The sequence below is a fragment of the Akebia trifoliata genome, chromosome 11 (genome assembly GCF_017979445.1).
Source record: "Akebia trifoliata isolate Shusen 1 chromosome 11, ASM1797944v1, whole genome shotgun sequence".
In the NCBI taxonomy this organism is placed as follows: Eukaryota; Viridiplantae; Streptophyta; class Magnoliopsida; order Ranunculales; family Lardizabalaceae; genus Akebia; species Akebia trifoliata.
In genome coordinates, this window is record NC_141385.1 from 40,199,819 (window position 1) to 40,271,186 (window position 71,368).

General features: G+C 34.2%; 6 protein-coding genes across 6 annotated transcripts; 4 read left to right on the forward strand and 2 right to left on the reverse strand.

Annotated features, from left to right (window-relative positions):
- Nucleotides 1-1,703: 1,703 nt before the first annotated feature.
- LOC147391632 (4-coumarate--CoA ligase 2-like) lies at nucleotides 1,704-9,620 on the forward strand. Its single transcript, XM_086457807.1, has 6 exons — nucleotides 1,704-3,042; nucleotides 5,742-5,937; nucleotides 6,885-7,030; nucleotides 8,394-8,461; nucleotides 8,553-8,658; nucleotides 9,400-9,620. The coding sequence occupies exons 1-6, from the start codon at nucleotides 2,017-2,019 to the stop codon at nucleotides 9,511-9,513; spliced, it is 1,656 nt and encodes a 551-aa protein (XP_086313933.1). The 5' UTR covers nucleotides 1,704-2,016; the 3' UTR covers nucleotides 9,514-9,620.
- Nucleotides 9,621-10,869: 1,249 nt separating this feature from the next.
- LOC147391633 (DNA-directed RNA polymerases II, IV and V subunit 8B-like) lies at nucleotides 10,870-15,023 on the reverse strand. Its single transcript, XM_086457808.1, has 5 exons — nucleotides 14,991-15,023; nucleotides 12,892-13,002; nucleotides 12,136-12,293; nucleotides 11,284-11,378; nucleotides 10,870-11,161 (listed from the first exon to the last, which is right to left on the reverse strand). The coding sequence occupies exons 2-5, from the start codon at nucleotides 12,962-12,964 to the stop codon at nucleotides 11,050-11,052; spliced, it is 438 nt and encodes a 145-aa protein (XP_086313934.1). The 5' UTR covers nucleotides 12,965-13,002; nucleotides 14,991-15,023; the 3' UTR covers nucleotides 10,870-11,049.
- Nucleotides 15,024-21,039: 6,016 nt separating this feature from the next.
- Nucleotides 21,040-31,054, forward strand: LOC147391634 (phosphomevalonate kinase, peroxisomal-like). The gene is made up of 10 exons (XM_086458818.1): nucleotides 21,040-21,230; nucleotides 22,079-22,229; nucleotides 25,324-25,421; nucleotides 25,640-25,752; nucleotides 25,849-25,901; nucleotides 26,746-27,126; nucleotides 28,096-28,200; nucleotides 28,942-29,169; nucleotides 30,043-30,165; nucleotides 30,614-31,054. Exons 1-10 carry the CDS (start codon nucleotides 21,223-21,225, stop codon nucleotides 30,878-30,880), a joined length of 1,527 nt encoding a protein of 508 aa, XP_086314944.1. The 5' UTR covers nucleotides 21,040-21,222; the 3' UTR covers nucleotides 30,881-31,054.
- A 1,486-nt stretch (nucleotides 31,055-32,540) lies between these two features.
- BPG2 (P-loop containing nucleoside triphosphate hydrolases superfamily protein) lies at nucleotides 32,541-45,750 on the forward strand. Its single transcript, XM_086458139.1, has 3 exons — nucleotides 32,541-34,087; nucleotides 43,845-44,008; nucleotides 45,248-45,750. Exons 1-3 carry the CDS (start codon nucleotides 32,620-32,622, stop codon nucleotides 45,599-45,601), a joined length of 1,986 nt encoding a protein of 661 aa, XP_086314265.1. The 5' UTR covers nucleotides 32,541-32,619; the 3' UTR covers nucleotides 45,602-45,750.
- A 3,761-nt stretch (nucleotides 45,751-49,511) lies between these two features.
- LOC147391636 (O-fucosyltransferase family protein) lies at nucleotides 49,512-52,212 on the forward strand. Its single transcript, XM_086460117.1, has 2 exons — nucleotides 49,512-50,055; nucleotides 50,370-52,212. Exons 1-2 carry the CDS (start codon nucleotides 49,628-49,630, stop codon nucleotides 51,427-51,429), a joined length of 1,488 nt encoding a protein of 495 aa, XP_086316243.1. The 5' UTR covers nucleotides 49,512-49,627; the 3' UTR covers nucleotides 51,430-52,212.
- A 4,384-nt stretch (nucleotides 52,213-56,596) lies between these two features.
- LOC147391637 (cystic fibrosis transmembrane conductance regulator) lies at nucleotides 56,597-60,002 on the reverse strand. Its single transcript, XM_086460157.1, has 3 exons — nucleotides 59,805-60,002; nucleotides 57,900-58,076; nucleotides 56,597-56,947 (listed from the first exon to the last, which is right to left on the reverse strand). Exons 1-3 carry the CDS (start codon nucleotides 59,874-59,876, stop codon nucleotides 56,741-56,743), a joined length of 456 nt encoding a protein of 151 aa, XP_086316283.1. The 5' UTR covers nucleotides 59,877-60,002; the 3' UTR covers nucleotides 56,597-56,740.
- Between the last annotated feature and the right edge of the window lie 11,366 nt (nucleotides 60,003-71,368).

Genomic DNA, 71,368 nt, shown 5'->3' on the forward strand with positions numbered 1-71,368 from the left:
TCCTCATTTCTCTCAATTCAAATGCAAGTAAGTGTATGCACAGTGTAATGGATGTTTTTTAGCCATTGACTTTGGCCATTTTTATACAAAGCATTTTTATTGAAAATGATGAATCAGATGGCTAGAAATTACCAATCAATCTGATTTTCTTTGTTTTGGTTGACAAAGATGGGGCTAAGTTTTAATAAATCAATAAAGATAAGGAAACAAACTACCGGGTGTACAGGATTTAAATGATACGCAGGCGAGAGTTGACAACAATTGTCCAGTCTCGTTGGATCTATTCACATATTTTTAGGGTGATTTATGCATACCCCTTCACTTTTAGGTAAATATTTGATAAACCCTGTTTTTCAAACTGATGATATGCTCCCTTATCTTTGTCCTTGTTCTTCTCTTACACACTAATTCTAAATAACCAACATACCCCCATCTTTCGTCTCTAATCAAAAGGCCTTAATTTTTCTCCCAAAATCTACTATTAACCTTTACGGTAAATTTCTTTCAATCTGTTCAATTTCATTATTTTATCCTTTATTTTCAACCTTACCTTGACCCTTTGTAAAAAGTCCTTCGATTTTTACCTCAAAATTCTTTTATGTTTTACTCTCCCAAAAATCTTATTTTTCCTTGAAATTTGGTTTGAAGCATATTATATTTTCAACCTTAGGATTGGGTTTGAGAAATAAAAAATTATGACAAGGGATTTTCAAATAATAATAATATGGGTTTTTTACTGGAGATTAAATTGAGGACATTTAGGGTATGTTTGATTGCATGGAAAGTGATTTTCCATGAAATTTGAAATTCATGAAAAAATAGTGGTGGAAAATAGGTAGGGTTGGAAAATCAAATCCATTGATTGATTTTACTTGGATAAAATTATGGAAAAAATATGAGAAAAAAGAAAAAGAGAAGATGAGGAGGAAGAGGGAGGGGGGAGGATGTGGCGGCGGTGGCGGCGACAGCGACGGAGACGGTGGTGTGGCGGTGGCGACGGCAATGATAACGGTGGAGGTAAGTGAGGAAGAAGAAGGGAGAACGTAATGGTGATGGTGGTGGCGACGGAGGTAAGTGAGGAAGAAGATGATGATGAAAATGTGAGGAAAACGTGGTGGTGGTAGTGGCGGAGGAGGAGGTGAGGGATGGAGAAGAAGGAGAAGAAGAGAGAGAAGCTGGCGGGAGATGGTGATGATAGAGACGGAGACGGTGACGACGACGATGACGACGAGGTTAGTGTAATGGTGGTGGTGGTGATAGGAAAGAAGAAGATATGAGTGAAAAAAAATTGGGGATGAAAAATATGGGTGAATTTCACTTTCCCACCCATATGGGTGAGAAAGTGAAATCCATATTTTGGTGGACTTTTTAATTGGGGTGGAAAATGAATTTCCATTTTCATGTGCAATTAAACACTTGAAAATTTTCATTTTCCATGGAAATTGATTTTCCACCCTATTTTCCATGTGCAATCAAACATACCCTTAAGTCATTTTCTAATAGTCTATCAGCAAAGAATGAGAATAATGGGGGCTTGTCATCAGTTTGAAAAACAAATAGGGGTATCTCCAATATTCTCCAAACATGGAGGGTATGTCTAATATATCACCCAAACATGTTTCAATGTCAACTTCATTTTCAATCCTCTGTTTTCAATCTCAATTTTCAATTCTAACACTTGGGTTCATCTCAATTTCAATTTTTTTAAGCTCTTTGACATCTCTTCCAGCACATTTCAATTTTTTTAACAATAGAAACTTTTGGGTCTTTAATAGAATTAAGTTTCAGTTTCAATTTCAACTTAATTTTCAATCCTCTGTTTTCAGTCTCAATTTTCAATTCTAACACTTGGGTTCATCTCAATTTCAATTTTTTTAAGCTCTTTAACATCTCTTCCATCACATTTCAATTCCTATAACAATAGAAACTTTTGGGTCTTTAATAGAATTAAGTTTCAGTTTCAATTTCAACTTAATTTTCAATCCTCTGTTTTTCTCAATCTCACTAACAACCGCCATGACTTCTACTACTTCTGAGATAGAAAATCAATCTTCCAAAACCTTCATCTTTCGATCAAAACTTCCAAACATCCCCATCTCTAATAACCTCTCTCTCCACTCATATTGCTTCGAAAAAGTCTCCGAATTCTCCGAAAGAACTTGTTTGATCACAGCTTCTAATGGCAAAACCTACACTTTCGCCGAAACTCATCTCATTAGCAAGAAAACAGCCATTGGTCTATCAAATCTAGGCATCAAGAAAGGTGATGTGATCATGATTCTCCTCCAAAACTGTCCCGAATTTGTCTTCTCTTTCATGGGTGCTTCGATGCTCGGCGCCATAACCACCACATCAAATCCTTTCTACCCTCCATCAGATATCTTTAAACAATTCTCTGCTTCTGGTGCAAGAATCATAATCACCCAATCGCAATTCGTCGAAAAACTCCAAGATCCGACCGAGAATTTCCCGAAAATTGGAGAAGATTTAACAGTAATAACCATCGATGATCCACCAGAAAATTGTCTACATTTCTCTGTAATTTCCAACTCCAAAGAAAGTGAAATTGAATCTGTTTCAATCGATCCCGACGACCCAGTTGTTCTCCCCTTCTCTTCAGGAACAACTGGATTCTCCAAAGGTGTGATCTTGACCCATAAAAGCATGATCACCACTGTTGCTCAAGTTGTTGATGGAGAGAACCCTACTTTATATTTGAGATCAGATGACATTGTTCTATGTGTTCTTCCTTTGTTTCATAAATTCTGTTTGAAATGTGTTCTTCTATGTTCATTGAGAGCTGGAGTTGGAATCTTGTTAATGGAAAAGTTTAAGATTGGGACAATGTTGGAATGGATCCAGAAGTATCGGGTTTCAGTGGCCCCGATTGTTCCACCGTTGGTTTTGGCATTGGTGAATAATCCAATGGTTGAGAGCTTCGATTTGAGCTCGATTCGGATAGTCATGTCAGGGGCGGCCCCAGTTGGGAAGGAGCTCGATGAGGCACTCAGGAATCGACTCCCTCAAGCGATTTTTGGACAGGTAAATGTTTTTAAACTTAGTTTAAAACTTGGCTAGAGATTTAATTTGATGGGATTGTTTGATCTTAAACGAGATTTTTTTTTTATAATTTCGCACATGTGGGGTTATTTCTCGGTTTGGACCGATCATTAATAATTTGATTACGTTTAGATAGTAAAAAATAGAGACAAAATTGACTAGGAATTCTATCGAAAGCAAGAAATATTGATTTGTTTGTCATCCACACGAGAATAGATAGAGTTTTCAGAAGGGACCTGACAACAGAGGAAGTGTTAAAGGGGGTCACCCCTTCCCTCATCGGACCATTATTCCTTGCCAAAGGAATAGAGTAAAGGTCCGACCTACTCTATTAGCAGAATGCGTTGTAAGCCCATATTTGATATATCCAGAATGCGAGTTCAAAGCCCCATACGTGGGTGGGTATTAAGTGAGTGTAAACTTGCGATTTAATGCTCTAAAAGGCCTCTCTAAGGAGGCTCAGCTATTAGGTATCTACTCCCCCAAGGGGGTTAGGGGGGGAAACGTCCTCATTATTAGTAGCTTTAGTAGAGTAGAGTAGCTAGAGTGAGAAGCGCGCCTCTTGATGGTTCCAAAGGAAGCTTCAAGTGTAAGTGTAGAGAGTATTAGGTAGGAAGTACTGTAATAAGATGTATTAGTTCTGGTGCGTAGATCAAATGATACAATGGAAACAAAAATTCCTACAGTAAATTTTCGATTTGGCTTATGGACAAATATGTAAATGTTTGTTTGAGTAATAGTAATAAGATTTGCCCATCGGGGATTACTTGAGATGATAAGAAGCGATTAAGTGTGCTCTCTAAGTCGTGACTTTGAATCTCTATATGCCTGGCTACTTAATTGGCTTCAAATGACAGGGTGGGATAGTGCATGTTGTTCGAGGATTAGTCATGTCGAATAAGGTTGGTAATTTGGGTCGAGCAAAGCCCAATGGACCAAATTGGGCCCGCCCACTAACACAGGGATCACCTCGTTACACAAATACATATATATAGTTATGGGGACGTTAGCATTGTCCAACAATTTTTTTTTTCAATAATACTCCTCCTCGTTTTGTCTTTTAGTGAAACAAGGGTGTATTGATTTTTTATACTATAAATGTTTGTTTACATGATAAATATGATGAGCATTTAAGCATTTTGAATTATATATATTATATATATATATATATATATTGTAGAAAAGGCTTTGACAATCAATGCTAATATAATCAATGCATTTATTAATATCATAATAAATGTATTTATTGTATAAAAGATTAATATATTTTTGTCTTTTTCATCAAAAGACAAAATTAAGGGTATGTTTGATTGTATGGAAAGTAACTTTCCATGGAATTTGAAATCCATGGAAAAATTGTGATGGAAAATAGGTAAGGTTGGAAAATCAAATTTTATTGTTTGATTTTACTTGGATAAAATCATGGGAAAATTAAATGAGAAAAAAGAAAAAGAAGGAGAGGAGGAGGAGAAAGAAAGATGAGAGAAGGGGGAGAGGAAGAAGATAAGTGGCGGTGGTGGCAATAGCGGCGGTGGCGATGGTGGTGGTGGTGGTGGTGGCGATAGCGGTGGTGGCGATGGCGACGGAGGTAAGTGAGTAAGAAGATGAGGGGAGAACATGGTGGTGGTGGTGGTGGTGGTGGTGGCGGAGGTGAGGGATGGAGAAGGAGAAGAAGCGAGAGAGAGAGACAGAGACAGAGAGAAAAGGTGGTCGGAGATGGTGATGACAGCGACGGTGAAGGCAACGACGACGGTGATGGTGATGGTGACGATGACGAGGTTAGTGTAATGGTGGTGGTGAAGAAGAAGATATGAGTTTGAAAAAATTGGAGATGGAAAATATGGATGGATTTCACTTTCCCACCCATATGGGTGGGAAAGTGAAATCCATGTTTTGGTGGACTTTTTGATTGAGGTGGAAAATAAATTTCCATTTCCATGTGCAATCAAACACTTGAAAAATATTATTTTCCATAGAAATTGATTTTCCACCCTATTTTCCATGTGCAATCAAACATACCCTAGGAGTATTATTGGAAAAAAAAAAAGTCGTGCTGGGGTGACACAGTATTTATTGTGATTCTCACAATTCTTACGTGGACATGCATACATAACCGTAAATGATTTTTACTCGTATCGCGAGGAAACACATCTATGGTTATGTGCACATCCCACGTCATACTTGTGAGAATCGCAATAAATACTTTTTGTCATTTCAACATTTTTCGAAAAAGAAAGTTTTAGACAATGCTAACATCTCCATGAGATCTTGGATGTTAGTATTTCCCTATAATTATATAATTATAAAAATAACTAGAAAAATGTCATTCATTTGATGAGAAATAAATAAACACTAACAAAATTTTGAATGACTAAAACTTGAGGAGCTAGTTTTGAAGTAACTCAAAGAAAAACAACAATTGAAGTACAAGAGGTATCAAGTTGAAAAATAAAGGGAGTTACATCAAAATGCATCAAGGCAAGTAAGAAACTCAACGATTGGACTTGACATAGTTCATTCCATCGAGTTGTCGGGATGAATCACCTCAAAATCCAATCGAGTTGACTTGACGAATTTTGAAACTATGATTTTACTTTTCTAATAATATAATTTTATTTTTCATTGAAGAAAAAAATGGAGTTAGTTATAATGGTTCAAAAGTTTTTTTTTTTTCCTTTCAGGTTTATGGGATGACAGAAGCAGGGGTGATGTCAATGTGCCTGGGATTTGCAAAGCAACCCTTTCCAAGTAAGTCTGGCTCATGCGGGGGAGTGACCAGGAATTTGGAACTCAAGATTGTTGATCCAAAAACTGGTTTCTCTCTTTGGCACAACCAACCTGGGGAGATTTGCATCCGTGGACCTCAAATTATGAAAGGTCAAGCCCTCTTATCTTTTTTCTTCTTCTTTTTTTTTATGAGAGGGGTGTCCGAACTTACATCCGACTAGTGAAATGTAGTCTTACCCTAGAGCGCCATTCTCAAAATTTAAGAACTCTAAAAAAGAATTAATCGAAATCAAATCGATTTTTCATGATAAGTATCATGGGTATATTAAAAACTGATTTAACCCCAAAGGGTTGGTCTAGTGGCAAGCTGAGCCTTGATAAGCTCCTAAGGAATTGTAAGTCAAGTGTTCGAAACCCCATGAAGTTATGATTCCTTGGGGCCACCCTCCAGGGTACAATTAACCCTTGACTCAACCAGTTGCACATAGGACTTTTCAAGGGGGCGGTGGGTGTGGGTGTGTGTGTGACCATGGGATTAGTCTCACCCAAAGGGTGTGGATACCCCCATAAGTTAAAAAAGAAAAAATCATATCAAATCAAAAACTGATTTTGTTATTTATATATTTATATTGTAAATAGTTGAAAATATACACTCGACACTCCCCCTCACCTATAAGGGTGGAAAGATTCGATTCCGTGAACTATACGAATCAACGCCCTGATATCATGTTGACAAACCATTTACCCCAAAAGACTGACCTGTTGGAGAAGGAAAGAATTATGAATATAAGAGGGTCACGGGACTTGATTAGGGTATGACACACCTAAGAGTGAAGGAAAATATACACCTAACAAGATATTATTACATAAAGTTCTTCAAGTTTTTATACAAAATATATATTTGAACTTAAAGTAGGCCATGTATTCTGGAACTTTATTGGTTGGAAAGAAGATGGATTATAGTTTTTTGAAGAAAAAACAAAAAAAAATTAAATCATATTGTAACTAAGACAAATTGTAATTATGTGATACTTTAGTAGAAAATGTGTTGTACAGAGCTGATATATTTATGATACTTTTTTGTCACCTAATTATAGGATATCTAAACAACACAGATGCAACATCAACTACAATTGATGTGGAGGGTTGGCTCCACACTGGAGATATCGGCTACGTCGATGATGATGATGAGGTTTTCATTGTAGACAGACTGAAAGAACTCATCAAAGTCAAAGGTTTTCAGGTATTCTTCCTTTTATGATTTACATTTTATTTTAAAAATCAGATTATTGAACCAGTATTCCAATAAAGATTTGTTATTTATCAGTAGGGGTTGCCAATGGAAATCTGAAATTGTTGGTTTTTGGTTCTCAATCGATTCGGTTCAAAGAGACCCGATTCTAATTGATTCCAATAAAAATGTGTGCACAACTGCCCATCGGTTCCGGTTCAGGTTAAATGGGTACCTATTGAGACCCCTACTTATAACCCATTTTTGGATTTAAGTACAAATATTCAGTTTAGCTTTAAACCATGTTGGGGTGGGGACGGTACCTCATTATTTTATTTTGGAAAAAATACTTAAACGATCCGCACGAAGGGACTTCTTTCTAAAATAGTCCCTAAATTTTAGGTGGTAGCTTGACACGACATTCAGTAAAATTTTCTTTTCTAAATGGTCCCTTGTTATTGTCAAACTCACCACTTTTTTATTTACTGTCGAGTTTACAATTTTTACTATTGAATTCGACGTTGGTAAAATTCACTCATTTTCAATTTTCAAGTTTTTTCAACTAAAATATATGAACAGATTAACTAAAAACTTGATATAACAACTTATTTAGATGATTTCAATCCAAAAGAATCATTCTTGGTCAATTTTCATCTAAAAATTATTAAAAGAAGTGAAAAATCCTAATTTTTTATATACATCTTCAAAATATTTTTAAAAAATCCCTTGAAAATGGCTTCTTCTTCCTTCTTAAATTCTTTTTGACAGGTTGAAGTCTCAGAAATTTGATTTAGATGCCAAAAATTCAATTTTTTAGATGAGAACAATGAATTTAAACGGTTAACGCATTTAATCGTGAGAAATGAGGTCAAGGGACTGTTAAGAAAATAAAAGTTTACTAAATGAACTATTACTGCCTAAACTTAGGATTATTTAGAAACAAATTCCTCCACGAGGGTCCTTTAAGTAATTTTCCCTTTTATTTTTCTAATTGTAAAAATTATCCGTTTTGAATTGGACCTTGTGAGATTGGGTTTTATAGGATCTCAATGCTAGTGACCAAATTCAATCTAGTAACATCAGATCAATCTGGATCAGATCAAATCCCATTTATATACATATTGTAAATCAACTTCATTTATCTATAATTACATACTTTCTCACATTTTATTGAACCAATCGACTACGGTACCAAGTTGGATCCTTGTTGAAACCCAAATTCGATCCAGATATGAAGTTTTGGATCTCAACAGATTAGATCTGGGTTTGATCCGATCCATTACCAGCCTTACAAGACCCTATAACCAGATGCTAATGTACATTAATGACTATATCACCCCTTCGCTATAAACATAATTTCATTTTGTGTGCATAGGTACCACCAGCCGAGCTTGAGGCCCTACTTCTAAGCCATCCATCAATTTCAGATGCAGCCGTCGTGCCGTAATTAAAAGCCCTCAAATTAACTTAATAATTAAGCACCACTTGAAATTGAAAGCTACACGTAATTAATTTTTTCTTTTGTCGATTACAGTCAAAAAGATGTTGTTGCTGGTGAAGTTCCTGTCGCATTTGTCGTCCCATCGCGGGATGATTTTGAGCTTACTGAGGAGGCCATTAAAGAATTCATAGCCAAACAGGTTAGTTCTTTGGGATAAGACTTTGTTGTTTTTTTCACCATTTATTTTTACTAATGATAATTATTTTTCAAAAAAAAATTACAATATCATTTGTTGTGTCTCTTTAACATGAGAATTTAAAACATATTAAAAAAAAAAAAAAACTGTTTTTCAAGTATCCTTTGTAATGTTTATCATTTTAGCATTTTTTTCCCCTAAAGTATCCTAATACCACAACTCAAAAAATACAATTCTTTGGGGGTGGTTTTGTAATTTACACACATTTCATGACCACCTCTTGAATTATCCAAATTTATGAAGGTCCAAGATATACATGACTTATCCTCAAAATCTGTGTTTTATCTCGATTGTTGGATTTTGTATTTTAATGGTCTGGATATCTTCTTTTTCTTCATGAGTCATCGAATGCCAACCAACCATTTTATAACATAACTAAATTATTTTATTGCAACTAATCATATCTACCAATGTGAAAACTTCTGGTAGAAGTGTCGTCTAGTTGATCAATCCTCCATGGAAACCTAGGAACCGAGTCACATAGGTGGCCCATCAACGCCTCAATTGAGACGGGTTTGGCGTGGTGGGACATCTCTCCAATGGGGGTGTACCAGAATGTTTGGATGCTAGGACATGCCTGTCATTTCCAAGATTAACACCACACAAGGCACAGCTTTGAGTTCTGGGATAAGCTGGAACACCTTCATGTTAACTAATTCGGTGCGAGTGGTTTTGTGTGAACAGGTGGTGTTTTACAAAAGACTTCACAAGGTCTACTTCATACTTGCTATTCCAAAGTCTCCTTCAGGAAAGATTCTAAGAAGAGTTCTTAGAGCCAAATTGGCTTCAGGTTCCTAAATGTTGCTTGCTTGTACTATCATTCTCTGTCCCAAATTGTTTAGTATTATTCTGGTCTGACCATAACTAAGATAACAAAGATACCGAGAATCTGAAATTGTATTGTACAGATAGTTGTTGATCATAAGCCATTAACTCGCTCTACTCACCTTACAAATCAATAGTTTTGGGTTGGTTTGGTTCAATTTGGAATAAGTTGTGGTTCAGAATCAATTTTGTTCGGTTCTTGGTTCAAGGCTTGTATAGAACTGAATCAAATCAAACCGAGACCCTAACCTTTAATGACTTACTACTTTTTAGGAGTTAGGATAGGTTAATGACTTTTTTTATGAATAGATTAAGAGTAATGCTGAAGTGACCTCAAGATTGTACTCATATCTCACTTTCCCGACATGAAAGTGTTTAGAAACCCTATATGCAATGATACAATGTATCATGGTTCCAACACACTTCCATGTCGGGAAAGTGAGATATGAGGTACAGTCTTGAGGTCACTCCAGCATGACTCATAGGTTAATAACTCATTATATGAAATTTCATGTTTAAGGTTTATGGGATATTGGCAACCCAATAAAGTTATAAAACCAAGCTGAACCAAACCGACCTTATTTTGGTTTGATTCGATTCTATGGGCCAATTTGGTTCAGCTCTGGTTCCTATTTGATGGAACTGGCCTATGTCGGTTCAGTTCTAACTTGACCCCAGACAGAACCAAGTTGCGCCCCCTAGCTAAAATGACAGCCTTAGTTAGAAGAAATATTCAAGTTGATGGTCCCAAAGCATGAAGAAGACAAAAAAGAACTTGAATGGAGACGACATTGAAAACAGATATGAAATCTCTCATAATAACAAAAGACTTGGCTTTTGATAAAGTGGAATGTAAGAACAAGATTAGTTTAGCCAATCCCAAAGATTTGGGCACAAAACTTTGTTGATGTTCTTGTAGTCATCATTGAACTAACTCTGGATACATTCATGGTTTCCCCAGAACATGGAATATCAATTCAACAGATGACTTCTTAACCACAAACAAGCCTACACACTGAAATATCTCAAACATCAATATCGGATCCAATGATTTAGATTAAATCCTACCCATCAATTAAGTAGTGACCCAACCCAGTGTTTCATATTAAAGGTCACGTGTAAGAATCCAACCTATAAACAGAAGAGCATGGTGAGTCCATCATTCAAATCTTATCACCCAAGCACCAAATCTACCCTATTGTACGACTGACCCATCTGATCCACTAATTTTTTTTTTTCAACTGGACAAAAGTCTGGTAGAATATCAAGAAAAGAGTCAATAGATCCAATGTTTCAATTTCCGTCCACATGTGAGATAAAGAGGTAGTGTTGTACTCTAAAACAGAAATACGTAGATGATTTTCTTAGATAAAACAGAATCACTGTCACAAAGTCAGACTAGCAAACATTCCCCATGGAGGCATACAATGGAACTCATTTCATTCAAGTTGTCAACAGAGAAAAGAGGATGAAGGGAGACATACAATTGAAGGAACGGATATATATGCCTCAAACTTTCCTCATCAGGAGGAACAACCTCTGATCTAACTCAAAGTGGGCAGCATTGGAGGGGTCTCCCTTCAGCAACATTAGAAGTCCACCAAATGAAGCGTACATCTCCCTGAGCCGAAAAAGAAAAACAGGGACAATGAAAATACAGAATTTTGAAGCGAAATATCTAAAACCAAATTGAGGTCAAAGGAAAAAATTATTTACAACAAGTATATGTTCAAAGAAACGTACACTTTAACATTGATTCCTGAACCTTCCTCTGATATCCTGTACAGCTTCCCATGCATAACATACTCGAATTTGTCTGCAAGTGACTTTCTCGCTCCCTGTATGATGTTCAACAACTAAGTTGTTACGACATCACTAATATTAGCAAAGCGCCACTAGGGCATGAAATGGGTCGGATTTTGGGAGTGATCCAAAGCCAAATTTAGCGGGTTTGGACCCTTGAAGTAGAAGACCCACATAAAAAATGGGTCGAATATGGGTTGATGTCCCTTGATCTGAGTCAAATACGGAATCATCCCTATATCTGCCTAGATCCGAATGATGTATTGCTTTGAAAATTATATTTTTAAGTTTTTCAAAATATCTTTTTCCAACTACTTTAATATAACATGAATTCTTATAAAATAAAAGAATTATAATAGTAAAATAGAATAGTATAGCAATTAGAAAAGAAATATAGCAAAAATATGTCAAACGGTCCGAAATTATCCAACCGACTAACCCAAATCAAGTAATTCGGTCGGGTCAGATCCGGATTTAGTGAAAGCAAAATGGTTTGAATATGGTTTTAGCCAATAGAATCCGAATAAAAAATCGGATCTGGCCCAAATCCGACCCATTTTAAGCCCTAAGCATCACTATATTCAAACTACTCACATCATTAGTATGATCAAGGGTAATATCTAGGTGCCATTGCCCCAATACTATGTGCAACCCAAGATAGAGCATTAGAGAAGCCTCATTAAATGATAAGAGAAATAATAACTTCAACGAGAAAAAGATATCAGGTTAAATCTTTCACAACCACATTTCTACAAGAGAATGAATCATAGACTACGGTGGCGAGCAGATTACCGGCATAAAGTAGCCAGTGTCAGGAGTTCCGTCCAAACTTAGCGTAGGAGCTAATACCATAGTGAATTTCTCTCCAATGTTGAGAGGATATATCTCTGTATTAACATCTAGCTGCATGTACATATCGAACTGCTCACTTCGTGCCTCAATACGAGAAACTAAACAAACACGTAAGCAAACATCGTTAGCTCAAAATTTGGGAGAAAATATACAAAGGGAACGCCTTTATGTATTATGAAATTTTATTGATAAAAAAGCAAGTTTTAGCATCAATATAGAGTTGGGCTATAAATAATTATTTTCTTATAATAAGGTTATAGATAAACGTCATTAAATAAATAAATCTACCAAAGCTTAGATATTCAAGTACAAGCGTTACCAGGATATAACTGAAGCATGCATACCGGTCTTTATAGAGTTCTACCTTTGAAAAATCGACTCTAACTTGACTTGAATTTGAAACAGAGAAACAAAACTTCGAAAGATCTTACCAATCCTCTAACAAACAGATTCTTGAAACACAAAATAAGACATGACAAGTAAAAGTGTAAAACGTATAGTAACTTCTGAAATACTAATCCAAGCTTGACATGATAATCCAATTGCTTTACCTTTTACCTGCTCAAGTTTAATAGGATTAAAAAAAATAAACAAAAATGGTTGCGGCTCGATAAACATTTCAATTGTTTTTTTTTTTTCTACCTTTTTTGGTTATATCTCACAATAATTTAACGAGTCAAAAAGCATTCAAAATACCTTTATCGAACTTTTTACCATCTGGGTCCAACCGAGTCAAAGTGAAAATATCCTCAAAAAGAAGCTCAACCATTCTTTCTGCAAAGTTAACCCTTAACAATCACAATTCACCTGCAGAAATAAGCAATTACGATTATAAATGACCCGCCATTTCCAACAATAAGCTTCAAATGACATAAAAATGTTGAAAAACATACTATGCAGTCACAATGTCCTCGTGGTAGTTAAGAATGCTTGTTGTTAGTGACATAATATAGCTAGGTTCAACAATAATGTTATCAGGCAGTGTAACCGTGTAAAAACCATATTGAAACTAATGGTTACAAGAAGGCATTACTTAACAATGAGCCCCCCCACAAAGAATCTGATGCTGCTATTATTAGCTTCAGCAAATGATTTCATCCCCAAGGTACGAATGGAAAAAAAATTGCATTTTCAGATGTCTAGGAAGTTCATAGGAGGTATAAATAATTCTGAAGTGACCAAGAGAGAATGACAACACAAACTGTAATGCGGGATGCAAATCAAGCCAACAGTAACGGATTCCAACAGAAATTGCAAAATTTTGCATTTATTCTTTCAACATATAGCCAATGGTGATTTTAAAATTTTTATTTTTGCTACAATAATATTTAAAAAAATAAATAAATAATCCTTTCAATAATTTTTCTTGACCTTCATAACCACCTAATTAACCCTTTCCACCACCCTTCTCAAAGTCGAACCACCTTAGAATCAAACAAATTTAGGTTGTCCTACATTGGACCACGACACCAGATAACGTACATGAGACAATGACATGGTGATAGTTCACAGAAAAAAGCACATAAGAACTTAGCAATGTTGGTTAGAGACCACATTCATGAACATACCACTGGCAAGAAAGATGCCAAAGGCCCCTTACGAAGAAGTGAAGATTTTGTTGTGGAATGGGATAGGGTTTGTTCGTTATCGTGATAATTGTGTTGCTTTTCCTTTGTTGTTTTGCATTTTTGCTTTGTTTCCTTCCTTTGTTTTGGGTTGGTCTTCTCGACCCCCCTTGTTGTTCTTTCCCTTAATAAAATTATCTTTATCGATCAAAAGAAAAAAAAAAAAAAAAAGGAACAAGGGCCAGACACCCTCATGAGCGAGTGATGGAGGAGCTAATGTGCCCTACGTATGAGGGTAGGAACAATACTGAGTCTAGAGCATCCTCATTTCTTTTAACAAACTAACAGAATATGAACTAGACCTTAGAAAATCGAAACTCCACTAGGAAAATATATCTTATAAAACAATCTTCAAATTGCAACTTCGACCTAAGAAAACATTAATTGAATTTAAAACAAAAGGAATTAAAAGAAATTAAAAAATCTGATTACAGGAAACCAAATTCCAACAACACCAAAGAGTGCTGGCTCAAATGAGTGAGAGATTAAAAAGGTGAAGAGTCACGTCTGCAAAACTGACTTGTAAACGGATGTTAGTTGAATCAAATATAACCCATATTTGAATCCAAATCCAAAAAAAAACAATTTGTTATCTGAATTCAAAATCTATATTAATATTATATCTCAACATCTAAATTCGAATCAAATGAACTTATCAGATATCTGATTCGTTTGGAAGGTAAATTGGACTTGAAAAATCCTATTAACTGTGTGCAATTCTTTGGTAATTTACAAAGGAATTGGTGTGGCATTAGTAAAAGTTAGTGTGGCAATATCAATTCTCTTAAAAAAATCCTAATCAGAGCATACAAGTCTCTATGAAATCTGTACCAAAAACCCTAATTTTATTTTATTTTTTTCTCAAAAAACCGTCTTCAATCCTTGATTTTTCATCTTTCAAACCAGTCTTCAACCTTATTATTCCATTTACTTCAAACCTCAAAGAAAGATACATGGAATTTTGGCAAAAAAAATCAATGGTTTTTTATTGAAAAGTGAAATAAAAGGTTGGATTGAATCACGTATGGGTTGATGTCTTAAAAGACGCATTTTAAGAGAAAAAACGAGGGCTTCTTGGCTCGAAATTGAAGATATTTGTGTGTGTGTGTGTGTGTGTGTGTGTGTGTGAGAGAGAGAGAGAGAGAGAGAGAGAGAGAGAGAGAGTGTTACCTGAAATCGTATGCAGGAGAGCTACTATTGAAGTAAAGAAGAGGGTTTAAGGTTTTAACTTGAGAGCTACTATTGAAACACTAACTTTTACTAATGCCACACCAATTCTTATGTAAAAAATCATTAAAAATTTTGCACACAGTTGGTGTGACGTAAGTAAAAGTTGGTGTGTCAATAACCACTTTCTTTAGGTGATTTAGAAGCATGGTTTTAAAACTCAGTTTCACATCTCATCCCGTTCAAAAAATCAAAAAATTGAAGATGAGATATCAAATCTCGATCAAAAAAGTGACTTCTGAGTTGGTCTCGTTCAACTACGATATCGAATTAACTCGGGCGATACGTCTCGATCTCGAACGAGTTTTAAAATCATGTTTAAAGGGGACTACCAAGTAGAAATTAAGTAGGAAAATGACTTTTAAAAGTATATATTTTGAAAAGAAAAAGTCTATTTGATTAAAAAGTTAGAAAGTATGTTTAGTAAACACTTTATTTTTATAAAGTCAAAAAAATACCTAATTGAATTTTTGACAAAAATCTTTAGAATTGGACACGTAGGGACAATCAGTTGGTCGATTTCAAATAAATTCACATTTAAAGACACACGACAATCAGAACAACCAACTCACAAGTCCAATGAAAAAAAAAAGTTTCTATTGGCACCCCAACTTTTACTTATTACGCCCCAATTTCTTAAATTATTTATTACACTCAAATAAACATTAAAATACATCATTCAACTCATCGGGAGTTAGTTGAGATGGTAAGACGCAACTGGGTGTGCTCCCCAAGTCGTCCCTTCAAGTCTCACTATGCCCCTCCATACAAATGTGGTAGAATACTTGTTGTAACACATGTCGAATGGGTAGTTGTGTGCAGCCCCAAGTAGTCTAGTCTCACCTAAAGTGGGGATACTCTAGGTTACAAAAAATTAAATAAATAAATAAAATCATTGAAACATTATAAAAGTTTGGTTTAAATTATTACTTCAACATCTTTACTATTATAATGAGAGAAAACGGAGTACAAGTAGCTCGACACCAAAATTTGAGTAGTCATAAATGTCCCCACTTTTATATTTAAATTTAATATAATCAAAGTTCATTTTAGTCGAAAACCCTAAAAATTGCAACCCATGACCTTAGAATCATGTTGCTTAGCTTTCAAAATTACAAAAATATATTTTTTTTACTATCTAATCTACGAAAATCCTTTGATCAATATTTAAATAAGCCCTTTTGATACATGTATTGCCCATGCCACCTTTTAGTAACAAAACAACTTCATTAGTTGTTCACAGCTAGGGTTAGGCTTGTTTAATTTCATAAATCTAAGAAATAGAAAATTAAACAACAGAACAAAAAAAAAAAGACACAAAGAGTTTCTATTGGCACCCCAAATTTTACTATTTCTTAATCATTAATCTTTTATTTTTTTTTCACCTTTTAATCAGGGGTGTAATAAATAAAAGTTGTGATGTGAAATTGCCAATAGTAGTTCTATAAAAATATCACCAAAATAAGAAATTACAGAAACCTAGATTTCATTGAAGATGTGGTATATCAGAAGAAATCTAAATTTCAGATTGGAAAAGAAATAAGTTGTGTCTTTCAATTTTACTCCTACATCGCCAATTCTCCTTATCTATTGTCACCTTCATACCCTAACCCTAACTTCAACCCCATTATCATCAAATCTTCATCAAACCGATCTCCAAATTCAAATCCCTAAATCTCCACCCTCTCACCACCACAACCCATGATATAGGAAATCTACTGTTCTAGTTAGAATTTTAAGTAATTTCCTAATTTTAATAGGGTCTGTTTTTATTTTTTTAGTTTTAGTAGGATTTATACTTTCTAGTTCTAGTAAAATTTATATTTTATAATTATTCTAGAAGTATAATTCCTTGTTTGTTTCTAATTTATTTTTTTATTTTTTATTTAGACTCTAATCAGACGAGCTTATAAATATTCAAATTAAATTGCAATAGGATTAGAAAGTTGTTATTATGATATAAATATATTAAGAATGTTATTTTTTAGTATTTTAAAAGAATTATAAGTTGTTATAATGGAATTATCTATATAAGAAGTTCAAAAAACAAAATTTAGTAAATTAGAAATACATCAATTCAATTATCTTTTCTCTCTTAGTTACTTTTTAACTTTATACCTTATCTTCAAATAATTACTTGTTTATCAATTGAATATATTGATTCAAATTGATTTTGTGTGTTTTATTGAACACAATATCTTAATTCCTTTCGAATCTATTAATTCACATGTTTTCATTACTTCAACCTATCATTAAAATTACCACCACCAACAACAAGAGATATTTTAAGTGATTTGCACGAATAATGGTAGGAAGAGAAAGAGGGGATAGAAAGTTTACCATGATATGAAATTCAAAAAACGGATCGAGAAAAGTAGTTTTTCTTTACTTTTTGAAAAGTTAAAATTTTAACTTTTTAAAAGTAGATTTTTTAACTAAGAGTAATGTTAAAGGTACTCCCAATTATTACCAAGGGCATCCCACCATAGACATTTTTTTTTTGTTGTCTTATATGAGTTAAAAGGTTTCGAAATGAGCTAGCTTTTTGGTAAGGATTATCTCTATGGTGAGGAGATCATCCTCGTAAAAAATCAGCCTATTCCGAAACTTCTAATCCATCAAAACTGGTTTACAAAAAATAATGGACGATTTACGACTCTTAAACTTATTTTGATAGAGTTAGAAGTTTCGAAATGGGATGCTTTTTGGTGAGGATGATCTCCTCACCATAAAGGTCATCCTCACCAAAAATCAACTCATTCCAAAACTTCTAACTCATATAAGACAAAATAATTTGGCTTTGGTGTGGGTTGCCCTTATTAATAAATAGGGTGCCTTTAACATTACTCTTTAGCTAATCCAAACAAACGTTTTATCTTTTTAACTTTTGAAAGTTAGAAAAGTTACTTTTTAAGTTGTATCCGAAGGGGTTTGAAATGAGTCGGTCTATAGAAGGCAAGTAGAAGTAGTTCAACACAAAAATTTGAGTGCCCATAAATACCCCATTTTTTTGGTTAATTTTAATATAATCAAGGTCATTTTGATAATAAATAAAAAAATCAAGGAAATTACAACTTAGGACCGTATAATCACGTTGCTTAGTTTTCAAAATTACATACTTAAAAATGATTTTAATTATATTAAATTTAAATATACAACTGGGGGCATTTATGGCCACTCAAATTTTGGCATCGAATCACTTCTACTCTCTTCTCTCATTATAATAGTAATATTAATATAATAGAAGTTACATGTCTAAAATTTTAAAAATAGAGCTTCTATTGACACATCAACTTTTGTTAATGCCACCCCAATATGTGTGTTAATTCTTTGGGAGATTTTCCTAAAACATGTGCAACCTTTGCAAAAGTTTAGATTTCGGTAGACTATTCATTTAATTCTCAAAACATGTTTTCGACCGTTAACTGATTGATATTTTAGTTTAAAGTGACAATCTCACTGATAAAAAAGTGACAAACTTGTCAATAAATTTAAATAACACATATCCATGATTTTAAAGTGATAAACTCGTTGATAAATTTAAAGACAAATATCCTTATTTTTTTAATGGCGGGATCAATAGTAATTATCAACTAGTTTGTCACTTTTTATCAACAAGATTGTTACTTTAGATTAGAATACCAACTGGCGAACTCGCTCAAAAACATGTTTTGGGAATTAAAATGAGTAGTGTACCAGACTCTAAATCTCATCCTATTTAGCATGGTGATTTGCATATGAATTGGGTGGACATTAGCAACAATTGGTGTGGCAATATAATCTCTCTTGAAACAATCAACACAAAATAAAAAAGAGAGCTTTTATTGGCACCCCAACTTTACTTATTACACTCTGATTTATTAAATTATTTATCACACCCCAATTGAAGATTGAAGCACACTCTCAAACATTATCAAGCTTTGGCTCAAATTATAATATCGACATTACAAAACATTATAACATTTGTTCAAACAATTTCAAATTTTTTTTATAGTTATGATTAGGCTCATAGAAAAATCTTAAACCTAAAAAATAAAAATCTAGCGGAAGAGAGATAGTCTATTGGCACCCCAATTTTACTTATTCCAAATCATTCATTTATTTATTTGGGTGAATCTCCAAATCGTGCACTAAATATGCCAAAATTCCAATTTTAATACATTGTTCAGTAATTCTGAAAATATGCATGCGGGTGCACTGTTCACTTGTTACATTTCTGCGAACTCGTAAATTCGTCATTTTTAATACCTAAGAATTCGTAAGTTCGTCACTTTTAAATTTAAGAGTTAATAAATGCATAAAAGCCAACAATGTATCGAAATGGTAATTAGAACACAAGTCGTGCATGTTTTCATAAACATTTTTATTTATTTTTAATTTGGGTGTAATAAGTAAAAGTTAGGGTGCCAATATCGGGCAGACTACTCTGCAGTCTTGACTGGCGAGCCAGAAGTGTTCAATCGGGCACGCGAAACTCGTTTCAAAATTCAAACCTCTATGCCCACAACTTTGTCTTCTTTAACTGTTCAATTATTAATTATTTTGAAATGAGTGGGAGGTTGGTGGGAGCACACATTTAATATTGAAACGGGAGCACCAAATCACTGAAAATGTCTCCACAATTTCACTTGGACCAGGCACTCTCTTTTCAATAGTGTAATTTAGAGATACCCCCTCTAAATTTTGGTGAACATTTGAGATATCCGGTGTTTTCAAACTGATGACTTGCTCCCTTGACCTCAGTCTACTTTAATAGACTAATGTAAAATAACTTAAAATATCTTTATCTCAAACGGTTAAACTCATAGTAAAAAACCTTTGATTTTCCGAAATGAGTTGTGTTTATAATTTATTTTGACAAATTATTTTTACTTTAATATTCCAATTTAAGATCCTATTTACTTCAACCTTCAAAGCCAGTGAACAAGATAGGATTTTTGGAGAAATTTAGATGACAATGGAATCTTAAAACAATCAAAGATTTTTTAAAAAGATTAACGAGAGGTTGAAAATGACGGATCTTAGATGAAATTTAGTAAATTAGAGTTTGCTCATGCTTATAACACAATCATCATTTTTGGGGTTAAGGGAGTAAAAAAGGAAAGGCATTAAAAATGTGGAGGTTTTATTGAAAAATGAAAAGAAGAGTAAATGCAATAAAGTTATATGGCATTATTGAAAGCGTAATTATAAAAACACCCCATAAATTAATTAGGGCAACTCACATCATAGCCAATTTTTCTTGTCTTATATAGGGTTAAAAGTTTTGAAATGAGCTAATTTTGTGTGAGGATGATTTCTATACTCTGGAGATCACTTCACAAAAAATCAATATATTTTGAAACTTCTAATCCCGTAAAAAATGATTTACAAAAAAAAAAAAAAGGATTTACAATTCTTAAACTTATTTTGATGAGATTAGAAGTTTCAGAATGGGGTGATTTTTGGTGATGAAGATTTCCTAATCATAAAGATCATCCTCACTAAAAATCAACTCATTTCGAAACTTTTAACCAATATGAGACAAAACAATTCAACTATGGTGTGGGTTACCCTTATTAATTGTGGGGTGCTTTTATAATTACTCTTATTGAAAAGAGGGAGAAAATGAAAGATAACAAAGTTGGATGATATTATCGAAAAGGAATAGAAAAAAAAAGTTAGTAAAATTAAAGGAAGTATTCTTGGAAAGAGAAGAGAAAGGCCAAGACAATCTTGAGATTACTCAAGCACGACTCTAAAAAATAATTTATTAAGGAGGTTGAACAACTGGAGAAAACAAATCTTGGGAGAAAAATAAAGGCTCTTTGCATAGAACTTAGAGATGAGGGCATCTAAATCATTTTCCATTAGTTTATATGAGAAGACCAAGGTCAAAGGGTATATCATCAATTTGAAAACATAAGGGTATATTTAAAATATTCATCAAAACATGGAGGGGTACATCTAAAGTCTGCAACTCGTACCTGCCAATATCATTTCCATTTGTCTCCCTCCACCATGTTTTCTGGTAGGCGAAGCAGTCCTCTTATAAGAGAGAAAGATCTCTCTTTAGTTCTTGGTCAACTCGTCTTCCTCTCACCAAACACAGTAACTCGGTCCGCGACTCGTACTTGTGGATTCAGTTCTTGAAGTGCTGAGAGTGTAGACTTGAAGATCAATTCGAAAGTTAGCAATGGCCGTGTAAGTTTCGTCCTTAAAGATTGAAAAAAAAAAAAAAAATTCTGCAACTTTTTTTAATTATTATTATCAGTCTCAGTGATTTCTGTTGCAATTTCTCCCCATTTGGATAGTAATTAAGTAATTTGATATTTTTTTTCTTCAACCTTTGTAATTATTATTGCCATTTTCGGTGATTTTTGTTGTAATTTCTCCCCATTTGGAGAGTAATTAAGTTATTTGTTCGTCATTAAAGACCAATTTTTTCTTCAACTTCTGTAGATATTATTACGAGTTTGTGATTTCTGTTGCAATTTTTCCCTATATGGAGGATAATTAAGTAATTTGATCTTTTTTCTTCAATTTCTGTAATTATTATTACCAGTTTCTGTTATTTCTGTTGTAATTTCTCCCCATTTGGAGAGTAATTAATTTATTTGATTGGTTGTTGTTCGTCATTAAAGTTCAATTTTTTCTTGAACTTCTGTGGATTATAACCAGTTTCAGTCATCTCTGTTGCAATTTGTCCCCATTTGGAGAGTAATTAAGTAATTTGATATTTTTTCTTCACTTTATGTAATTATTGTTACCAGTTTCAGTTATTTCTTTATTATCAGTTTCAGTGATTTCTGTTGCAATTTCTCCCCATTTGGAGTGTAATTAAGTAATTTGATCTTCTTTTTTTTTTTTTTCAATTTTTGTAATTATTATTACCAGTTCCAGTTATTTCTGTCCTAATTAATTTGATTGGTTGTTGTTCGTCATTAAAGGTCGATTTTTTCTTCAACTTTTGTAGATTATTATCAGTTTCAGTGATCTCTGTTGCAATTTTTCCCCATTTGGAGAGTAATTAAACAATTTGGTTGTTGTAGAGTTGCATCTGCTCCAGGGAAGGTTTTGTTGACTGGGGGTTACCTCATTTTAGAGAGACCAAATGCGGGGGTTGTTCTCAGCACAAATGCTCGTTTTTATGCGATTGTGAAGCCGGCTTACGAAGATGTCAAATCAGATAGTTGTGCATCGGTACAAGCTTGAAACTTTTTATATTTTGTTTCGGTTATTTGAGCAATGTTGGAAATTTTAATGAATTTATACTAAGACCTATACAAAATTCCAGTGTTTTGAAATTTCAGGATTTCATTTTTGGTTATTTGAGCAAATTTTAAAAATTTAGTATATTTTAAATTGTCAGATTTCGCTTTGATTATTAGAGCAATTTTACAAATTTTATCAATGGAGAGGTGGTGAAGATGCAACTCATAGAATTAGTATTGGGTAGTTAAGGTGGGTAAGCGCCTCTGGAGTGTTATTGTGACCAACATGTACAGATCAAAAAGGGAAGTTTTACAAGACAACACTAAGACCAAGTACAGTTTATGGAGAAGAATGTTGGGTAGCCAAGAAACAACATGTTCATAGCATGAGCATAGTAGAGATAGAGACGAGTGAGTAGTAAGACTGGTAAATCCTATTCCTCTATTCCACTTTGTCCAGAGCCATGCCTTCATGTAAGTTGATGTCTGCTTTCATTGTCTCCACCCATGTTTTTTGGGTCTAACTCTCTCTCTCTCTCTCTCTCTAGGATTTTCAACATGAATATTTCTTCTAACTGTGGTGTAATTGGAAAGACAAAATAAGAGTCAGAAACATTGGTAAGATATGAATATATTTGTGGGAATTTATGAATAGCCCTATCGGATATTATTAAATAAAAGAAAGTTGATTTAGATAGTGTGTCATGTACATCGAAGACCAGTTATGACATTGGTGAGAAGGAATACTTTGGTGCTATTCGAAGATTCTAAAAGGGCATTAGGAATGCTAAAAGTAACCGGTTAGAGGTTATAGGAAAGGTAATGAAGACATTTGCTTTGACTAAGGATGTGTATATAAATCCAGTTGAATGGGAAAATAGGATTCCTGTTTATGATTCCAATTTTTTGAATACGTTTCAACCCAAGTTGCGGAATTTCGAGATTCATTTTGATTTTGGTCTGCACTGAAATTGTTTTTGAAACTAAGACTTATATCCGCAGCTCCAATTAAAATGTTTTTAGGTGGCTGGGGTGGGTCCCTCAGTACATGGGGTACCTCAAAGCTCCTGCACTCACACTACAAATGGTAGTCACCAGCACACCATTTTACTACAGTTATACATGATTAATTTAATGTGAGAAATAGGTTAGAGAAAAATTTGTTATTATTTTTTTTAAGGTGAAATGGGTTTTCTGGTAGCTATGACAAATTTATACACAGACAACTATATTGCATCTTCCATAGAGGTGGTGGGTATTATTTTCCATGTTCATCGTGCAATTGATAATGGTGTGATGATGATTGAGAACAAAGTCCATTTTTTGGACTTCTTGAAGTAGATGTCTAGCTATGGAGAGAAACAAGATTGAATTGCAACCCATTGCGCATTTGCAATTGAAGTATACTCTCCAAGGCTTAGAAAGTAAAACCTAAATAATGAATTTTACAAAAGTGTCTACAAAGCCTAAATATTATCTTAGTACTAAGAAAAAGGATATTCTTCATTCCACTGAAAAGATCTTCCCTACAATGTTAACTTGGCAAGTATTTTCAGAAATAAAAGATGAACAATAACTTAAAAGACAAACACTATTCTTAGCTACCCAATAAATGCAACAAAAGTTAACCTTGACAAGGATTCAACAACAACTTTTTTTTTTTACTTGTCACTACAGAGGTATTAAATTTTGATATCTATTTCGGTCATCCCGGAAATGGAAATAATTTTTCAATAAATGATGGAAATGTTGAAGAAGTTTTTATCGAAGGTGTCGGTAATGATAAAACTAACATGAAAGCATACTTATAAGTCATCAAACTACAATGAATGGTCATATGAATTGTGGAAATGAAGATCAATAGTGTTTCGCTACATGTTAGCATAAGTATCGAAGAATTTGACGCCTAAAACAATTGTACGCTTCATGGAAATAAGAATAATAATGTCACATTAACTACAAATACTTCAATATATAAATTACTTTCCCAAATGAACAAACTTTTATGTACTATATTCTCACATTATCATGTATTTTTTATCTCATAACTATGTATGAAAAAGTTATTATATATAACGAACTAGAACATAGAAGATAATATGTGTATACTTAAATGAATATTTTGGTAGAAATTTACCATTTATCAAAATATTTCCATGAAATGTGACATTTTTATATGTAAATTTTGATTGAAATTCTCTGTTCATTTAAATATTTTCATGAAATAAATAGTGACTTCAACCATAATATATACATAAAGAAACTGTCAGCTAAATTTCATGCGGGACCTTGTAGAAATATTTTCAGTATTTTTCATGGAAATAGGTCAAAATTTAATACTATGGCCGCTTGTCATTTCACTAATCCTTGAGTCACAATTTCAGATCCCAAGATGCTAAAACTGTAAACATGATACAACGATTAACAAATACATAGAAAGGCCTCTGAAACAAGCTCCTTATCACTTAAGTCCAATCAGGCTAGAATCATGCTTCTTGGAATCTGCAACATCATTTCTATGCATGTTCTGTCAATTGGATGCTTTCTAACCCCCTCCACGTGCGCATCCTATATGATCGAGGCTCTGAAATATTCTAATTATTATTTTTAGAGAATTAGTACTAGAAATATTATACCACATTAGCAACCCATGATTCCTCTGTATCACTATGTCTACCATTGCCAATTTCTATTTCTGTCATTGCTATTATTTTTTCTACCTCCGCTACTGCGTAAAAATTTATAACAAGTCATGACATTTGGCAACAACAAGAGTGAATTGTTTGTTGCTAGCACAGAATATCAGCAGTTCCAAATGAGGATACTTTGGGGTTTCTATAACCCAATTTTACTTTCTTGTTCCTTATCCTGATTTCTCAAATCTCATCCCAAAGATTTGGGGTTGGCTTTCTTTCTTTTTAATTTTTTTTAGAACTCCATGTTGCTTTTATTTTTTTGAAGAGCTTCCGAGGTAAATTATATGGAATATTTTCTTTCAGTGGTGGGCAACTATGCTGACGAGAAATTGTTATTTTAGTGTTGTATAGCTTGTGATTTTGATGGTTTTCTTTGACAACCTTCAGGAATCGATAGATGTTAAATTAACATCTCCTCAACTCGGTAGAGAAACCATATACAAAATGTCACTAAAAAATCTGACCCTTCAGTGCATCTCTTCAAGGCAAGTTTTGATCGGGTTCTACTAAATTGAATTTATTTGACTCTCCTACTGTTGGTTTTGTTTGTATCTGCATGACATGCATAATTTTCATGTATATGACTTAGAACACACTGTGGAATGTCACTGATCAACTCTGTGGATTGATCCACAGGCAAACTTACTCAGTAGTTTTCTCTAAAGTTGGTAAATGAATGTGATCCATTCGCTCGATATTTCAGGGATTCAGCCAACCCTTTTGTGGAACAGGCAGTGCAGTATGTCATAGCAGCTGCGCATGCATTACTTGTTGACAAGGTTAAGAAGGATGTGCTACATAAACTACTCATGCAAGGTAATGTTGGTGCCTTATTCACTATTCAAGCCTATTATGGATAATGAACTAATACAACTCCAAGAATCTAAAGCCTCAACTGGATTAGTAATGCAGGTCTTGATATTACAATCTTAGGTTCCAACGATTTCTATTCGTACCGGAATCAGGTATTTTGACCACCTTTTCTTTTATGTATAAATTTATAATATTAGCTTTTGTAGCTTCTTTGCTCCTCTCCCTCTACTTTTTCAATTTCCTTAATTAAACCTGAAAAACTTACAAGGGCTTGGGTTATATATTTTTTTCTACCATGTTCTTTATAAAGTGGAAACTGATCAATAACCATAATGAAGAACCCATTTAGCTTGTGATGGAACAAAACTTAATTCATGAAGTGGAAAGCATGTGCATATTAGTTACTTAAATGGTAAAGTAATGTTTTGTGTGCCACATCAGGCCTCACGCTCACCATTGCCCCTCAATAGTTTCTGACTTATGGATGCCAATCTAAATTTGGCCTGTATTGTTCATAATTGGGAATTTAAGTATGTTTGTGCGCATGGTTGTGGCAGCAAACTCTTAAATTCAAGATTTCAGTAAATTTCCCACTGAAAATGATATTTTGAGTGCATGAATTTCAATAAAGGGTTCTCAATTATTCTTTCTCATGAAATGTTTGAGAATGAATACAAATTGAATAAAAGTTAACACATTCTGTCATGGATGATCACACGTCATCGCCAGAATCTCGTGGAAACTTTGGGTTGGCTATACCTCCTCCGCCATTCCACTCTGTTTAGGGACTAGGTCTTACCTGTAGAAGTACGCGTCGTCAAATATTTCATGAATGATACAATTTTATAAGAAAGATGTTTTGTAATATCGACCTTTTTCTTCTTTATAGTTTTCTGTAATTTGTTTTTAACTTTAATTGAGTGTTTCTGTTACATGCCTGGTGTTTCACATACTTACAGATCAAGACCTTAATATGTCATACTTATCTTTGGTTAGATTGAAGCACGCGGTCTTCCTTTGACACCGGATGCATTGGCTTCACTTCCACCATTTTCATCAATTACCTTTAATGTAGAAGGATCCAATGAAGAGAAGTGCAAGCCTGAAGTTGCAAAAACTGGACTGGGCTCATCGGCAGCAATGACAACTGCAGTGGTTGCAGCGTTACTTCATTACCTAGGAGTTGTTAATCTCCCCCTTTCAGATAAAACTTTGCATCAAGAGGACAGTGCGGATCTTGATTTGGTGCATGTGGTAGCTCAAACTGCTCATTGTATCGCTCAAGGGAAAGTGGGCAGTGGGTTTGATGTCAGTGCAGCGGTTTATGGTGGTCAACGTTATGTTCGGTTTTCACCAAAAGTGCTTTTACCTGCTCAGGTCACTCTCTCTCTCTCTCTCTCTCTCTCTCTCTCTCACACACACACACACACACACACACATTCAATGTAAAACTTCAACAAAGAAACATAAGGAAACTGTAGTGCACATGCAGGGGTGTGGTGCTACCCATTTGATGAGGACCCAACTTGAAGATTTTCTCTTTAGATGGGATAGGGTTTGTAATGTAAGAGATTCATGGTTAGCCTTTAGGCTTTTGTCCTCCCTTCGGGCATGTTTTAGTTTCTTCTAGCTCTTTATCTTATTATACTATCGGTTTTGGCTGATTGGTCATCTCGACCCCAGGTTTCCCTTATTAATTCAATTTTTACTAATTTAAAAAATTTACTTACATGATGGTAGGTTGCCTGGGCAGTCAGTGCAGATTTTATATCCTGTTAATATGGGAATTCTTGTCACATGGCATGTTGAAGTGGGCAAATCTACAGTTCATTTGATGGATGACTATGTAAATTGGTCACGTGGATGGCACTCTTCTGCATCATGTGCATAACTTACCATGTATAAAACTTCTCTATGATTGACAGCCTTTCAATTTTTTTCCAAATAGAAAAGAAAGAAGCGTACCTTTTTTATACATACCCTCCCTGCATAGAGTTCGAAGTTTGTTTGCCCAGAGTACACTCCCTTTATTTTTGATAAGTAGTCTGCATCTTAAATACTTTCATTTGATAAAAGAAGGTTAATTTGTGTTATTTTTAAATAAACAAAGGTTCTGTTTGTTCATGGGATGTAGTTTTCTGAAAGTATTTTTGTGTAAAATTCACACATATTTTCCGGAAAACTATGCACCCCAGCCAGCCTAAGATGAAATATGTTGTTTAAGGATAGAAGGTTAAATTTCATGCATAAAAGAATTACAATCCATTCCGTACTGCATGCTTGAAATTTCTTTTGAAGCTTTCACTGGATATTGTTTATGATTGTTCCTCTCTTGCGGAGTCTCAGGCTGCAGTGGAAGGGCAGTCATTACAGGAGGTCATCACTGACGTTCTAAAAGGGACGTGGGATCATGAGAAGACTCAGTTCTCCTTACCACCATTAATGACCCTTGTGAGTATATTGACATTTTTGCATGTCTACGTACTAGCATTCCTTGGGGGCTCCCCACATGAGGTCCTGCAATAATTTATTAGATTAAAAAAACTGATCTTACCATCCAATCCATTGGATTCCTTTGTATGAAAAAATTATGATTAATGGTCAGGAAATTTCTGTTAGATCAGATGGTTATGTTAATCATATTGATTATGTTGAACTTAAACATCTCCTTGGGGTGACCCATCAAATGGTGGGTTCTAAATCCCCCAAGGTATGTGGCATGCAATCATGCATGACACAAGCATAGATGGCGGACTTCTCCTGTCCTTCCTTGGCAGGAATATTCTTCTTCTTTTGTATTATTTACCTATTCCGATTAACTCTCTTTCACATGTGCAACTTAACTGCACACTTGTTTGCAACATGCCGATTACTTTTCTTAGCTTTACATTAAGGCTGCTAATGGATTGGAGCAGGCCCAATCCGGAACCCATCTCATTATAGGTCCACTGGACCCGTGCCTGATTGTGTCTGAATGATGGGTTCCGAAGCCAAGACCCTACCCAACATGTATCCTCAGATTGGTTTGGATTTGTTCAAGAAGAAATCCTGGATTAGGGTATTTTTTCTCTTGAAGGTATCTTATATAGGATAGGAAAATATTTTTTTTGGCTGGGTTTGGATAACATGGCAAATTTTGATACATGCTCCTCAGGCAGAATGGATCTTACTGATGGGAATGTTGTTTGGCAGCTTCTGGGGGAACCAGGAACTGGAGGATCGTCCACGCCATCAATGGTTGGTGCAGTGAAGAAATGGCAAGTATCTGAACCTCAGAAGTTCCAAGAAACATGGAGAATGTTGTCAGAGGGGAATTCGGCACTTGAAAGACAATTTAAAATTCTGAGTTCATTTGCGGAAGAACAGTGGGAAACATACAAAAGTTGCATCAGCTGCTGCAGTTGGTTTAGATACGATAAGGTAATTCTTCAGCTCATTGTAGCAATATCCATAAAAGGGGGGTGGAAAAAAAAGGTAAACGAGGTTGTGGGTTCAAGTCTAGTATAACAGTCCATTTTTTTTTTATGAAAATAGTTGGAATCAATGGATGGTATTAGCTAGCAAAAGTAATTCAATTTTTGAATTTTTTTCCTCTATTCTGTTTCTTAAAAGAAGTCCATCTCATAGCCTCATGGGCAAAGGAGAATAAGAGGGATCTAAGATACCTATTTGATGGGAGGAAAACCATGCCAATGGCATATGGGTATATGTGGTGCACTCATTAGGTGGTCCAAGAACTCATATTGTAGAAGACCTGTCTTCTCAAAGAGTGGCTGATCATTGCATCAATTACAAGTATTTTGTTAATTAATAAGTACATCAATTGCAACTATTTTTTCTACTTCATTCTTTTGGATAAAAATAATGCGAAGCTGGAGAAAAAAAAAAAGTCGATGCAACAGATGGTCACGTTCACATGATAAGCGAATTTCTCCAGATAGATTTTCTAGTTGCCATTCACCATCTGTTCTCATTTCCTTGCACATCTACTCCATGTATCATTATTCCTTTAACATCTTGTCCTACCATATTGTATATCAACAACAAATATAGTCTTAATATAGCAAGCCCAGTTCCGACTCACTCAGTGCAGGCTAATTTTCTTTCTGATCCTAGTTTCGGGCTCTATTTATGATGAGCCAAGCCTTCAAGTTCAATGAGCTAGCTCAGCTATTTACATATATATGGAGGATGGACTTCTTCCTTCCTGACATTTAATTTAAATATTTCTCTCTAACTGCATAATTGTTCTTTGACGCTTGATAAGTTCTAACAAATTTGATATCTTAACAGTGGATGGAACAAGCTACCGACCCAAGCCAAGAAGCTATTGTTAAAGCATTGTTAGGTGCAAGAGATGCTGTTCTTAAGATCAGATTTCACATGCGCCTGATGGGCAAGGAAGCAGGCATTCCGGTAGGTTATTTTCTCTGAAATAATACTTCTGCCATGATGGAGAAAACTAAAAGAGAGCTTCCATTGGCACCCCAACTTTTACTTATTACACCTCAATTAAAAAGAAAGAAAAATTAGTGAATGATTGAGAATAAGTAAAAGTTGGGATGCCAATAGAAGCTCTCTCATTTTTAATTTTTTTTGCTAAATTTCTATTTTTTGGGTTTAGGATTTTATACGAGCCTACTCATAATTGTAAACAACTATTGAAATTGTTTGAAAGAGTGTTATAATGTTGAGATTATAATTTGAGGAATGCGTTTTAATCTTTAATTGGGGTGTGATAAGTAATTTAAGAAATTGGAGTGTAATAAGTAAAAGTTGGGGTGCCAATAGCGCTCTTTAAGTTTATGTGATAGTCACTGTTTGATCTGTGTCCTGTTGTCTCTTCTGTTTTCCAAACTTGCAGATTGAACCCGAATCACAAACTCAACTTTTGGATGTTACGATGAATATGGAAGGAGTTCTGTTGGCTGGAGTTCCTGGAGCGGGTGGGTTCGATGCAATTTTTGCTGTCACGTTAGGAGAGTCAACCAGCAAAGTAACGACGTTGTGGAGCTCTCTTAATGTTCTGGCTCTGTTGGTTCGAGAAGATCCTCGAGGTGTTTCTTTAGAAAGTTGTGATCCAAGAGCCAAGGAAATCACATCAGCCATTTCGTCAGTCCAGAATGAATAGGTGTAGTTGTGTCCTCTTGCTTGTATCGGATAGATTTGATCGATATCTTATAAAAAAAGTGGCAAACATGATTTGCTCGACGAGGAAAGATTAGGATTTGAAGACTTGTTCGATGAGTGATGGTGAAAACTCTCTCCCAACAATGGAATAAATAGATTATTTAGTTTTTGTTTCTGTATTAATGTATCGATGTCTTGGTTTTACTTCTTTAGCTTGCAGGGTTATTCTCTCCGACCCCATTAAATGAGAGAGCTGAATATTGTCACACCAACTTTTACTAATGCCACACCAATTCACCAAAGAATTGCACACAGTTGGTGTGGCAATAGTAACTCGCTTCAACTATGAACAGGGTTTCATTTTCAAAGAAATAATTGGAGAATAATATTAGGGTACTCTTATAAGATTATGATGTGAAGTTGTATTTGGGCTTGGGCTATCAGAACCATGAAGATGGTGCTATACAAGAGCAAGTTTCATGTTTGAAGTATTGGAATCAGTTTCGACTTCGATCGATAATTGTTTGTTTGACGATCTTGGAAATTAATCTAGTTTTTGTGTGGAAATGACCACACATTTGGTGGTTCGTTAGTCGTTGCTATTCTAATCTTGCACCCTTGACCCATAAGTGTGAGAATGAATGTGATTGCCAAATTTTGACAGATACTCCATCATCCATGAATGTGAGACAATCGAAAGAAAGAAAAAAAAGTTCGAATGCAAGTAAGATGACTCAAGACCTGACACACGATCCCAACCACTTAAGTGCAAATATTTATCTCGAAAATAAATTCTTACGTTTGGATTTTGTGTTTACACTGTTGGGACCAAATGTTTTTTCTTGAACCAACGAAATCCAAGCCTTCAGGGTTGGATTACGCTGACTGAACTACTCCAATGACAAAGCTTTATTCCAAAGATTTGGTGGCTTATTGAACGAATCATATTCCTCCATTCCACTCTATAAATTGGTGTGGACGAGAATGGTCCATGCATATAAGATTTTGAGAGCTGCTATTGGCACCCCAATTTATACTTATTACACTTGAAGTTCATAAATTATTTATCACACACCATTCAAACATTAAAAAGGTTTTGGCTCAAATTATTATCTCAACATTACAACACTTCCAAACAATTTCAATTTTTACTATTCTGATTAGATTCATATAATATAAATAAAATCTTGAACAAAAAAATAATAATCTAGAAAAAAAATGAGAGAAAACTTCTATTAGCCAACTTTTACTTACTCTCAACCATTTACTTATGAAAATTTTCAAATTTCGATTTCGGTACAATGTTCATTTTAATTCTCAAAAGATGATCAATGAATTCGTTGATATATCTACAAATTCGTAGATATTAAAATTGATGAACTCACGAGTTTGTAGGTTATAAAAATGACGAATACATATTTTGGGAATTAAAATGTACTTGAAATTTCGTCATATTGATCGCAGGAAATGGAGATTCACCTTTTACTTATTTTTAATTAGAGTGCAATAAGTAAAAGTTGGGGTGCCAATAGCAACTATGAAGATTTTTGAGAGTTTAAATTTTTATGATTCTAATAATATCCGCTTATTTATAAATTGATTCTCAATCAATTTGGGAGGACTTGAGTCGCTCGAACCGGTTCGCATCGGTCCAGATAAACATGATTCAGTTGGTACCGGTCCGATCCCAAAATCCGGTTCTTAAACCCATGGGTGGGTTCACCGTTTTCGACAGCAAAAATGACAATCTTGTTCTCTGCTGCGACACTCCTTCCATCAACAAAGCTAAAGCTGAAGTTCAATCTCTTCAACAATGGAGGATTTGGAGACCCAACAACACCAGAAGCAACTCATCTCAATCTGCTCTCTGAGCTGAGGAAGAACACCATCATCAACAACAACAAAAAGAACGGGGGTAATGTTCCGTTTTTGTGTTTCTCATCAAAAGGAGAAAATCAAACGCAAACAACATCAACCCATATCAGAAAGAACCCTAAAATAGTTCCCCAAAACCTAATTCTAAGCCAAGGAAGAGATGAAGATGAGAAACGTGGTCTTATCTGTCCTGGTTGTGGAGTTTTCATGCAAGAAAACGACCCAAATCTCCCTGGTTTTTACCAAAAAAGAAAGAATCCTCACAAAGAAACAACAGAGGCCGAGGAGGGATTTGGTGATCTTGTTTTGGACGATTTCGAAGAATTCGAAGATGGGTTTGAGTCTGATAATAGCAAATTTGAAGAAAGTGATGGGGAAAAAGAAGAAGATATCAAATGGGATTCCGAAGATTGGGAAATCGAAGATGAAGAAGATGAGAATTGGAAGAAAGAATTGGAGGGTTTTGCTCCGGCGGGCATTGGGTATGGTAACGTTACCGAAGAAACATTGGATAAGAGTAAGAAGAAGCGAATTTCAAAAGCTGAGAAGAAGCGAAAAGCAAGAGAAGAAGCAATGAGAGATGATGAAGTGGTCACAGTTTGTGCCCGATGCCACTCTTTGAGGAATTATGGGCAGGTGAAGAACCAAAAAGCTGAGAACTTGATACCTGATTTTGATTTCGATAGGTTGATCGCTACCCGTTTGTTGAAACCCACTGGTAATTCGGATGCTTCTGTTGTAGTTATGGTTGTTGATTGTGTCGACTTCGATGGGTCGTTCCCTAAACGAGCGGCCAAATCCTTGTTTAAGGCATTAGAAGGAAGCAAGAAGGATCCTAAACTTAAGTTACCCAAGCTTGTTTTAGTTGCCACGAAGGTCGATCTTCTCCCACCCCATATCTCGCCCACTCGATTGGATAGATGGGTTCGTAACCGTGCTAAGGCTGGTGGGGCACCTAAGCTCAATGGGGTTTATCTAGTTAGTGCACGTAAAGATTTAGGTGTTAGGAATCTGTTGTCGTTTGTTAAGGAATTGGCCGGACCTCGAGGGAATGTGTGGGTGATTGGGGCTCAAAATGCTGGAAAGTCTACACTGATCAATGCCTTTGCTAAGAGAGGAGGTGTGAAGATTACGAAGCTTACAGAAGCGGCTGTGCCCGGAACAACACTTGGTATATTGAGAATTGGGGGGATTTTGCCTGCCAAAGCGAAGATGTATGATACTCCAGGACTCTTGCATCCATATTTGATGTCTATGAGATTGAATAGGGATGAACTGAAGATGGTTGAGATTCGGAAGGAGTTGCAACCTCGGACTTATAGGATAAAGGCATGTTGTTCTTCACCACTATCATTTTGTGTTTTTCATTTGCTTCCTTGGGTTTTTTTGGTATGGTTCAACTGTTTTGGTAGCATAAACAACGAACTATACTTAAAAAAAAAAAAAAAAAACAAAAATGAACTACTGCATGAAAGCTCTAACAACCACTTAGAATTTCTTTCAAAGCCAATGGTTGGGGATCTGAGATTCGGTCATATAGCATCGCCTCTTGATACAAATCAATCTTGGATGAACATTGAAAGCACAATGAACAAATCTTTGTGTAAGGAGAAACTAGGGTTTAAGGGAAAGATTTTGAGATTTCTCTCTAAATCTTTTGTTTCTTCACCTTAAAACATCCCAACTTAAGAAGTTTTAGTAAATAAATAACATTAAGAGGGGTAAATAAGTAAAATAAAATAAGAAAAGTAAAATAAATAATTAAAAAAAAATGGTCATTCGATTTGTTTTTTCAAGCCAAGATCGAGGCTTAAGCCTTGAGGCATGGTGTCTAAGCCCCACCTTGAGGCTTAAGCCTTTTATATACATTGTATCCAAGTACAAATGAGAGTCCACAAAAGCTTCACCATGCTTGGATGGACCTGTTGTTTTCTCAAACCATGCCATCTTTTATTCATTGAGCAAAATCTATAAGCCAACACTTATCCTAAGAGTGTCTATAGGGGATAGCAAGGAATTAAGGATTCCAATTAAGTTGAACAAGCTGCTGAATAATATTTAGGAACGTATGGTTGAACCAGGGGTATGGCTTAAAACAGGTCTGGTTCGGGCTGGATATGAGTATATCCATATCCATATCGGATTTTTTATCTGAATCTAAATCCGATTTAGATCCTACTAGCTAAAATCATATCTGAACCATTTTGCCTTTATAAACCCGTATCTGGATCTGTCCCAACCAAATTAATTGATTCAAGTTGGTTAGGTAGGATAATTTCAAATCGTTCGAGGTTATTTCAAGGAAAATAGCAAAAGGTGACTTGAACTCAAGACCTCTCCCTCTTTGGAGGTAGTCCTTGGCCACTGCGTCTAACATTTGTTAGTTGAAGAAAAATATCTTAAAAATATATAAAAATATAACTTATAAAATAATATATCTTTCGGATCTAGGCGAATATAGGGATGGATCCTTATCCGACCCGGGTCAAGGGACATCAACTCATACCCGACCCATTTTTAGTTTAGATATACCGTTAAATTAGGATTCGGATCCCTCGGATTTCGGATAAAATCCGACCCATTTTAAGCCCTAACCAGGGGGAAGGGCAATGTGTGAGAGTGGGTGCTGTTTTCAAGGTTTGGTGGATGGGATTTTGGGTGAGAATCCTGTTTTGCCTAAAAGAAGGCCTAGATTGGTGAAGGAAGCATCTGGTCTTGTGAGGAGTTTGAGTGAACCTGAGCTTAGGATTGAGGGTTCACGAAGGAAGACAAGGGTGGGGCCAAGTTCTAAATGATTTGGTTGTTGTCTTGGAATGTTAGAGGCCCAAGCAAAAAAAAGGGTGGCTATTAGAGCAGTTTTAAGATTGTGTAATTCGCACATTGTCACTCTTTAGGAATATCAGTTGAGTGAGTACGATGAGTCAGGCGTTAAGGAGTTGTGGAATGGGAATGTTGGCAGGAAACGATTGGTACTTCTGGGGGAATTTTGGTGTTGTGTAATAAGGATAAGATTTAGGTAGAGGATTCCCTAGTTGGAGTATTCTCAGTTTCTGTGTTATGCAAGGGTGTCGATGAGAAGTTTAGCTAGGTGTTTACAGGTATTTATGGACCAAATAAGGATTCGGAGAGGCTTCAATTTTGGAATGCGTTGAGGGATGTTGCTAATCATTGGGACAAACTGTTCCAAAATGGGTACTAAGGATAAGTTTCTCCTCCTTACGAATTGGAATGTGAAAGTCTTTGGGCATGTTGAGGTTAAAAAGAAATCTATTTTAGAGGATATTGGGCATTTGGATAAAAAGAGGAGATTCTCTCTCTTTCAGGGGAAGAAAAGTTGAAAAAAAAAACTAATTTAAGGGCGGAGTTCCAAAATGTAGCTTTGATGGAAGAAGTGAATTAGAAGTAAAGTTCGAGAGTTAAGTGGTTAAAGGAAGGGGATAACAACACAAAATTCTTTCATAAGGTGGCTAACTCCCGAAGTAGTCAAAATCAAATACGAAATTTAACAATTGATCGGGAGTTCTGGAAGGGGGAGAGAGGATTAGAATGGGGATTGTGGTATTTTTATAAGAAATTGTTTGAGGAAAATCAAGAGTTTAGACTTATCCCTGAGTTGTTGGAATTAGGGTCCATCTCCTCAGACTAGAAAGTTTGGATAGAAAGGAGTTTTGAGGAGGAAGTTTTTGGGGTTTTGAACTTGCTAAATAGGGAGAAAGCTTCAGGCCCATATGGTTTTATTAAGTCGTTTTGTAAGAGGTGTTGGGCAACAATCAAAGAGGATCTGATTAATAGTGTTAGGGCATAAAATTAGTTGGATTTTAGCCAAAATCCGAGTAATTTGAGTTTAACGGGTTTGGTTCCTTAAAGTATATCTGAATTAAAAAAATGGGTTGGATATGGGTTGATGTCCTTTGATCCGATTCAGATACGTGTCGGATACAGATCCATCCTTATATCCGCCTAGATCTTAATGATATATTATTTTGTAAGTTATATTTTTATATTTTTCAAAATACGTTTCTTCAACCAACAAGTGTTGAGCGTAGTGGCCAAGGCCTCCCTCCAAAAAGGGAGAAGTCTTGAGTTCAAGTCACCTTTTGGCTATCTTTAGCGATTTTCCTTGAAATAACTTTGAATGGTTTGAAATTATCTGACCCGACCGATCCGAATCAATTAATTGGATTGGGTCAAATCTAGATACATGTTTAGTTAAAGCAAAATAGTTTGGATATTGATATACTCATAGCCAGCCTGAATGCGATCTGTTTTAAGCCTTTTGATGAATGTTTTTAGGGACCTTCAGGAAAGGAATTTTTTGGACTATGGTTTGAACAGTTCTTTTATAGCATTAATTCCTAAGTTTTTGGACTATGGTTTGAACAGTTTTTGGATTATGGTTTCAGGGCTAAGGATTAATTTTAGAAAAAGCAAGTTGTTTGGGGTTGGAGGTGATAAAGGAATTTCTAGGTGGGCCTCAATGTTTGAGTGTCAAAGGGAGTATCTTCTGACTTTGTCCTAGGGTTTGCCTCTTGGAGCAAAGTATAGGAGCAAGGCCATCTGGGATTCAGTGGTCAAGTGCACTGAGAAAAGGTTGAGTTCTTGGAAGGCTAAGGGTCTGTCTGTGACAGATTCCAGCTTCTATTTCAGACTTCTGTGTCTGAGAAAAGCAAAAGCTCAAAAGTTTGGGAAGCTGCGTTTGGGAGAATCTTGTCTGTTACAGAAGCTGTAAAAGTTCTGGGCTTCACACAAAATCCTGTTTGTTTGATAACTTTTAGTTGATGGATTTTGAAAAAATGACTAGAATACTCTTACATGTAAAAAAACTATATAATGAAATATTTTGACAAAAGTCTTTATAACTGTCCATACAAACATATAAAAATATATAATATAAACTTGTCATCAACATGTTTTAGTCTATTACATGCCTTAAATCAACGTCGAAGTAAAAAAAATGGTACGACTAACATGATAATCAAAATTTAAAAAAATATTACAAGTAAAATATTACATTTTATCTATGCATATCTAATATTCTTTTCCTTTTCTATTTTCTTCATAAGTTCTTTGACCAATAGATTATTACAATTATTGGTCTATTTCATCTACCCATAAAAATGAACCATCTTGTCGTTGGGAAAAAATAATTTATCTATATTAATGAACTTGCTTATCACTTTAAATAAGTATTATAACCTAAATTGCATTCAATCATATTTAACATTACATACCAAGATGGATATCTAAAAAACATCCGTCCATTATTTTCCTTCGTATGCAGAGTAAAGTGTTTCATAACAAGATTACAAGAACAACGAGAAGGTGCATTATGTGCCATCAACACTACAAGTATTTACCAAACATGTCATCAAAACTATTCAAAAGTCTAATGCAATGTGTATAATGTCATTAAAAATATACATCAATGTATCTAATAATACCATTTCAATAAGAACATAACAAAAATATCATCATAAGCTCTGTCATAATCAGCACATAATGCATCAGTTATTGCGTTATTTGTCCTCTCTATAATTACACGAGCTCGACGATCTACTATTCGAGGGTCATTCTCATCCTCCTCACGCACAACCGCCTCTTCATCCTCAAAATGTCTAAACTAAGCATCAGCAATTGTATGTTTTCTTATGAAGTTGTGAAGTGTCATGCAAGTGAAGCTAATGTTTTTTTGTGTGAGAAATTTGTAACGAGATATTTGCTTCAGCATTGTCCATTTTGTCTTTAGAATTCCAAAATTTTGTTTAATAACATTTCGGAGTGATGAATGCATATAGTTGTACAATTCTTTCTTTGTCCTCGGTCATGACTGTCCTAAAATTTTGCATGTGATATGTTATACACTAGTAAAGTGAGGAACTCATCCATCAAAGGATATCTAGAATCGATCAAATATTATGTACATAAAATAAAAATTAACATCTAATTAACTTATAAATTTCTATTCAAAATGTTATCATTAATATTTAAATTCTAACCTACAAAAAAATGTGGAAATCCTAGCTCTGGCTTATGAATTATGTCAAAAAACACACACGAGTCATTAGTTGTTCCTTCTCAACCTGCTATAACGTGTGTAAACAGCATATCAAATAAGCAAGTGGTTATAACATTTTGTGTCATGCTTTTATGCCCTTAAAAATAATTTTATTCCTTAAATTGGATACGTGCACTAATATGCATCTTATCAAAATCGCCAACACAATCTTAAATAAATTTTCATATTTCAAACATTAATAACTATACGTGAAATTATATAACTTATATTATTAATGAAATATGGTCAATAACATTGTTTTTTTTTTTGGATGTGTATTGAACCTTGTTAAGGTTAAGCGGGATTATCAATAAGTGTGATATTTCAAGTATTCATTTAAGTACTAAATGAAAGTATTTGTTAATACTGTCCAATGAATGCCTAAAATTATTTTTCAAGATTTTATGCATTTCGTTATGTCCTACCGATAAAGAAAAATGTCAACTTGTTCTGAAACTGAGATATTTCTTTGGTTCTGTAGTAGGCCACTTCATTCTAACAACTCACATAAATTATGAAAAACATGTTGTTCTATCCTAAATAAATCATTGCATGTTGATCTACCTTGGAGGATTTCATGTAAATAATCTACTCCAGAATAGTTAAAACTCCTTCGTGTCTCCCTTAGCATAAGAGTTTTGTAATATTGTTGTATTCTAATTACGACACTTGTTAACATAATATCTAATGCCATATTGGGTGGTTGGAGGATGAGTTGCAAGAGAATATTTGAGGTCTACTAAAAGGCCATGGAATCTTGAAAATGTTTTTAAAAAGTAATTCTTTTTACCATGGTAGTAGATGTTGGAGAAAGATTTAAAGATTTTAGTGCTACTATGACTGCTTATAGATATGAAAGCTTGTGGAAGTTGTTTGTAAGGGGGGTTGTTGATGATGGTTGGATCTGTCATTATTACACTGATCCCATATTAGAAGCTTTTTAGGCGATTGTTGGATTTTGCTCCAATCGACTTGGCATAGGTGATTTGTGCCTAATAGATACATATGTTTAAGAGAATTCGTCCCCTCAGAGTAGACTTCATGGGGAAAGCATTTGATTTTGGTACCCGAAAGTTCGAACACTTCAATCTCCGTGACTCCTTTCGACTCTAATGTTTCTAGGCTCCGGTGATAGAAGGAAGATGGTAGGGATAACAAGAAATGGGCTTTGGGGAGGTTGAGCACTTGAAGTTTCACCAATGATTGAAAAGAATCATCGGGTAAATGGAATAAAGATTTGCAATCTTCCAGTGAGAGTTGCTCAAGAACACTCAGGTTGAAAAAGAATGATTATGAGAGTAAGGAAAGGTAAGGTTGTTAGAAAGATTGAGAAGCCAAACTTTACACAGTCACCCAAAGGAAAATGAGGAGGTGAAAGGAAAAACAAGTGAAATAATTGATATTATGTTAATAGGTGTCGTAAATGGAATTCCATAATACTACGAAACCCTTATGGTAAGAGAATCATGGAGGAGTTTTAGTCATTCTGGATTAAATTATTTACATGAAATCTTTTAAGGTGGATCAACATGTAATAATTTTTTTAGAATGAACCGACATATTTTTCATAATTTATATGAGTTGTTGGAAGGGAGAGACCTACTACAGAATCAAAGAAAAATCTCAGTTGAAGAACAAGTTGGCATGATTTTTTATATGGTGGAATATAATGAAAGACATAGGGTCTTGAGAAATAGTTTTAGGCATTCATTGGAGAAGATTAACAAGTACTTAAAGGAATGCTTGAAATATCACACTAAAAATTGTCTCGCCTAATTTCAACGAGGTCCCAGTGCTCATCCTAACAAACTAACATTATTGGTCATATTTCAAGGTATTTCATTAATGATATATTCATTCAATCAGTTGTATAATTTCACGTATAGTTATTAATCTTTGAAATATGAAATTTTATTAAGGATTGTGTTGGCATGATCGACGAGATGCATATCGGTGCACATATCTAGTTTGAGGAACAAAATCGTTTTCGAAGACATAACATAAAATGTTATGGCTACTTGCTTATTTGATATGTTGTTTATACACGTTGTAGCTAGTTGGGAGGGAACAATTAATGACTCGTGTGTTTCTCGACACAATTTATAAGTCATAACTAGGATTTTCACACCCTGCTGCAGGTTAGAATGTAAATATTAATGATAATATTTTGGATGGAAATTTCTAAGTTAATTGGTTGTTAATTTTTATTTTGGATAAGTATTATCTGATCAACTTCGGATATCCCTTGATGGATGAGTTCCTTGCACCTTACCGGTGTACAACATATCACATGCAAAATTTTAGGAAAAAGTCACGGTCGAGGACAAAGAAAAAATTGTACAACTTAATGCATTCATCATTCTGAAACGTTATTGAACGAAGTTTTAGAATTATAAGGGTAAAATGGACAATACTAGGCAAATGCCTCGTTACAAATTTCCCACACAACGAGACATTGTATTAGCTTACATGACACTTCATAAGAAAACATGCAATTGCCGATATTGAGCTCTGACGTTTTGAGGATGAAGAAAAGGTTATGCATGAGGTTTCCCACACAATGAGACATTGTGTTAGCTTACATGACACTTCATAAGAAAACATGCAATTGTCGATATTGAGCTCTGACGTTTTGAGGATGAAGAAAATGTTATGCGTGAGGAGGCCAAGGTTGACCCTCCAATTGTAGATTGTCGAGCTCGAGTAATCATAGCAAGTATGAGGAATGTAATAGTTGATGCACTATATGCTAATTATTACAAATCTTAAGATGATGTCTTTTTATGTTTGTATTGATATGACATCGTTAGATATATTGATGTATATTTTTAATGACATTCTATACATTGCATTACAATTTTGAGTAGATTTAATGACATATTTAGTAAATTGTGATGTACTTGTAGTGTTGATGGCATATTATGCACCTCCTCATTGTGCTAGTGGTCTTGTTATGAAATAATGTACTTCGCATATGAAGGTAAACAATGGACAAATGTTTTTTATTTTAACAAGTAATGTTGGATATAATTGTATGCAATTTAAATTATATTACTTATTTATAAGTGATAAGTAAGTTCATTAATATAGATGAATTATTTTTTCCAGCAACATGATGATTCATTTTTATGGGTTAATGAAGTAGAGGTCAATGATTTTGATAATTCATAGTCAAAAAACTTATAAAGGACTTAGAGAAGGAAAATAATATTTGATATCCATTGATAGGATGTAATATTTTACTTATAATATTTGTTTTAATTTTTATAACTATTTTAGTAGAAGCATTTTTACTTCAACGTGGATTGAATACATGTAATAGACTAAAACATGTTGATGGCAAGTTTATATTATATATGTGTATGGATAGTTATCAAGGTTTTTGTCAAAATATTCTATTTTATAGCTTTTTTACATATAAGGGTATTCTGGTCATTTTTTCAGAATCTAGCAACTACAGTTGTGAAATAAACAGGATTTTTAGGTTTCTGTGCGAAGTCCAAAACTTTTATAGCTTCTATAACAAACAAGATTTTCCCAGACGCAGTTTCCTAAACTCTGGACTTCTACTTTTCCTAGGTATAGCACCTTTCTTTGTTTACTATGCCAAAAAGTTTGGAGGAGAAATTACGAAAGTAGGTCAGAGATTTTTTGTGGCATGATAAGATTGGGGGGTAAAAAATTCGCATTTAGTAAATTGGAAAGTGGTTTTTAAATCAAAGAAGGATAGGGGTTTAGGAAGGCATTGTTAGGGAAGTGGTTGTGGAGGTTTGGAGTTGAAACTTCTAGCCTCTGGAAAAAAAATAATTAGGACCAAATACGAGAAAATTTAGAATGGTTGGGAGGGTGAGGAGGATAAATTGTCTTATCTATGTGGTGTGTTGAAGGGAATTATGAAAGTTGGGATGGAGTTCAGGAAGTGGGTGAGATTTAAAGTGGGGAAGGGAGATAGGGTCCAATTTTGGGAGGACTGGTGGTGTGGAGACTCAACACTTAGTTTTTGCCTCCCAAGTCTGTATAATCTCTCCTTGAAAAAGGGGTTACCTTGTGCCGTTTTTTGAACCTTGAGGAAAACAAGCCTGTTTGGGATTTGGATTTTGGGAGGAATTTCAATGAGTGGGAGTTGCAGGATCTTCAAGACCTAACAACTCAGCTTGATCATGTTCATTGGGCAGTTACAAAAGAGGATAAGAGGGAGTGGGCTTGTACTAAAGGTTCTAACTTCTCCATTACTTCGTTTGTTTCAAGTATGACTACTCCCACTACTTCTTCTTTGCATTCCCCTTTCAAGTTCATTTGGAGTTCAAAGTCTCCCTAAAATGTGTGTTTCTTCACTGGGTTAGTGACTGTTGACGAGTTACCCACTCTTGATCATTTAATTAATCAGGGTTTTGTAACCCCAAACTTTTGTTATCTTTGTAATGCGAGTGGTGAGTCTGTGGATCATATCATGTTGCACTGCCAGTTTTCCTATGCCATTTGGTCTCACTTCTTTAGGCTTTTTAAGATCTCTCGGGTATTTCCTAATTCATTGTTATCTTTTGTTTGAAGTTGGGATTCGTCCATATTCTGTGGGAGAAAGAAAATCCTTTGGAGGTTTCTTCCTTTTGCTACTACCTGGGGATTATGGTTGGAAAGGAATAGAAGAGTTTTCGAAGGGGTGGTTTCTTCTCTTCAAGATATTATGTTGAGTATTTTGGGGCTACTGTTTTTTTGGTGCAAGCTAGACCCCGAATTTAAGGGTGTCTCCTTTGAGGAATTTGTTTTTTGTTGGGATTCTTAATGTAGTAGCTAGTTGTTTTTGCTTTCTTTCAGTTGGTCATCTTGACCGACTGTTGTCTTTGTCTTTTGTTTTAAATAAAATTTATAATTATAAAATAAAGATCTATAAGATTTACTCATAAAAAATAAAAACAAATAAAAACTTTAAGATCGTTATATAGAGGAAATCAGATTAATTTTCTTTTGTTTAATGTTTTTTTTTTCATCATGTTGGTTCCAATTTTCGATACTTAGTGTTTAATTTCACAGGCAGGGCAGGCCATACATGTTGGTGCTTTAATGAGACTGGATCTGAATGAAGCTTCAATAGAAACTATTTATGTCACAGTCTGGGCATCACCAAATATTTCTCTTCATATGGGGAAGATAGAAAATGCAGATGAAATTGGGAGAAAGCACGCTGGCATTCGGTTACAGGTAAAATTTCTATTCTAACTAATTATCGACCTCTCTCAATGTTGCTTCCAAGGTTTCTATGTGGTCCCCTGGGATCAAGTTGATCTTGTGTTAAAGAATTATGATTATCTCGAGGTAAATGAATTGGGATTGCATCTTTTGACTCTCTATAGCTCCTAGAAGAACCTCATTACCTCCCTTTACTAGTAATATTGAGCGGATCAATCTTACTATCCAAATACATGGGTAACCGATATAGTGTTGCATGTTGAAATAGCATCAACTGCAAATTTTGGTAATTGTTTTTCCCCGTAGTATTAAAAGGTAAAACAAGCAAGCAACATCAAACCCTTTTCCCAAAGATTTGGGGTCGGCTAAATGAATGTGGATGTCTTCTTTTATTGAAAATGATTTCTTTTGATTTTTCTCACTCTTTTTCAACCTTAAACTTGAATGTTTCTTCTAACTAGGGTTGTACTCAGGCCTTTATTGAGATACCCAAACCATTTCAGTCAACTTTCTCTTAGTTTATCACCTATTGGAGTTCGACATTTTCCTACTGCATTCATTTCTAATTTTATCTTCCCTAACATTTCCACTCTTCCATCTCAACGTCCTTATATCTGCTACTCTTAATTTATTTTCCTCTCTCTCTCTCTCTCTATCTCTCTATCTCTCTATCTATACATAGATAGATAGATAGAGGGAGAGAGAGGAAAAGAAATATATATAGGCTAGAGTTCGACAGGCAATAATGGGAGCCAAAATTTGCCCTATATGGGTTAAATATTTTCGATTGAGCTGATTTTTTGTGATGATGATCTCTATGGTGAGGAGATCATCCTCACAAAAAATCAGCCCAATCTGAAACTTCTAACCCCTCAAAAGTGGTTTACAATTTAATTGCAAAAAATGGACGGCCCACAATTTTAAATCACTTTTGATGGGGTTAAAAGTTTTAGATTGGGCTGATTTTTTGTAAGGATGATCTCCTCAACATAGAGATCATCCTCACAAAAAATCAGCCCAATCCGAAACTTCTAACCCATATGGGACAAGCATGTTGGCTGCCGAACCTGAGCCTATAAGTTTGCTTATCTTTTACCAATATTGTCCAGAAGCCTAAAGAATGTCAAGAAATCTTGGAAATATGCACCATATCATATAATATAAGTTTGTATCTTTTACAACAAGGGGTGGTTGTTCTTATAGATATTGCCATCTCGTGATCACATATATTTGTGCTTCTTGTTCAATCAGCCTCCCATTGGTGTAGATCGAGTATCTGAACTAGGCAAATGGGAACCGCAAGAACTCAAGGTTTCAGGAATCAGCTGGGATGTGAACGGCATCGACATTGCTATAGCTGGACTTGGTTGGATTTCGTTGGGGCTCAAAGGCGAAGCAACCTTGACAATATGGACATATTATGGCGTTGAGGTTACTTTGCGAGAACCTCTAGCTCTTGATCGTGCACCATTCCTCGAGAGACCCGGATTCTTACTTCCAAAGGCCATATCTGAAGCCATTGGTAATCAATCTAAGCTCGAAGAGGAACAGAGGAAGAAGCTTCAAGATGAGAGAATAGAGTCTAATTCAGAAGTCAGTGTCTGAAGAAACAAAGCTTCTTGTGTTTTTTTGTTAAATTATTTAGAGTTTTAATGTTTTTGTTGAGAATTTTATTCTGAGAAAGAAAGAATTGTCTATCAAGCAATGAAGTGGCCAAATTAATTAATCAAATGTGATTATCTAATGTTTTATGATATTGTGGATCCAGGTGCACCGATGTCCTAAGGTCCATATCATTGGGTCCAGACTATTGTGATTCTCGAATACCATTTAGGCTGGGCTGATCTGAAGCCTTGGCCTGGCCTGACCGGAAGGTGTTTTGGACTGGTTTGGGCTAGACCCATTGATAAATCGAGGTGGACTTTAATTAGGGTTTCAGGCCAGTCGGGCGATCCATTCTAGCTGCCGGATGACCATAAGATAACCCGAATTTGTTGCCTGGGTTCAAAAACAAATTTTTTCCTAAGACTCGATCCAATTATTGTATTGAACCGGTTGGACTTGGATTAATAGGTTCCCAATAAAATTGACCTATTTAAGGCTCGATACCTAGTTGTCTATTGGAGATTGGATAGGGGTCGGGTGTGGGTCGGATGAAGCTATTTTCATATCCTTCTCCAACTCCATAACTGAATATCCATATTTGATATTTTTACCCACTTATGCTAAGGATCTCCATATCATATCCGACTATTTATCCACTTTTTTAAAGGATATATGTATCCGACTTGTACTCAAATTTCACGCAGATATCGAAGTCTTATATATATATCTCATTGGGTTATACATGTATTTTATTGTGAATTTATCATATTAAACTCGGATAAAATGGACATTTGGGTTAGATGGGATGCCTATCCATATCCGACCTTAAAAACATTTAAATAAAAATAATTGGGGATAAATTTACCCAAATTCTTAATTGGATAAAAAAATTTGTACCCATACTTGAATAACTTGAGTAGGTTGAGTTGGGAAAACGGATATCATCCGACCCATTGCCAACCCTAAGATTAGACCGTATTATAAAATTTTCTTTCTCAACTCCCCCTAATTTTGCGACAGTAATTTAAGAGAACTACTATTGGTACCCCAAATTTTACTTATTACACTCCAATTTCTTAAATTACTTATCACAAATATTAAAACACACTCTTTAAGATACTCATGAAAAAAAATAAAAAAAATAAGTCTTACAAAAGGGAAGAGAAAATTGAGAGATGTAAGAAATGAGTGAGATGCTAAAACCAATGGGATTAAGTCTCTCAAAACACTCTTCCGTCGGCTTAGCAGGGTCCGAAGGAGAATCACTTTGATGGACTTTTAGTACATGCATATAATGACTAGTGGCTCCGGAGGTTGTTCAGGCATTGGATGATCCCTCCACTTAGCTAGATGCGAACGGTCCTCGAAGGTGCCAGCCCTTGCTCTTGAGATGGGCTCCTGTAGCCTCCAAAGTAACCCGCGCTCCCTTTTGTTAAATCAAAAGGAGAAGGGTTCGAGATTGAGAAAGGGGGCTTACGCTTAGCACTTTTTAGCGAGATCTTTTGAGCCAAGGTCCATAACACATGACTATAATTGCTTTATATCATAGATTGACTTCAATTTCACTTTTAATTGCCCTAGTTAGTTATAAATGAAGTAATTGCTCATATTCAAAAGTACATATATAGGTGTATGTTATTTATTGATAAGGCTAAAGAATGAATAAATACAAAATAACATTATGAAAATCAAGGGTTTTAAAATAAGTAGAGCCAAGATCAAGTACGAAGACTACAAATGTAGTACTTACACCCGAGAGGAGTAATGTGTAATAATCGTTGAAGGTCTTGAAAATCCTTGAAGTAACAACCTTTGTTCTCTTGGGTCTATTGTACATAAACATAGAGAGATTGAGAATAGTATCGGCCATGGAATCAAAGCTGGTTAGTTAAAGTGGAGGTGCGCTTTTGGAGTGTTGTGATTGTTGCATAACATTTAAATTAAAAAGGACTTTTTTATTTTTAACTGGTAAGCATGTTTTTTAAAAGAATGTATTAAAAGTACATATAACTCCAATAGGTGATAAACTAAGAGAAGTAAATGAGATAATTAAGGCATATTCAATTAAAGCCAATGTAACCCTACTAGAAAAAACATTCAAATTGAATGTTCTAAAGAGCGAGAGAGAGAGAGACAACAAAACAAAATTTGTAGTGAAAATATATGTGCACGACTTCCACACTTCCAATATCAAAAGATATTCTTTGGATAAAGTGGAATGAACTTCAACGACACCATTATTTGATACAAGGCTTTGATGATAACGATGTACAATACATCTATTTTTATTTTGGTAGCCAAACATACAGTTTGTTAATGATCAATGGGAATTAAAATGAACGTTTACAGAATTCGGAATTTCGTCATATTCAGCTTAGAAAATGGAGATTCACCCTTTTCTTTATTCTTAATTGGGTATAATCAATAAAATTTGGGGTGCCACTAGCAGTTTTCTAATTTAACCCTCCAGTTAAGTTTTTCTCCCCTCATACACTTTGATTTAAAAAAAAAAAAAAAAAAAAATTCAACATAAAGGTGAATGACGAACTAAGAAACACCTATTGCAAATTCAAATCAGAGTATAATTTTTATCCAAAGTGTTCATTTCCATATGCTATTATCATATATGCATTTTGGATATTTTTAAGAACCATACTAGGTAGAAAATCTATCACTTTTCAAAAAGAGTGTTGATATTCTAATTAGAAAGTCTTCATTCGGTCAGTACTTGACTGCAGGGGCGGAGTCAAAATTTTATTGTAGTGGGGGTGAACTATAGTGAATGGTATAGTTGAAGAGCTTGAAGATGAATGATTTTGGAGAAAAGAAGGTCTTTTCCAATTAGTCTATGAGATAAGGTCCAATCAGGAGGTAATGTCATCTTCGAAAACTGAATGGGCAGGGGCAAATACAGAGGGAGTAGGGACAAATAGGGCATGTAATTAGTTAAAAATACAGTGTTATCTTAAAGTTCTATAGGGGCAATTGCAGATGGAATCATAGATATGTTTCCTTGGGATACACAAATGCACATCTGTTATGGGGGTTTGCATTTGTGTATCCTGAGGAAATAGATTTATGATTCTGTGTCCGTAACACGTCAGTCGAATATTGACTGAGTGAAGACTTTCAAGTAAAAAATTATTGTTCTTTCAAAAAGGATGGATTTATTGCTTCAAGCATTTAAATGAGTCATGATTTCTTGACTTGAAAATTTTCACTCAGTTCGTATGTGGCTGACGTGGAAAGGGCACAAAACCATTTTTCTTTGGGATACACAAGGAAGAGATCAACGTTTCTATGCCCTTGTCACGTCAATCGAGTACATACCGAGTGAAAATTTTCGAGTCCAAAAATCATTAGCGTATTTAAATGCCATTTTCGGCTTTTCACTGATTTTGATATAAGGAAATAATTTATTTTTTATTCAATTAAACTTTTATTATCTATATTCTTATAATAAATTACAAGAGATTATATTGCTACACCAACTTTTGTTAATGCCACCCCACTTCATATGTAAATTATCAAGAGATTTTTCCCAAAATATGCATAACTTATGTCCAAATTCTGATTTTTGTAGACTGTTCATTTTAATTCTCAAAACATGTGTTTCGAGTGAATTCGTTAATTTTATAATCAATGAATTGATAGATATTAAAAATAACGAACTCACAAGTTTGTAGGTTATAAAAAGTGGCGAATGTATGCTTTAGGAATTAGAATGAACAGTGTACCAAACTCGGGATTTCGTCGTATTCAGGCACACGACAGGGAGATTCACCCGATTTACCAAAGAATTACACACATCCTTGGGTGGTGTTAGCAAACGTTGGTGTGGAAATAGAAGCTTTCTTATTATAAGTATTTAAATATAAATATTAATTAAATTTAAATTGGTGTAAACGATTTGACTCGTCAACTCAGTATACGCAACGCTGCAACAGCCCCCACTGTTGTTTCTTTTGAGATTCCAGAAACTACAGAATTGAAAACGAACGAAGAGTCGAAGATTGAGAGCGAAAGATGACAATTTTCAATTTCAACAGAAACAAATGGAGGAAGAGAACTCCAAACCCTAAACCTATTTTCTTCCCCATTTCTCTCCTCGTTCTTCTCATCATCTTCTTCATTTCCTACACAATAATTCCCAAATCCATCTTCTCCAATTCACCCCAAACCCTAAAATCTCAACTCCCCCAATGCAACAATGTAAAAACCCTAGGCCAGAAATTTCTCTGGTTTTCCCCTCACAGTGGTTTCAGCAATCAGCTTTCAGAGCTCAAGAACGCTATTTTAATGGCTTCCATCTTAAATCGAACCCTAATTGTCCCCCCTGTTTTAGATCACCATGCCGTCGCTCTTGGAAGTTGTCCCAAATTTAGGGTACTGAGTCCTAATGATCTCCGAATTCAAGTTTGGAATCACATAATGGAGCTCATCAAAAGTCGCAGGCAAGTAAATCTGAACCCTCTTTGGAAATTTCAAAATTAATGGATAATTTTTTAGTGCTTGACATAGGGTTTGTTTGAATTTCGTATAAAGATGATAATTTGGATGTAAAGGAAGGGCTTTTTAATAATGTTCTTCCCAATTAAAGTTTTTTTCTGGATTTATTTATTAATTATTACAGATATGTTTCCATTGTCGCCCTTGATTCATGGCTTGTTTTAATTTCATAAAAAAGATGATTTTTTGAATGTAAAGGAGTAGTTTTTGAGAAATTTATTCTCAATAAATGGAGTTTCTGGATTTTTTTTTCTTACAGGTATGTTTCCATGGCCGACATTGTCGATCTTTCTTCTCTGGTGTCTTCGTCGATGGTTAAAGTGATCGATTTCAGAGTTTTTGCCTTGTTATGGTGTGGTCTAGATACAGATCTGTCTTGTTTCGATGTGTCAAAGATCAGATCCTTAAAACAATGTGGGGATCTTTCTGGCATGAATGGTAATATAAATAACTGTTTATATGCTTTAAACGAAGATTGTAGAACTACAATTTGGACTTACCAACAAAACAATGAAGACGGGATCTTGGATTCCTTCCAACCCGATGAACAACTCCAGAAAAAGAAGAAAATCTCATTTGTTAGAAGACGTAGAGATGTATACAAGGCCCTCGGACCTGGTTCCGAAGCAGATTCAGCCATTGTTATGGCTTTTGGAAGTCTCTTCACTTCACCCTACAAAGGTTCCGAGCTTTATATAGATATCCATGAAGCTCCAAGAGATCAAAGGATACAATCTCTGCTTCATAAGATTGAGTTTCTACCATTCGTCCCTGAAATTACAAGTGCGGGGAAGTCGTTCGCAGTTGAGAAGATAAAAGCTCCTTTTCTTTGTGCACAACTTAGATTGTTAGATGGGCAGTTCAAGAACCATTGGAAGTCTACCTTTATAGGGTTAAAAGAAAAATTAGAGTCGTTACGAAAAGAGGGTCATCCCCCGATTCACATTTTTGTGATGACGGATCTTCCTGAAGCTAATTGGACACAAAGTTATTTGGGAGAATTAGCAAGGAATTCAGATGCTTACAAGTTGTATAATTTGCGAGAAGGGGATGAGTTGGTGGTAAAGATGGCGGAGAAGCTTGTCGCAGCAGGGCATGGAATGCGCTTAGGGTTTCTTCCGATGAATCTTGGAGTGGGTAAGACGAAGAATGGATGTCATCCATGGATTTTACCCAATATACTTCTATACATGGAGGAATCAATTTGTAGTTGCGCCTCATTGGGTTTTGTCGGGACTGCTGGGTCAACCATTGCAGAAAGTATAGAGCTCATGAGGAAAAATGGTGTTTGCTTGAATAACAGTCAGTCTGAATTGTGATCCTTCAAGGGTTCTTTCTAGCATTCGAGGTGACCTTCAATTTAGATTTTTCGTCGACTTGTTAAGTGGGGATGCCATTTTGAAGAAAAAATTATAGTTGGTCTGCTCAAAATTATGGTTAATAAGCTACTAACAGAGTCATGTAGGTTACCATGTAAGCTTGAAGAACCCGAACCTCATCTGATTGATCCAACAGTCGAACACGTGAATGTGTTCAATTTGTTAGTCCCCAGGGTTGTTAACCCCACTTCATGGATGCTTTGCTGTGAATAGGTCTTGAAATTCTTGTTCGACAATAGTGAGAATTTTTATCCACTTAGGCATGCCCATGAAGCAAAGGGATTCCTGTTGAGATGTGAGGGGGCACTGACAGAGTGACACCAACACATTCTTGAAGTTCCCGCTTGATGACAGTTAAAACTACATTCTTCCAGAATGACTCACAAAGGAATTCAGCTCTCCTTGAGCTGTGAGGTGCTCTTTTTCAGCATTTAGTAGCTTGGTTGGGTTTGTTTTCTCGAGGCATGAGCACACTTTTACATAAAATTGGTGAGGGATTTTGTTCGAAAAATGGGATGGATTTGGCGATGTGATTTGAACCCTCATCTTCAAAAGAGAATTGAATGGCTTGCAAGTGCAACTGCAAATACGAATTACTCGGATCAAAAATCTGTATGAGATCAGATCCTTTTTGTGTCATCTTTGATGCAAACTGGAAACAGAGAGACACAACACGATTATTGTAAAGGTAATCTATTGCTTATAGCTCTCTTTCCCGGGAAATCGCCTTTTATTGCCATACCTCTTGATGTAGGACATTTTTAGATTGGGTTTTTTTTTTTAAATCAATTTTTATGGGAAAAATTACTTGATGGATCTTAATATAGGGGTTTCTTTACTTTTTGAAAGAAAAGATGACCAAAAAAAAAAATGCATACTTATGAAGTTCGGCGACGTTGGTCATACGTTCCCTGCCTCGACAATTTGCCTACAAAAGTTTCTTTTTTATGTTTTGAGTAGCGGCTCTGAACAAACTCCTAACCATTGACCATCTTAAATCTAGAGGTTTGGTTGTGCTGGATTTCTGTTTCATGTGTAAGTCAAGTGGGAGTCAGTCGACCACCTTCTCTTACATTGGTGCCGCCCCCTCCAATAACTCAATTGTTCTCTAGTTGGAAGATCGATATCTTTTCCAATAAGGATTCTTTGGAAATTGGTTCCATTTACTTATTTGTTGGGACTTCTGGAATGAGAGAAATGGGAGAATCTTTGAGGGTAAGGAACACTGTAGTTTGTGCTATGGTTAGATTTTTATTTTTATGGTGAAAGCAATCTAAAGAGTTTAGATGCCCACTTGTTTGAGGATTCTCTCGTTAGGTGGGACCTAATTTGTAAGGGGAAAAGGAGAAGCTAGCTTTTGCTTCTTGTTTACTCTCTCTCTCTTTTGAGGATATCTTGTTGTAATATAGTTGATTTTCCTCCCAAAAGCTTTAAATGCGTTCCCTAGGTTTTTTAGAACACGCCATCATGAAAATAAATAAGTGCTTGAGTGGGGTAATTTTTTTTTAAATTTACGCTTTCCATTCTTCCTCTCTCTCTCTCAACTACAATTTCTCTGCAACTTGAACATAGAAAAAGGTCGAGAGAGATGAAATAGAAAAAGTAAGATTACAAAAACTCTCTTAGAGTCAGGATCAACATCATAAAATTCAAATTGATGCAGTTAATTTGTTACTTAACATACTTTGAAATGGATTTTAACCGCATCAATTTGTGGCATCCGAAAATATGATATGATGGCACATGGTTATAAAGGACAAAATTTTCTTAGCTTGGAAATTTTTTTTTTAAAGAAGTTAGTTTTCACAATTGAATTTTAATTTTAAATTTGAGAGTTTGGTAGTTATCCATTTTCAACACTTACGATCAAGTTTAAAAATGATTTTTTTTTTTTTAACGTTTTCTTTTGAATCTGAGTTTTTCGATGAAATCAAGAAGGGTGTGGTATTGGATTTTGCTTATTTGATAATTCATGTGGGTTTAACGATCCTTTATAAGATTTGAAATCTTACTTAGTCAATCATGCTAGCCTAATTTATAAAATAAGGTTTAGAGTTTTTTTGATTAGAAAGTAGAAAATAGTTAAGAAGAACGCACTTTTAAGATAAAGTAAAAAGTAATTTCTTTTTTATTTTCTAAAAAATTAAGATTATTATTTTTTAAATAGTATTCTAAAATGACTTCAAACAAACTTCTTAACTTTTAAAAGTAAAAAAAAAAAAAAAAAAGTAAAACTTTTTTACTATCTAAAAGAGCTCTTTAAGAGTAAAATAATAACCTTACTCTTAAAAAATAGAGTAAGGTTTATTCAGGTAACAAACTTGATATTATTAGTAAGGGGGTTTTTGTAATAAAATTGTAACAAATAGGCATGCCCGGTAAATCTGTGAGAGAAAAAAATATATCGAGTAACTAGCTCCTTTTTCTCGATTCATCCTTAAAGTTTAGTATCTCATTCAATGATTTTTTTTCTTTTTTCTTTTAAATCTAATCAGTTGTAATCAATAGAAAAGGAAAATTCCTTCTAATACGTTATATTCGGCTCGATTTTTTTATAAAGTATGGATCTATCATTTCGTGAAATCTCTCTTTTGAATCAAAATTATGGTGTAATGTATAGCCCCACCCCCCCTCTTTTGTAACAAAAAATTTTGATAGCTGAGCTGTGGTCATCACAACTAATCTGTGGGGTATGATGGGAAATTTGGTTTTCTAACTGAATAATTGCAACCACAGACCATTAACCAACAAATCCACTACAAAAGTCTGCAATCAAATAGGGAGAGAAAGAAACTTGAATGATTCCCATCTTGTAATCAAAGCAAAGTTAGGTGAGGAAATAAATGGGGTCATGTGATATATAAAGTGATCTAGAAAAGCTAGGCCTCATTTGGAGCAGTTCTGTTTTCAAAAGAAGTGCTTCTAATGAATCAGTTTTATAAGAATCACGACTGCGCGTGTCCTATTGTTTGTCATAGTGTCCAAGGAAGTGAGTTTGGGTTCTTAGAAGCGCTTCTGGAAAGTGGGGTAGTTGGTGAAAACGGTTCATATAGACATTTTCTAGTTATTAACCTAAAAAGTAAAAAAACTCTGGATATTTTAATTCAAGTGTGTTTGGTAACACTTCAGAGGTATTTGGATCATTAATTTAAGAACTATGGACATTTTCAACAAAAAAAAAAAAAAAAAATCATACAATGAAAATGTCGAACTAGAGTCGGGTCACGTTGTCACAAATTGTTGAAGATCAAAAAAATAAAAATTGAACTGTCTCCATCGATGCTACTAGAGCTATCGCAATGATAATTCATGTCTTGGACACCAAGCCAAGGTACTAGATAGAAGTATCAATAAATTTAGAGAGAAAAAAGAAGAAAGAGGAAACGAGAATTCTTGTACATCATTCGTGACGGGCACACATGGATGCTCCAATCAAACCAACAAGCCTAGGTTCTCACAATAGTTGAACGCGAAAGGCAAGTCTGGGCAACTTCAACTTCTTGGTCACTTTTGGCTTCTGGCTTTTGTATAAATCTGAAAACTGCTAGTATCAAAATCAATTAAAATTGTTTTTCGGGTAGCGCCAAACAATACCTTATCTGTTGAAGACTATAAATAAATACATTTTGAGCCCACAACAGCATCAACCAAAGACACAATGAAGGTGAAACTTTTGATCACATCCTTTCTCCTCCTTTTCTTCTTCTTCTTCTTCTTCTTCATCTTAACCTCTCTGGTCTCAACACAGACAGTTTCGAGATTGTTCGAAGAAATCCAAGCGGCGAAATCGCCCCAAAAATGGGAGAGGAAACCATGGATGAACCATGGAAGCTTTCGTGGCCCACGAAAACACCTCATTAATCCATCCGATGAACATCCTTTTCGAATTGGCAAATTGACTGTATAGCTTCTGTAGAGCAAATATGTGGGATGATAAGTTGTTGTTGTTGTTGTTGTTGTTTCTAATCTTGAAATTTGCCCGATGTTTCCGTAATTGTAGTAGAACAAAATGTAGTATCTTAATGTTATTTTTTATGCATCTTCATCACATCTACTTGAATATTTCTTTTAATTGGATTAGTAATCGGCCTTCGCCAAACATGCCCAAACCATCTTAGTTGACTTTCTCTTAATTTATCGCCTATTAACTGCAATGCTCAGAAACTTCATGCAACCATGTACTCATCTCTTCATGGGAAGAGTGTGTTTCCTTCGAACTCTTGCGTGATATCTGAATATATATCACATCTCAACTATTCTAAATTTTGGATGTGATCATGCTTCTGTTTCTCTCAACAAATCCAAAATTTTCAGCATTTTTTCAAATCAAAGCTCTTTTGAATTTCAGAATCCATCACTTACCAATAACTTTGGTTCCTGACTTTTTGCACGTCATCGCGGGGTTGTATTTTCAACACTCATGACAACCCAAAATTGGAAAGAAACTCTTAAGATACCCTTCTTTGTCGAGATTGGGATTGGACCATTTGGAATTTTTAACTGGAATATTTCTTCCAAGTAGGATTGTAATCAACCTTCATTGAGCATACCTAAACTTTCTGAGTCGACATTCTCTTAGTTTATCGTCTATTGAAATTACTCTTCCAAATGCATTTGTTTCTAATTTTATTTATTAACGTAGTACTTCTTAATCATCCGATATTCAACTCCATAAAACATAACCGGTGGCCATAGATGTTCATTTACTTAAATCCAATTTCAAGATCATGTTTTACAGACCGATTTTTCTATAATCAGTGATTGTGATCTTAATTAGACAAAATGTCATAGTAGCAAGCTAGTAGTTACAACTTCTCGTACCCATTTCTTCAAGAACATACAAGCTGCAAGAACCATTCATCATTTGCCATAGAGTCGTGCTGGGGTGACCTCTGCAGGGGACACACAGAGGACATCTTGATGTGGTGGTACACGCATGTCCGTAGATGTGTTTTACTCACATCTCGGAGAAATGCATCTACAGCATGCACGCGCCACCACATCAAGGTATCCCCCTTGTGTCCCCCACTGAGGTCACTCCAGCATTAGTCTTTGCTTGCAATAATCAAATAAAGAAAACTACTTTATTCTCACAACATGCTAAAAATTGACACATTTGTAACAACATTTCTTAAATCTTTTATTCTCTATATTTTACAAGCCAATTGATCATTAAAAAAAGTGAAAAATATAAAAACAAATACAAGAAACCAGAATTAAAATCCCAGCAAATAAACTGGTACATGCAGTTTCATTTTAAGATGCCGGCAGCATTACATTCTTCCAACAGATTTACGAGATCATGCTCAGGGGCACTTTGGGATGGTAAAATGGAGCGGCTTGATCGAGGCTTTGTTCCATTGGATTCAGATTGTAGGAGACTTCCATCCCTCATTACCGATAAGTCGGTACTCCTTCGTACAGACGCTGACATTCGCTCCTTCCATATTCTTCCATCCTGAAAATCAAAGCATCAGGTATTAGACCATCGCTAAGAAGAGATCTTAGGAGTGATTAAATAGATGCAAATATTTTGCAATGGGTGTAATTCTGAATACGAAGAACCCATTTGCCTACATTTTGTACTATAGATTGTTCTGAAGCTGAATGTTGGACATCAAGAAACATGTCCACAGATAGAGCATAGCAAAAATGAGGATGATGAAGTCGCTAAGTGGACAAACCAAGAAAGATAAAAACAGTCGTGAAAATGTAATAGCAACAAACAATATGTGATAACTAAGGGAAACTAGATTGAGATGGTCTGGTATTTATAAAAAAGACCAGTTACGGTCCAAGTTGATTGACATGGTTGTGGAGAATGTTGTAATGGGGTCAATTCTCTATAGGAGATGACACGCTAAGGAGTCAAATATTATGACAGATCCTGGAGTCATATAACAAGAATCATCAAAAACCCAAGTCACAACTGAAACAAAGAATCATCAACCCCCCCCCAACACACACGCAAACAAAAGACTGCTACTGGCACCCCAACTTTGACTTATTACACCCCAATTAAAAATAAAGAAATACGTAAATAGTTGAGAATAAGTAAAAGTTGGGGTGCAAAGAAAAGCTACCCCGTGTTTTTTCTTTCTTTCTTTTTTTGGGTTTAGTATTTAATATGAGCTTAATCATAATTGTAAACAACTACTGAAATTTTTTGAAGGTGTTATAATGTTTTGCAATGTTGAGATTATAATTTGAGCCAAACCTTTTGTAATGTTTGAAGAGTGTGTATTAATCTTTAATTGGGTTGTGACAAATAATTTAATAAATTGGGATGTAACAAGTAAAAGTTGGGGTGCCAATAGCAGCTTTAAAACAAAAAACCAGCAGCATTCAAGATCAACTACAAAAAATAAGAAATATACAATTGTAGTGTTGGTAAATATCTTCAAGCTTACATTAAGAATTGAAGGTTCGGGTAATGGGCATTTAACCGGTTGATCATTGTCAAGAGGTTCAACTGGGTGTTCGACTGGCTTAAACTCTACTGTCACTTCAATCCCATGGGCAGAAGCACCCGCAGTAGGATTAGTACCCGCAGCCTCTGCATTCGCCTGCAACGCTCCCCTCTCATCCTGCAACAAAACCAACTAATGTGTCAGCAAAACCTAACACCCATTGATAGAAGAGAATGCACATGATAGACCAACTCTTATAATCTAGTAGAAGAAGACAACAATGAAAAGTACAGATGATACAAATTCTTCAGATCATAGTGACAAAGTCGGGGTTCAGGGATAATTCAGTGACGGTAAAATAAATTAAAAATAATTCTTTTGTGTATATATATATATATATATAATACTTAAAAAATACTAATAATAAAAATAATCTGTGATCTTTCTCAAAGAGATTTTTTTTTTCAAAAACTTGATGATTTTTTGAAAAAATTGTTATTTAATCGACAACTACTAAAATCGTGATATTATTGCGATTTTTTCAAAAAATCACAGATTTTTCTCACTATGCTTCAGATAATGAAGCTCTTAAGAGTGGCTTAATCCTAAAGAGAAAAAAGACAAGTTGAAATGCAAACTAGATAATATTGACATTGAAGTGAAGCAAGCAATCTCTTTGAACGGTGGATGAACCATTACATAGGAAGTAGTCAATCGCTGTTAATTCAATTTAGGGAGAAAATTCTTTCAGAATTCTAGGGTCAAACATTGTTGTTTGACTTCTCAAACCAAACAATCCACGAAGCCAGTACCATATCAGATTCTGTTAAGAGAATCCTTCAACAATCTAGTGAAACAAAATAAAATTTTGATGAAAACTGCATCAAAACCTAATGGAATAAACTCACTGAATTGAAAATAAAAAATAAAAATCAAGCAATCAGTATTCTTGAAGCAAATGACAAAGCCAACCCTAATTCAATTAAAACACAAACCTAGTAGCCAAACAATCTATTTATGTGCAATTCATGAAACTCAACCTCATATCAGAGAAATTAGGAACCAATGAAAGGGTTGGATCAAATCAAAGAACAAAAGAATCAGGGACTGAGGCTATCAAATCCACTCAAGAGAGACTCTAATATTTTCAAATTATAAATCAAACCCAATATACAAAATTATGGACCCAATTGACCCAATCCCTGTCACAAAAATTCACAAATTCTTTCAAAAATTCAGAAATATTCTCCAAATAAGGTTGGCCAAGCAATTAAATGAGGAATCAACAAATTCTTCATTTCCAAAATAAGAACCTAGATTTTTTTTCCTATAAACTCGTCGTCTTCGACCTCTAAGGTTAAAAAATTTACCCTTCAAATCTCAAGAAAAATATGAGATTTTTTGGGGAGGCTGAAGACAATGGGGTTTTGGGAAGAAAACAATAAACATGAAACATCATTTGTATAATTCCGAAATTTTCCAAAACTTTCCTGGATTTAATCGAATTAATCTGAGCTGACCACCTCGGAATAATTGCAGAATCCAAACTTGGTGACTATGATCTCAATAACAAAATGAGAGTCAAACCCACTAAAGAAAAACCCCAAAAATACAGGATCAAACAAACCCATTTCATAAAATCTAGGACCTCAACTTAAATTCAAACATTAAAAAAAAAAATCCCCCATTTAAGGATAAGGATCAGAATCAGTTGGTCCTAAACCTAAACAGAAAAACTAGAACTACTAAAACTGATCAAAAACAAAGAAATTAGATTAGGAAATAATTTGGGTCTAATCAAATAAACCAAAATTAACAAGAACAAGTAAGTAAACCCCAAAGATCAAAAACAAGTAAAGATATCAAATCAGAGAATAAAAAATAAAAAGAATTTTTTGTGCTTACGAGTGAGCTTTGAGTGCGACGATGTTGGCTGCTTGTTCTGGCGCTAGAAAATCGTGAGAAAATACCCACCATTTTTTTTTTTCTCTTTTTTGATTTAGATCTTTGGTTTGCTTTACTTCTTTTATAATCTCTGATGATCTGATCTCTCTCTGCTCAAATGGGATATATTCGTCTTTTTTTACTTTTTGTTTTGGGTTGGGTGGGGTCCTGGTATGGCAGTGCAGAGGAGGAGAGATAAAGACGATAATGTTGCTTGATATAATAGGTTATGTGCTTGGATTCTCTCTGCTGTAATATTTGGAGGGCCAGTGCAGCATAAAAAGCTGCGCTAGCACGAAAAGGGACGTATAGGAAAAGAGTTAGATACATTGATCTCCATCAAAAGTTTGATACATAGGAACGCTGTATTCAGCCGACATCTCTCTAGACTAGGAAAATATCTTTGTTGGGCTGTCAAAGTGTAAATGAATTCGATCATCTCCAAAATAAAAAAGACTAATGATAATCCGACCCTAAAATTTTCACTCAATAGACATGACAAGTGTACAGAATCGCTGATCTTTTTCCTTGTCTATCCCTAAGAAAAAGATCCATGATTATGTACACTTGTCACGTCAACCTAATACATATCAAGTGAAAATTTTCAAATCCAATTGATTGTTATTGGATTGGGTTTAGATCCTTATATTGAAATCTAGTAAAAATCCTATTTAAAGAACGATCTAATCTGATACTTATAGATATTGGTTCTATATCCAATTTATTATCGGATCGATCCCTGATCAACTCCAATCAAACCCGGAGCCAATCCACAGACAACCCTAATTTTAAGCACTTTTTTTAGTCCATAATGCAATTATCCAAATCGGATGGTTATAAATCAGATATCAGATTATTTACTTGTGTGGGCCCACTAAGGCTGTGTCAGATATTTTCATGCCGCAACGTGGCATTTTTTTAGGTAAGGTGATTCTCCGTGACAGAATGGAAATGCACAGAAACATTATTCAGTACTCCTGGCCTGCTGACGTAGCATCTTCAGGCACGCCACACCCACTTCGTTTGCAGTATTTCAGGGTGGGACCGCGGGTGGATGGAAGGGTACCGTCCTTCCAATGAATACGTACCACTTGGCAATAAATAATGAAGTGGGGTCCACCAAATGAATTTCTAAACATAAAAATAAAAATGGCGGTAATTTAGACGTACCTTGTGTTAATATTTGAGATACCTATAGGTTTTAAAACTGATCACGTGTACCCTTTGAAGTTGGCCTTCTCTCAGAGACAAATAAAATGACTTAAATACCCTCATCCTCAATCTCAAGTAAAATCTTCCTAAATCAGTTAAATTTTTTACCCTCAATTTCAATCTCCTCCCATCTTCAAACCTAAAGAACATGATACTATTTTTGGAGAGGTAGAAGAAGATGAAATTTTAAATGATGACCCATCCTTGATTTCGATCTTTCGAGACCAGCAAAAAATTGACTTAAAAAATACCCTCATCTTCTACTTTAAAAAAAAAACCCTTAAATTTTCTTTCCAAAACTAATCATCTTCAACCACTGAGATAAAATTAAAATTTGTTACCCTCATCCTTAACTTAAGATTCAATCTTTAAACATCAAGAATATGATAGGAGTTTTTGAGAAATTAAAGACGATGAAATTTTCAATAGAAAAGTCAATGGATATTTACTTGAGATTAAGACGATATTGAAAGCAATGGATTAAAAATTGAAGTTGAATAAATTAAAATTAATTTACTAAATAGTTCGAAGAACATGAAAAATTAAATGAAGAAAAGGATATTTCAGTCATTTTCAATTAATCTTCTCAAGTACACGATCAGTTTGAAAGCATACCAACTAAGGGTATCTCACAAGATGAGGAGAGGTATATTTGAAATGGTCCTTGTACTTACCATTTGTGCTTACTACACCCACCTAAAGCACATTTTAGGGTGAGATGCATTGGAGAAAGTGGGTGCACAGAACATGAAGATGGGTGCAAATAGAAAGACCCATTCTTTGGAGTATAAATTCTTTACTTGGAGGAGTAGGATGGTTTTCGAATTTAATTAGCTTTGCGTATGGCAGACTCTAGTGGTCCCCTCTTAAGAATACATATTCAAAAATCAGATTGATGGGTAATGTCCACTCATTTATTAAAGCATTTTATCATGGATTTTAAGAATAAAATTCTTATCATAATGCTTGAGTCAGATGGGTACAAATCATCTGTCATAATAAATATGGGTCGCGTTCTACGATCAATATTAACGACCCAACACATAGCCAACACATTTATCCTATATTACTTAAAAGTTTCGGATTAGACTGATTTTTTTGTGAGGATAATCTCTATGATGAGTAGATCATCCTCACAAAAAAAAAAAATAATAATAAATAAAAAATCAACCTAATTTGAAACTTCTAACCCCATAAAAGGGATTTAAAATTGTGACTATTGATTTTTTATCAATAATTAATAAATCATTTTTTATGGGATTAGAAGTTTCAGATTGGGTTGATTTTTGTGAGGATCACAAAAAACCAGCTCAATCTGAAAACTTTTAGGTCTTATAGGACAATTTTTGGCTAATATATATATATATATATATATATATATATATATATATATATATTTGTTAATATTTAAATCAAACAAACAAACAAATAAATAAACCAACGACAGTGTTGAGTGCAATGAATAGTGAGTAGTGACCAAAGCATCCTTTCAAAAAAGGAGAGATCTTGTTTTCAAGCTCCTCATTGGCCACCCACAAAGATTTATCCATGTTTACCTGGTTTGTAGGGTATCACATGTACCTAGGGGGGTGGGCGAGATATAGTGCTCTAAGAAGTGAGTTGTCTCACTCTTGCTACTTAGGCGTACGGTTCAGAACACCCATCATAAAAAAAAAACAAACAAACAAATAAAATAACAAAAACAACAATAACAAATAAATAAATAATTTATATATCCATATGATATAGTCTTAGCTTGCTTTTGTTTTCAACCAAACTTATAACCCCTCTAGTTTTGTCAAGATCTAAGATATCTCCTTACCACCTTTTGTCAATTAGTTTTTAATTACATATTCTTTGTGAGTTTTTTTTATTTATTTATGTAAATATGTTAAATACCTTTTTGTTTTTAAACTTATACGTGTCCCCCTCTATGTTCTGAAATTTTGAAGACAAAAAAAGCCCCCACCCTTACATTTATATTTAAAATAAAGTTATCAAGGTCACTTTTGTCAAAATGAATATAATTACAATCTCACAATCCAATAATCATGTTATAGTTTTCAAAAATTAACAAAATCCCCTTAGTTAAGGTTTAAATTACAAAAATACCTTTGTAATACATGTGTGGTTGCATATGCCTCTTACTAGTTAAATAATAAAAAGGCCGAGTAAAAGCGGTTAAACACCAAATCTGTTTTTAAAAAAATACCCCCCACATTTAAATTCAATTGTAATATTATCAAGGTCATTTTGGTAAAAAAAAAAAAAAGATTAAAATCCCACGCCTCTCAAAATTTATAAAAATACTTTTTTATTATATTTCTTAAAAATTGCCTTACTTAATATTTTAAATTTAAAAAAAAAAAAAAAAAAAGTTCTTATAATATATTTAATGATAAAATATGATATAAAATTAAATTATGTTTGAAATTTATTAATAATTATTTAAAGTAGTTACAATAAAATTTTAATAATGCATAAATCCTAATTTTTGTAATGCATGTGTATGCATATGCCAAGGTGGACTAAGTCAAAGTGTCTTTGCTACTTACATAAAAGACAATTTCCAAGTTTTTTGGCTCGTTACAAACTTGATTAAAGCCCGTGAATAGTTAAATCACAGGCAATTTTGAAACTTATCTCTTGGATTGATTTTGAACATATTTGGACATTATAGCATCTCCAATGAACTCTTTAAAGCGTGTTGTCTCTTTATTTTAAAGAGTGAAAGGTTAAAAAACTGGCTTCAAGAGACTCTTTATAAGTAAATGTTAAAATAAAGAGTGGGGTTCCACTCTCTACATGTAAAGAGCCTCTAAGACTAATTATTTTAATGTTAAAAAATGAAAAATATTTTTCTTACTAACTTAATAAGACTTCAAATCTTAATTAAGGTCGTTGAGTCCACATGGGTTACCACATTGGTAATCCAACACAACATCTTTTTAGATTTCATGGAAAAACTCATATTCAAAATTTTGTTTAAAAAAAAAATTGAGCTTGATCCAAGGTGTTGAAAATGGACAACTAATCAACTCTTAAAACTTAAAATTAAAATTTGACAAAGAAAAATAATGTGTTTTATTTTTTATTTTTTTTCAAAATTCTTAGAATTTCTTTCTCTACAAGCATGTGACATCGGATCATGCTTTTTAGATGTCAAGATATAACTCACAACCCTTAGTAGGTTTTAAGTAGATTTTAACAAATATAAAATAATATTAAATATTAAGAGTAAAGAAAGATTTGTTAAGTCTCTTGAAGCAATTAACAAATTTTAAGTTAATTAAAATAATATTTGTTATTTTTTTACAAGAGATGTTTTTTTTTTACTTTAAAGAGCATTGTTGGAGATGATTTTACAAGTTGCTGATTTTTTTAAGAACTTAGAGACACATGTATAAGTTTCTCATGTGAATAAAGTTTAAACATTGATTTTGAGAACCTAGTTTAGGTGTATACAACCACACTCTTTAACATCTATAACTAAAGTGTTTTCGTCACTAGCCCTATGATTTATTGAATGAACTTGAATATAACTAATAGTTCAAGAATTGGAATATAAATACGTGTGTTAGGACTAACTTATAGGGATTTAAGAAAACCATTAAAGTGATTGTTCGATGGTTTGTAACAGAAGTGAAATCGCGCTCTGTCAAAATGTGACCGATCTATGAAATATCCAAACTATGACTTCATCATCTTGGATGATGTGCCTAAGATTCTAACTACAAAGTCTGAGGATTCTACAAACTTAATACACCAAGTGGAAGAAGGGTAATTGTATGGCCATGATGATTATTTGATTTCTATTAGTGAATCTCTCCAACGGGGTATCGAGGTTACAACTACAGCTAAAATGATTATTGAGGTCATTAAGAAGTAATCCGTGGACACCAAAGGACTTTACAATATATTTTTTTGGCTAATCTGATTGCCCTTAAGTATCATAGAAATAGTAGTATTTGAGAACATCTTTTGAAGATGTCAAAATTGGTGGATGGTTTGCAAGAGAATGAGACTACCTTTGAGGATGACTTTCTCGTTCATATGATAGTTCTCTCTTTGTCGAGTTCATTTGACACTTTCAAAGTAAATTATAATACTCAAAAGACCAAGTGGAGTCTGCATAAACTTATCAATTTGTGTGTAACTGAGGAAGAGTATTTGAAACAATCTAATGTAGAGTTTTCTCATTTAACTGTTTATTTTTATAGTAAGAAGAACTTAAAAAAAATCTAATTAAAAAGAAAAACAAGCAAGGTACGGACTCTGAAAATGTTAAGGAAAAAGGTATAGAAAATGAAGATGTAAATTGTTAGTTTTTCAAGAAGAAATGACATCTAAAAAAAGATTGTCATATGTTCAATAAATGGTGTTGTTTTATTTTAGTTTGTCATCAATTGCTGTGTCATTCAGACGAAATTTTATTCATATTTTCACTTATTAGTTGCAGTTTGAGTTAGGTTATTTATCTTTTAATAATAAAATTGGATTATTAGTTGTCTCTCGATAGTTTTTTCTCCACCCTCGTGTTAATTTATGAATCATTTCATTACTTGCTTTGACTATATTGAGATTTGTGGGAGTAATAATATTTCAATAATGTAATGTAGTTAAAGATCAATAAAATGTTGGAAGTGGTGATTTTACTTTCAGTCTTATAACTGTTTATTTAATATTGAAGTCACTATCAAACATATAAAGATAAAATATGTGATCAAAGTTAAGAATCACATAAAGATCATGTGTCTCCTCATGCGTGGAAGAAGTTAAAGAAGGGATTGTTGGATTTTATTGATTCTATTATTTGAGTGGAAGTTATCTCATAATGTTTAATGTTTTTACCATGTTATCTTTAATAATTTGTTGATGCATCATTTGTTATTTGTTTACACTTTTCATGCATATGCAATGAAGTAAAATATAAAGTTTGTTTGAAAATATTATTATTCTGAAGTTTGGATTAGATGTGTGGGGACATACTAGTTATTATCTGAAGTCAGTCTGGAATACGATTTAGTATTCATAAGGTAAGCTTGAATTAATGCACCTTTGTTCTGATAGGATGGTGATGATTATTCTCGTATTTGTTTTGCATAATATATTAGAATTGTAAATAGCCAAAATTGCACAGTACCTAAAATCCACATCTGAACATAAAATTGAGTTAAACCTAAATTCAAATTCAAAACTAGCTATCCATAATTCTCTCAACCTCTATAGTCAATAACCATCCCCTATTCTCTCTCTTGGTCCAGCTAATCCATACCCACCCCCTTATTTCTTTCAAAATTTTTTTTATAAAAGGGGTTGAATTCTAAGGAAAAATAATACCCAATTTTCTCATGGAAAATTCCGAGCTCTCTCTCTTTCTTTGAATGAAAATACAAAATATTAAAAAATGCATTCTCTCTCTCACACACACACACACTTTCTTTTATCTCCTTAGTGTGTGAATTTGCTATTATTAAGGTTTAGTGTAGGAAAAATAAAGTTGTTGGGACTCACAAATTTTTTCTCTTACGTGCACGTGTTGAAGTTGTACTCATTTAGATCAATTGTGATCATTAGAGATTCTTTGGAGATTCCAAAAATCAAATTGTCTAAGTTTTCTATTATCTCATTTTAAAGGATTGGTCATCATTAACTACAATTATCAAGTAAGTCGATATCTTTGACACTCTTTTATTTCATTTTCCGTTGCTTGTGACAAATGGTATGAAAATGATATCTGAACTAATGGGTGTCCTATGTTGGTGATGCGCGCTGGAATTTGAATGGATTATATGTTATTATCGCCACATGGTTTATGTTTGATGGATCATTAAATCTGATTCAATTTTTAGGACTCTTTGACATGCTGTTTTAAAAATGATAATTAATATATTGATCTATATTTCATCATGGGTGTTATTATAGGAGCTTAATCTTATTCTAATAATGTATTGACTTCAGTGGTACACTAAAAATTTCATCAGAGGAAGAATGTAGGATTTCTTTTTCTTTTTTCTACTATTATGTTTTGGATTCATTGGGTAAAGGAAACCTCCAACTTTTGAACATTAGGAAGGTGGGAATTCTAGCAAGTTGTTAGTTAGTCATCAAGTTAGCTTGGCATTTTGATAGTTAAATAGATTTGAATTCCTACACTTGCTATTTCAACTTTTTTGGGGATTGTACTACAAAAAAAATTTGATGATTTAGTTCCACAAAGATCTGGTCTTTAAATTGGATTTGGTTCCACAAATTAGATTTTAAAATTGATTTTGTATTAAAAAATGGTTTTTGAGATGATTTGATTCTACAAAAATTGGATTTTTAAATGGATTTCGTTTTACAAAAAAGAATCATATTTTAAACTTAGTTTTGTACCGCCAAAATTTGATTTATTTTATTATATTTATCTAAGACTAATTTTATGTTTTATATTGGTTCTTAAATTCATGTTTTATTTTTTTTGCTAAGGTGGATTTGATTGCACTTTTTTTTTTTTTTTTTTCCTTTTTGTGTGTGGGGGGGGGGGGGTGATTTTGGTACGTTTGCATTTATAAAACGCAAATTCTAAATGCTAACATGTTTGTTTTTAAAAATTTGACCGTAATTTTTGCTTATTTTAATGCAATTTTAAGATACGATATAGAGATGCTTCTTAGTTTCACTTTTACGGGAGAAGCCAAGTCCGTCAAAATGGCTCATGTGAAAATTTTGAAATACTAATAGACAATACTTCTATTCTCAACATTTATCCTTCTCTTAAATGAATAACCCTAATACTTTTGTCCCCATAATATTCACGCCTATGCATCACTTGTTGTTGGTTTACCCCAATTTCATTGTTGTTTGAGCTTTGATCATCGTCATAGCCTAACCGAAGTTCGATCCACCTTAAGGTGAATTAAAAATCATTTTTTTCTAAAATATGTAGAAACCCATTGTTAATGTTGATTTCTTCAAATCAACCTTCTATTTTTCGTTGATCTTAGTTTTATTATCACTATTGTGTTTGAATTTAAGTTTGTTTATGCCGATTTTCATAAATCAACCTTCTATTCTTTGTTGATCTAAGTTTTTTTTTTTTTTTTTCACTATTGTGTTCGGACTTGGCTTTGTTCTTGATGATTAGGGTTGTGTCATCCTGATTTAGTAGGTTAAATCACAAATTGACTTGGTTGATCAATAGTATTTGTGTCAATTATCACCAAACAAGTTTTGAATTGTTAAAGCACACAAGTTTTTTTTTTTTTTTTTTTTTTTTTGGGTTGTTTGTATATAATAATAATAATTATTTTTCAATATCAACGAATAAGTTCTGAATTTTTCGATGGATTTGGTTGGTGTTCATGCCATCTAATATTGATTAGTATTGTAAATGATGTTGGACAATCTAGTTTTCATGCTATCTTACATTTATTTCAATTTTATTGATGAAAAAAATCAGAAATTTGTTGGTCCACCTATCAAAAATCGAAATGAGCCACCCATATTGGTTAATGTGTATTTATCTTGGTTCGATTGATGGGAAAAAAATTGAAATTTATCAGATTGTAGTCATTTTTGTTCTAAACTAATATGTTGAAATTTCGACCAAGAGGATATCTAAAATTAAAGCATGAATTAATGAGAGATAGATTTTTAGGGTACTATTAATTAGGGGTGCAACTTGGTTCGGTTTGAGGTCAAATTGGAACTGAGCTAACATAGGTCAGTTCCACTAAATAAGAACCAGAACCGAACCAAATCCCATTGAAACCAAACCAACCGAAACTAAAATAAAGTCGGTTTGGTTTGATTCAGTTCTATGGGTTGTCAATATTCTATAAATTGTTAGTAACATTTTTTAATGAAAAAACAAACATAGAATAAAAAAAAAAATTCATATAATAAATCATTAATCTATATTTAAAAAGTCATTACTTTATCCATAAAAGATCATTAATCTATGTCCCAACTCCTAAAATAATTCATAATAATAATTATATATATATATATATATATATATATATATAATATATATATATATATATATATGGGAGCGGTTCAGCAGCCCCATTATGGTGCCTCACATGGTGCCACACATTTTTCAAAACATGGGTTACAAGCTTTGGAATGAGCTGATTTTTTGTGAGGATGATCTCTATGATGAGGAGATCATCCTCACCAAAAATCAGCCAATTCCAAAACTTCTAACCCCATCAAAAGTGATTTACAAAAATTGGATGGTCCACGATTCTTCAACTTGTAAACTTGGGTTAGAAGTTTCAAAATGAGCTGATTTTTGGTGAGAATGATCTCTTCACCGTAGAGATCATCCTCACAAAAATCAGCCTATTCCAAAACTTATAACTCCATCAAAAGTAATTTACAAAAAATGCGTGGCACCATGTGTGGCACCATAAGGGGCTGTTGAACCGCTCCCTATATATATATTGCATAAGAGTTCGATTCTATTCAAACTTGATCCGAGAACCAAACCAAATTGATTGGTTCTCCATTTTCATAACCCGGAACTGAACTACAACTTGTTCCAAACCAAACCAAATCACCCCAAAGCTATTGGTTTAGTTTGGTTCATGAGAGAAAAATCATACCAAATTACAACCCTACTATTAACATGTGCATTGAATTGGGGTAGTGAGTTGTATAATTATTTTTTTACCATTGTCAAATGGAGGATAACAATTTAAAGGGTACGAAAGCTAATTGGACACCCAACCAATATGAAATTTGGATTGAGATATGTTATAAATTAGTTAAGAAGGGAAGGAGACTACAACACAAGATTTTACACGGTTCACCCAAAGTTTACGTCCACATATGTATGAGTGTTGGAGTTCGATTTCACTATGAAAAAAATTGGGCAAATTGATACAAGGACTCCTTTTATCACTTAGATCCACCTTTTTCTAGATCTCAACCTCTCTTCTCTTGGATTTCTTTTTTTTTTTCTCAACTCTCTTCTCTAGAAAAGACTTAAGACTTCTTACAACAAAATAACAAAACCCTTTTTTAAAACACCACATAAGTAGGTCACTTATATAAATTACAAGCCCAACCCAAATTACCTTGGACCGACCTAACAATACACACTTGGATCGGGCTTAATTGATTTTTGAGCCATATTCCAACAATTATTTTGTAGCTTATTTAGTTAATGGATCAAGTTGACTTAAGATGTTTAGTAATAGGCTAAGACTTGTGAGTTAAATTTATAAGGTGGTCCAACCATACAACAAATATTATAATTTTATTTATTATACATTGTAACCATATGTATAATATATACATACATGTAGATATAACGACTCACCACCCTAAATGGAAGAATCTCGCGGGTGAACCTTAAAAGAGGTGGTCCTCGTGGTGTTTTACTTGACAAATCTCAATAACTATATTACGTCAAGGATAACAATGGGTGGATACTATCATTCCTAATTGGGGCCAACGTTTTGTTCAAAAAGCTTAGCACATCAGCAATCCAACACCACAACCTTCTAAGTTTCATAAAAAAACTCAAATAAAAAGAAAAAAACAATTTCTTTTGAGCTTGATCAAGGTTTTCAAAATGGATGGTTGTCGAACTCCACCTAACTCCCAAACTTAAAATTAAAATTCAATGGTGAAAAATAGTTTTTTTTTTTTTTTTTTAATGTTTATTTTCAAAGTTCATATAATTTTGTCCTCTACAACCCTAAAGTTGGGTTATCAATTTTTTTTAAAGGTACCAAATCGAGAATCGAACTAGCTCACAGTACAATTTGCTTCAGGTTCGTAAAATATAGCGATCCAAACATTTTACTTAATTTAACTTAATTATTTTGGTCCCCTCCACATTTGATAATATTGAGATATACCCTTAAAATTTCAAATTGCTAGCATGCCCCTTTGACCTTGGTATTTCGTAATAAATTGATGAACATGACAAAAAAAAACTTGCTTTTTTTCTTCCTAAAATATGTCATCTTCAACATTTTTACCCTGCTCACCACTTCAACCTTCAAACGTTTTTATCTCTGTCTATTCCTACAAATCGGGTTCATTCTTGAGTGGCAAACCACAAATTGTGAATCTGAATTCAAATTAAGCAAACCCACCAATTAGGTAACATAGCCCTGAAGCATCGGATCATGGTTTTGGATACTAGAAGGTGTGCCCAAAGACCCTTAGTGAGGCTAGTCTAACTCGTATGTTAATGACATAGTTATTTGTAGGGATGACAATGGGTCGGGTCGTGTTGAGGAAAGGGTATTATGAAAATTTACCAAACCCAAACCCGACCCAATTATTAACTAGGTTACCTGCCCCTACCC

Excerpts from the sequence above, each read along its gene's own strand:
- LOC147391632 (XM_086457807.1), top strand. The coding sequence starts at position 2,017 with ATGACTTCTACTACTTCTGAGATAGAAAATCAATCTTCCAAAACCTTC. Across the intron at positions 8,462-8,552 it reads TCAGATGCAGCCGTCGTGCC|TCAAAAAGATGTTGTTGCTG; the intron begins GTAATTAAAAGC and ends TGTCGATTACAG. Across the intron at positions 8,659-9,399 it reads AAGAATTCATAGCCAAACAG|GTGGTGTTTTACAAAAGACT; the intron begins GTTAGTTCTTTG and ends TTGTGTGAACAG.
- LOC147391633 (XM_086457808.1), bottom strand. The coding sequence starts at position 12,964 with ATGGTTGAGCTTCTTTTTGAGGATATTTTCACTTTGACTCGGTTGGAC. Across the intron at positions 11,379-12,135 it reads ACACTGGCTACTTTATGCCG|GGAGCGAGAAAGTCACTTGC; the intron begins GTAATCTGCTCG and ends AACATCATACAG. Across the intron at positions 11,162-11,283 it reads TCAGGAATCAATGTTAAAGT|GGAGATGTACGCTTCATTTG; the intron begins GTACGTTTCTTT and ends TTTTCGGCTCAG.
- LOC147391634 (XM_086458818.1), top strand. Across the intron at positions 27,127-28,095 it reads AAGTGCTTTTACCTGCTCAG|GCTGCAGTGGAAGGGCAGTC; the intron begins GTCACTCTCTCT and ends GCGGAGTCTCAG. Across the intron at positions 30,166-30,613 it reads GCAAGGAAGCAGGCATTCCG|ATTGAACCCGAATCACAAAC; the intron begins GTAGGTTATTTT and ends CCAAACTTGCAG.
- BPG2 (XM_086458139.1), top strand. The coding sequence starts at position 32,620 with ATGACAATCTTGTTCTCTGCTGCGACACTCCTTCCATCAACAAAGCTA. Across the intron at positions 34,088-43,844 it reads GACTTATAGGATAAAGGCAT|GGCAGGCCATACATGTTGGT; the intron begins GTTGTTCTTCAC and ends TTTCACAGGCAG. Across the intron at positions 44,009-45,247 it reads ACGCTGGCATTCGGTTACAG|CCTCCCATTGGTGTAGATCG; the intron begins GTAAAATTTCTA and ends TTGTTCAATCAG.
- LOC147391636 (XM_086460117.1), top strand. The coding sequence starts at position 49,628 with ATGACAATTTTCAATTTCAACAGAAACAAATGGAGGAAGAGAACTCCA. Across the intron at positions 50,056-50,369 it reads GAGCTCATCAAAAGTCGCAG|GTATGTTTCCATGGCCGACA; the intron begins GCAAGTAAATCT and ends TTTTTCTTACAG.
- LOC147391637 (XM_086460157.1), bottom strand. The coding sequence starts at position 59,876 with ATGGTGGGTATTTTCTCACGATTTTCTAGCGCCAGAACAAGCAGCCAA. Across the intron at positions 58,077-59,804 it reads GTCGCACTCAAAGCTCACTC|GATGAGAGGGGAGCGTTGCA; the intron begins GTAAGCACAAAA and ends GTTTTGTTGCAG. Across the intron at positions 56,948-57,899 it reads CCGAACCTTCAATTCTTAAT|GATGGAAGAATATGGAAGGA; the intron begins GTAAGCTTGAAG and ends TTTGATTTTCAG.